Raw genomic sequence first — 70057 nt, forward strand, 5'->3', positions numbered from 1 at the left:
TGGGAGACAGCCATTCCGTAATTCGCTTTCTGGATATCGGGTTTCCGGATAAGGGATCCTATACCTGTATTAGCATTTAAATGCACATCAAAATGGCAGAACTATCCCAGAACTATACAAATACGCCCATCATTAATAATCAAAATAGTCTCACACAACCACCAGCATTAGGGTAAGGACACACGAGGAGATTCGGGGAGATTTTGTCACCTGGCGACTAATCGCCTCGTCTTCTGTGCGACAATCTCCCCGAACTGCCTCAGCGTGTTTTCCCATAGGCTACAATGAAAAGTCGCCTGCGCTAAAGCACATGCGGCGATGCGTTTTCAATAGTCGCCCAAAGTTGCCTCACGGCGGAAACTTTGGGCAACTATTGAAAACGCATTGCCGCGTATGCTTTAGCGCAGGCGACTTTTCTTGTAGCCTATGGGAAAACACACTAAGGCAGTTCGGGGAGATTGACGCTCAGAAAACGAGGCGATTAGTTGCCAGGCGACAAAATCTCCCCGAATCTCCTCGTGTGGACTAACCTTTAAAGGGGTTGTTCACCTTCCAAACACTTTTTTTCAGTTCAGCTGTTTTCAGACTTTTACTTTCCATTATTTATTTTTTACTGTTTTTCCAAAATCTAAGTTTAAAGTTGAATGTTCCTGTCTCTGATGTTTGATGTTTGAAACATATAGTTGATACATTTCTCAGCAGCATCTCTGGACTATTAGCAATAGTAATGGGCGACGAATTTCTGCGTTTTGCTGCAGGCAAATAAATTCGGAAATCTTGTGCAAAAATTTTTTGAAGAAATTTCGCCGGCGTCAAAAATTTTCGGATGCTAGTCAACAGTATTCGGACGCCCATTGACTATAACAGTCAGCTTGAACGCGGGCGTCAATTTCCGATTTTCACTATTTTTCGTGAAAATGTCAGAATTTCACAATTTTTTCATGAAAATGTCTGATTTTCACAATTTTTTCTTGAAAATGTCTGAATTCTTTAGGGCTCTTACACATGAGCGTTTTTACCTGCGCTCCCCTGCGTTCCGTTTTTCGGCGTTCAGCCGCAGGGGAGCGCAGGAATAGACGCATTTAATTATTTCAAATGGGGCTGTACTCACACAGGCGCATGTAGGCGCCGAACGCAGGAAAAATGCAGCATGTTGCGTCTCAACCTGCGTTCGGCGCCTACATGCGCCTGTGTGAGTACAGCCCCATTTGAAATAATTAAATGCGTCTATTCCTGCGCTCCCCTGCGGCTGAACGCCGAAAAACGGAACGCAGGGGAGCGCAGGTAAAAACGCTCATGTGTAAGAGCCCTTAGAGAAACTTTGCAATTTCACAATTTTTCCATGAATTTTGCGGGAAATTCACGAATTTTTCAGTGAAGCAAAACGTGAGAAATTTGCCCATCACTAATTAGCAACTTTTGAATCAATTCTAACAGCTGCCTTTAATGAAACTCAGGGATTCTGCTGGAGCAGGGACATAAATAAGAAATGTATCAACTAAATCTATCAATTTAGAACAGTGTACAGGGTCGGTGACCCCCCCCCAGAGTTGCTTTAGAAGGTTAAAAAGGACACTTTACACTTCAAAGTGGTTATTTCTGGTGAACTCTGAAAACATACATATTTACATAGTTACATAGTTAAATTGGGTTGAAAAAAGACAAAGTCCATCAAGTTCAACCCCTCCAAATAAAAACCCAGCATCCATACACACACCCCTCCCTACTCTTAATTAAATTCTATATACCCATACCTATACTAACTATAGAGCTTAGTATAGTATATCTCTGGCTGTATAAACCTTTGAGTTGATTGAGAGTCCTGCAGTTGGTCGGGTACCCGCGGGTTACCCGAAAAAATCTGCGCTACCCTGCAGGTTGCAGATAGAAGTTCCGGGTGCGGGTATAGACGTGGGTCGGCGGTTCTGCTGGTTTGTGGATCGTGGGTCGGGCTGCGGGTCTTCTCAATTACTCTTTTTTTCTGATCATGCCTCCTTCCGATGATGTCACTTCCGATTTACAATGACAGCACTTCCTGTTTTACTCCTTTTTTTTCTGATCACGCCTACTTCCAATGATGTCACTTCCAGTTTACAATGACAGCACTTCCTGATTCTTGATGGTCAGCAGGTCGCGGGACCGGGTTGCGGATAAGGTACTTGCGGGTCGGGTAGCGGTTCCAAGCGGGTAAGAATGCGGGTTGCAGGTTACAGGTACGGGTCGGGTACGGGTTCAAAAAAATGGGCACTGGGCAGATTTGGACCTGGGCAATAAACCATAGGTAGAACCATGAAAGCAATGCATTTTTTTGCCATGGTGCAAAATGTGCCCAATATTCATAAATGAACCCCACATGTACATTAGTTTGCATACTGTCCTAGCTAGGGCTCCCACTTGTGCTCCTGAACCTGTGCCCCTGAATCCCGAAAGCCTGAACCTGATTCAGAGAACCAAAATCTGAGTATCCTATATTTTCTGACATGACTTATAGTCTAAGTTTCTGGCTTTTAGTTTGACCTGGGGATTTTGATGACCTGTTTCTAAAGGTGGCCATAGACGCAAAGATCCGCTCCTTTGGCGACATTGCCATACGCGACGATCTTTCCCCGATATGCCACTAACGGTCATGGCTATATCTGTGCTAATCTGAACGTTCGGCCCCTCTGGCCTCTCATTCATTTCTATGGGTTTTTAAAGGTGTTTTCATCAAATGGTGAACTTTCACTTTCACCCTTTGATAAATGCGCCTTTAAAAAACCCATAGAAATTAATGGAGACTGGCGGAATTTCACTCTAGCGGACTGTGGGGATCTCTAACTTCACTCTTTGATAAACATACCCCAAAGTTTCTAACTTAATTGGCTTTTGGCAGAGAGCCCAGAATAGATACTAAAAAACTTTTGTAACAATTTAAGATAAGCAAAGAAACAATTAAGAAAAGCAGGTCTCTTGGGGAAACTGTGACTTGCAGCTTAAAGGGCAATTCACCTTCATTAGCAAAACTGTAATAACATATAAAAACCACAGAAATGTGTTCAAACTTTCATAACTTTCATAAAATGGCCATGGTAATTAGTGGGTGTGGTCACAAATATAGGTGTGGTCGTGCCCACGGCAAATCTTTTTGTCCCTCTTTCTATTTCCAAAATTTTGGGAGGTATGCATAAGCACATATTTATATTTTAACCTAAATCAGGTTAGGCCTTAATGTCATCTGATTTGGACTCACAATTTGGGAACCTCTAGTTTAAGGGAATTGTCTAATAATAATATGGTTTATTGTATATTTCATCTATTTTCACACTCTGGATTACTTTAAAGGAGAAACAAACCCCTTATTATAAAAAAAACCTACCCCACATAGACCCTTCTTTCTCCTCCCCCCCAGCCTAGCTGCCCCCCCCCCGGGCAAATGCCATTAACTCTTTACTTACTTCTCGGCGCAGATTCAGGGATCGGAGTTCACAGCAGCCAACTTCTGGGTCTTCGGTAATCAGAGAATGAGACCGGCGGAGCAGCGCATGCACAGTTGGAGCAATTTACCGGTTTGTGGCAACTGTGCATGCGACAAAATGGATGGAAATTGCCAAAGCACCGGAAGAAGACACGAAGACCCGGAAGATGGCTACCGTGAACTCCGATACCTGAATCTACACTGAGGTGTAAGGAAAAAATTAGGGGCATTTGCCCAGGGTAGCAGCTAGGCTGGGGGGGAGGAGGGAGGGGGGTCTATGTGGGGTAGGGTTTTTTTTAATAAGGGGTTTGTTTCTCCGTTAAGGGTTATGTTCTAGCACCTCAGTGATGTTACCGATAGTAACCAATCATATCAATTGTAGTTATCTCCACTGCAGTAGAAAATAAAATAAAAAAGTCATTAAATGTGTTCTTTGTTTTAAAAAAAAAAATAATGTTCTTTCTGACTTAATACTCAAAGACCCTGACTGGCGATGACCTTTAACTAGGAAAAGATCGAAAACGAACAGCCTCAGTAAAAGTAGCTAATAATCCATCAAGAATGGTATTAACATCACAGCAGGGTGTCAATTCTCTAGCGATACACTAAGGATCTAGAAGATGTTGCCGACAAAAAGACAGATATAAGTTCATTCAGACACAGGCTAACAATAATCTGCAAAGTAACGAATCAATAAACCATATGCAATGCTGTAAGCAAACGCACACTATGTTTTTGCAAAGGGAGTCATCCTTGGAAAATAGCTTTTCATTAAAGGCATTCTAAATACAAAAATCATCTTTGCTTAATTGTGCCTAGAGAAAGGGATTATGTTTGTTAGACAAAGTTTAAGGTTCTTTCTCTCTCTGCAAGCAAATTGAATGGGTTGTGTCTGCCTTCAATAATGCTTCCTATCTTTTATAGTTGTTCCAATGGGTTTGGCCTGCGACCCTATTCAAGTCACCTGATAGTATATTCCTGTAAGCTATTATATACAGTAGTTACAGAACTAAATCAAGAAACAAAGAGAAGGGCGAAGTGGCCAATGCTAGCAACAATCCGCAAGCATTACCATACGCAGGAACATCGCGAATTAACTAACGGGCGTAGGCGACAATTCACTAGCGAAATAGACAGGCGCTAGTGGTCATTCGCACTCTATCACGAGGCGACAATTCGCTCTGGCGAATGGATGTTACTCTGCAAATTCACTAAATTGCGGATTTTACTGAACATTACCTCTTACCAGATTTGCCTTAACCAGTTTAAACCAAGTGAAGTGCATTGGAGTGCATAGATCTTCCTCAATCTTCTGTTACTTACATCATATTCTTTTTTTCAGAATGATAGGCTGCACAAAGTTTTTTTTTTTTGTAACCGGTTTTCTCTATACATTTTTCTAACATACAGTGGGCTCATGTGTAGGGCATTATAACAACTCTATTGGACTTGTGTAATAAACAGTGTAAATATAAAGTATTTGCTGCAACATATAACATAAAGAAGTCCATACAACTTAAAATTTCCCGCCATATGCAAATTAACCTGAGCGCTTGATCTCTAGTGAATATTCGCTAGGCAGAAATGAACGCTAACGTATCTTCACTTTGGAAATGTTCGCATAACCGAAGTTCCGAAAAGTCACCAGCGTTCCACGCTCGGGACAAAACTACGCATTTTAGTGAACTAGCGTTGTCTGAGCGATTATTCGCGTGGCGAAATGTTGTGCTGGGTGCAAAGTGGACACTGGCGATTTTTCGCTGGTTAGTAAATCTGCCCCTAAGGGTATCATGCTATCCTATAATGCTATCCTGTCAACTTTCTCCAGCCTACTATTAGTGTGGACACAGAGATGAGTTGGTTGTTACATGTTATTGGATATATTTTGCTGATAACTTTGGGGCAAATTTACTTACCTCCGAAATTGCGCCAGTGACAGCTTCGCTGACATTGCAACACTTCGCCAGGCGTAGATTCGCCAGGACAACAGTAATTCACGAAAATCCAAAATTACATAGTAACTATTTTTTGAGGAGCTACTATCTACTCTATTGCACTTTGCCTGGTCTGAGGTAACGTTCAGTAAAATCCACATCTTAGTGAATTTGCATAGTTACGTCCATTCGCCAGATCGAAAATTCGCGAAGTAGCGAGTAGTGATTTCAGATATTTGGAAGAATGAATAATAAAAAGATATTAGAAGTCACCGAGGAGTAAAAGCATGAGGCCCCACATGTTCTTCTATCTTTTTCAAAATGTAACAATATATTGATATTTCACCCATAATGTCAATGAGTAGATGTTGTAATATAAAAATGAAAACTCAAATTTAAATATTGAGTTAAAAAAAACATGAGACCCCAGGCTAAATTATATATGTCACTTCTCATATAGTTAATACATTTAGCAGGGGGGGGCATTATTCATTATATGCTACTGCTGTGAAGTGTCCACAAAAAGGGGGGCAATTGGAAATCCACAACCATCCAGTGCATAACTGAGATTCCCTGTTTCTGTCATTTATATTACACATACTCGCATGGAGGGAGGGGGGGGGGTATTTTGGTGTGGAGGTTGCAGGGCCTCTACATTTGTAGGAGGTGGGAGTACTGTATGTGTGGGTGGCGGAAGAGACTGTGAATGTGGGTTCTAGGGATCCCACCGTGGCAGATAGCCCCTGGTATTCCTAGCTATACCCCACCCAATCTCCATTCCCAGAACTTCTGAAATGTGCTAGAGTCCGATTCCAACAAGGGTGCTCCTGTATGTCCAAGGCTATTGTATTTTGTCTTCATGGACGAACATTCACCCCAGATGTGCAAGTAAGGGGGTCAGGGGATGCATGACCTATGGACAGTGTTGGACTGGCCCACCGGGATACCAGGAAAACTCCCGGTGGGCCCTGGTGTCAGTGGGCACTCTTGCATCTAACCATTTAGCATATTTTATGGTCTTTCCCTATTTCTTTATGGGAAACAAATGCTTAATAATGGAAGAATATATTAAGTAGATATGAAAGACTGGGATAATAAAGAGGTTGAGTGAGGAGAGGAGGAATAATAGTTTGGAAAGTGAGTCCATGGTCTAAGGTGGGCCCACAGTGTAAGGTTTTCTGGTTGGCCCCTGGCATCCCAGTCCAACACTGCCTATGGAAGGCAGTAAGGGTAGGGATGTAGTGTGCCAGCCTGTACTACATAGTGCCAATATATTTACAGAGTCTATTCATCATTCACACTAATCACCAGTGCTGGGTCAAGTCAGCCAGGAGCCCTAGGCAACCCGACCGACCATGCTCCTTGTGCGCATGCATGAACAATTGCACGTGGACAAGCTCAGAAAAGCGAAGGCCTTGAATTGCCTCTGCAGTTGGGGGGAGCACAAGGGTCCGAACTAGGGGAAAGCATCAGAAGAGGTACGCCCCTGGCACCTGGTGCCCCTCTACCTTTGCGCCTTAGGCACGTGCCCAGTACCGTAACTAGAGGGGAGCGGGCCCTGGTGCGTGACGTGCAGCCGGGCCCCCTCTGTACGGCCCGCATTTCAGTGGCGCGCGGGTTGCCGGGGGGCCCTGAGGGGGTGCAGGCTCGCACCCCCTGCTCCCCCGGTAGTTCCGCCACTGCACGTGCCACTTCTGCCTACCCCTAGTTCCTGCACTGCCAATAACTGCCCCAGTGAAGCAGTAAATAAATTGCGTGTATATGTTATTTAAAATATTGAGGTCTCATAATATTACAAAAGACAAGAAGCTTAATGCCCCTAAACAGATCTCTACAAGCACAGGAATTATTCCCGCATTGCTCCAGGTGGTTATAAATAAAGGAAACGTTTTTTAGATGCCAGGAACAGATGTGTCCATTTGATTTCCCAGTATTTTTGCTGAAAATGCTGCCTTGTCTCTCCTAGTGGAAAGAGTTGCACCTGATTAAGTGCTCAGCATGTCTAGGTACTGAGCCACTTATTCACTACATCACATGGGGCTGGATAATAATAAATATAATAATATTACTGGATTTTAATAAATATTTTGGACAGCCTGGGGCCCATAACAACCATATACAGTCTATGGGTCTCCGGTAGAACTGGAGAGTCCTACTGAAACTAAATTTAAGGAGAAGGAAAGTCAAAATCACTTGGGGGTGCCAAAAAAAATACTCCAGGCCACTGCTCCTGTTAGCAAAAAATTTCCCCCAGCTCAGTGAGCACCACAGACAGAGGCGCTCCACCAATGAGGTGAGTTGATCCACTCGTCTCAGGCGGCAGCGCACCCCAGTTACCAGGGGCAGCAAAAATGCCGCTCCTGGTAACTAAGAGCCAAATTTTTCGGTTTTCAACCCGGAAATTCGGCTCTTCTAGTGCAGAGAGCGTAATTGCGATATTCTCAATTATTGCTGTCCATAGTGGTGGGCAGGGTTACAATAGCGCCAATTTTGAAAGTACCAAACCACAGCCTCCTATTTCTTAAAAAGAATAAGTTTAAAACACCATGGGGCAGATTTACTCGAGGGCGAAGTGGCTAATGCTAGCGTCAATTCGATATCGTTACCACCCACATCGGTAACACCTCTAACGAATTTGCGCTAGGCAGAAATGAACACTAGCACATCTACGATTCCAATTGCTCGCATTGCCATATTAACATCGAAACTCTGAATTTTCGCCTGGCGAAGTGTGGCGACAGCTGTGAATCTGTGAATTTTCGGCCTCTAGTAAATCTGTCCCCATGGATTCTCATGGTGTAGAATCCATGGTGTAGTCTCATGGTACCAACACCATAATATAACTAAAGCCTAATCTAAAGTCACATATTCCGTTGTCAGATACAATCTAAATTCCATGGGGTATATTTATCAAAGAGTGAAGTTAAAGATCTCTATTGTCCGTTTGAGTGAAATTCTGCCACTCTCCATTCATTTCTATGGCATTTTGAAAGGCATATTTATCAAAGGGTGAATTTTCACTTTCACCCATTGATAAATACTATTTTAAAAATCCCATAGAAATGAATAGAGAGTGGTGGAATTTCACTTTAGTGGACTGTGGAGATCTCTAACTTCACTTTTTGATTAATATAACCCCATGTATCTATATTCATAAGTCTAGACTGCATAATAAATAACATGTTTGTGTGTCTGTAAATAAAAAAATATGAAATACATTGTGCTTCGTTTAAAGAGTCAGGGTATCCCCTCCCCTCATTCCAAATCTTACCTTTTTAATTCCACAGCAACCAGAAAATGGGTTAATTTTGAGGCTACACACGCTTAGATACATTTAATTTGTATTGGTTATCATTTTATTTATGCTTTTATTTTTCCTTTTCATCCTTTTATTCTGCTATTTATAAAACTGCATGGTTGCTAGGGTCGGTGACCCCCCCCCCCACACACACACACAACCAGAAAGCAGGCTGATTGTAAGGCCATATTTGCTTTAATAAATTCATTTTATTATTCTTATCTTTGTATTGAGGCACCTTCCTCGTCATCCATCATTCTGTAAGTCATCCCAAATGCTAGTTTTCTAGGGTCAGTGAACCTAGCAATCATTTAGCAGCTTAATCACCATAACGGGGAGCTGCGGAACGTTAATTAGAAATAAAAGACAGAATAAAGAAGAAGAAGAAAATAAGCTGACAATTTTACAATTTTTTTAACAAAAAGTTAATTGTTAGGACAGTCTTCACTCTAATTAGGGAAAACAGCCTATACTGTAATGACTGCAACTGAGATCTGAATATGAGGAATACTATTCTGAATTGATATTTATAGTGTAAGTATTTCCCCTTCCCTTATGGAAGATAGATCATTTTAATTTATTTTGTTTTACCTTTTTTTTGTTTTACTTTTCTGTCTCTATTTAATCTGAAATGCAATATATTATCTGATTGTGAGGGTTAGCGACTCCCTTCAACCATAATGCAGTTTCATTCTGAATATAGATTTGAATTGTTATCATTTAGGAGCCGATTCACTAACTTCGAGTGAAGGATTCGAAGGTAAAATACTTCGAATTGGGCTACTTCGACCATCGAATGGGCTACTTCGACCTTTGACTACGACTTCGAATCAAAGGATTCGAAGTAAAAAACGTTCGACTATTCGACCATTCCATAGTCGAAGTACTGTCTCTTTAAAAAAAACTTCGACCCCCTAGTTCGCCATCTAAAAGCTACCGAAGTCAATGTTGGCCTATGGGGAAGGTCCCCATAGGCTTGGCTAACTTTTTTTGATCGAAGGATATTCCTTAGATCATTGGATTTAAATCCTTTGAATCGTTCGATTCGAAGGATTTAATCGTTCGATCGAAGTTCGATCGAACTATCTGCGCTAAATCCTTCAACTTTGATATTCGAAGTCGAAGGATTTTAATTCCCAGTCGAATATCGAGGGTTAATTAACCCTCGATATTCGACCCTTAGTGAATCGGCCCCTAACACTTAGGGGCCGATTCACTAACTTCGAGTGAAGGATTCGAAGTAAAAAAACTTCGAATTTCGAAGTGTTTTTTGGGCTACTTCAACCATCAAATGGGCTACTTCGACCTTCGACTACGACTTCGACTTCGAATCGAAGGATTCAAACTAAAAATCGTTCGACTATTCGATAGTCAAAGTACTGTCTCTTTAAGAAAAAACTTCGACCCCCTAGTTCACCATCTAAAAGCTACCGAAGTCAATGTTAGCCTATGGGGAAGGTCCCCATAGGCTTTCCTACGTTTTTTTGGTTGAAGGATAATCCTTCGATCGTTGGATTAAAATCCTTCGATTCGTTCGATTGGAAGGATTTAATTGTTCGATCGAAGGATTATTCCTTTGATCGTTCAATCGAACTATTTGCGCTAAAATCCTTCAACTTCAATATACCAGTCCCAGCACTTCAATCACAAAAATGCAGGACAAATTAGACCTTGCCCATCCCAGTCATACCCAGTTGAACCCCAACACTCTAAATTCCGCCCATTATCTGCTAAGCCTAACCTGTTTTCAGGTCCATGAACTGGGACCATCACATGAAAAACTGGACCATTCAGATGTAAGGAAATGTCTTAGCAAATGAGCAGATGATATTGAATCATCCTTTCAGAGTCCTACCCGAAGGCATGGGCTCCATTGCCCAAGTGTCCCCAAAGGAACAGCATGAGCGGGTGGGTCCACCTTCACCGAAGCTATGATATAGGTGTGTGTGTGTGCATAGCCCCTGACCAAAAATAAGTCAGGCACCTCCCTCATGGGAGCACAGCAACCCAGCTTTTACCAAGCTTCCGCTTACCAGTCTAGTCTAGAGGACCAAGCGTTTCTCCGTTCTTCACATAGGATCATAAGAACAGATACTCCCCCTTGATCTTGCCAGCCAGAGGAACAAGTGTTTCTCTTTCCTCACGTAGAATCATAAGAAGGGGTACCTAGCCAAAGGCCAAGCACTACACTTGATCTTAGCCAAATGAGCAGATGTACCAGGAGAGAACAACATTCCCACCCCCAATGAAATCCCATTCAAGCCCCAAGGCCTTTGCTTTGGTCAACCAACAGTTGACTTAATTAGGGATAGAAATATGGGGATGTTCACCTTTAAATTAATTTTTAGTATGAATAGAGCGTGATATTCTGATTGGTTTCCATTTTTTATCATCTGTGGTTTTTAAGTTATTAACTTTTTATTTAGCAGCTCTCCAGTTTGCAATTTCAACAGACTGGTTGCTATGGTCCAAATTACCCTAGCAACCATAAACGGATTTGAATAAGAGACTGGAATATGAATAGGCGAGGGCATGAATCGAATATGAGTAATAGAAAGTAGCAATAACAATACATTTGTAGCCTTACAGAGCATTCGTGTTTTTTTTAGATGGGGTCAGTGACCCCCATTTAAAAGCCGGGAAGAGTCAGAAGAAGAAGAAGAAGGAGGCAAATAATTCAAAACCTATAGAAAAATAAATAATGCAATAATCCAGCAAGGAAGGTGTTACAATAACAATGTATCTGCTAAATGACCGTGTTCAATTAGGAAACACAAAAACTAGGCTGATTTTAATTTTAGCAAGTTTAGCAGAAATAATGTAACCAGTGAACCAACAAATGCAATCTAATTCCCATTACCATCTGGAGTGATATCAGATAAAACATACTTGACATTATAAAACTTGTTTAAAAACGTCTACTTTGCCAGCTAGAGCAGTTGAAAAAAAACTTTTAAGACTAGAAAAAAAATCCAAGTCTGTGTTGTATTATACGGGTGTCAGTGGATGTTGCTAACAATTTGTATCTTTGCACTCAAGGAGAAGCCTAATTTAAAATTGACTGGCATTGGTCAGCTAACATAGGAAACATTTGGGCCAACCATTGGTCCAGCTTGCAGTGTGATGTCACTGACTCATTTGAAACTGCATGGCTCTGTACAGGTATGGAAACCTGTTATCCAGAAAACTCCAAATTACAGGAAAGTTGTCTCCCATAGACTCCATTTTATCCAAATAATCCAAATTTTTAAAAATGATTTCCTTTTTCTCTGTAATCATAAAACAGTAGCTTGTACTTGATCCCAACTAAGAAATCATTAAATCATATTGGAAGCAAAACCAGCCTATTGGGTTTAATTCTTAAATGATTTTCTAGTTGACCTAAGGTATGAAGATCCAGATTACAGACAGATCCGTTATCCTGAAAATAGTAATGTGTGGGTAGAGATAAGCTCGACCCAAACCTGCACCCGTCTGACCTGCACCCGCCTCCTTTTATAGACCTGCACTGCCCATTGATGATGTCACAAAAGGGGTGGGGAGGGCAGGCGTGTGCCTATAAAACAGGAAGGCGGAGTCTAAGGTCGCGGGCGGGAAGAGCAGGCAGAAGAGTTCAACCCAAACTCGTCTGTGACCTGCAAATGGCGCAGCAAGTTTGTGCCAAATCCACCCGACCCGAGGGTAAACACGTGAGTCCCATGGATATCGGGCTGGCCCACACATCACTACCGGAAAACCCCAGGTCCCGAGCATTCTGGATAACAGGTCCCATACCTGTACTTTCATGTCTAAATGCCACAGAAGCAAACTCTTCAACACATGTCACAGTCCCAAAAGTCAGCCCATGTATCAGATATATTACATCATATAGGCTGTGGCGGAACTACCGGGGGAGCAGGGGGTGCGAGCGGGCCAGGGCCTGCACCCCCTCAGGGCCCCCCTGCAGTTTGCGCGCCGCTTATTACCGGCCAGTTCCGGGCGTACGGAGGGGGGCGGGGGGCCCCGGTTGCTCGTCCTGCGCCAGGGCCCGCCCCCCTCTAGTTACGTTTCTGCATTTAGGACATCATCAGATATATAAATCTATTTCTCTGGCAGTTACATACCATAAGTGGCTAATGCTGAAGGGCTTTATTCTACTTGGGGCTGGGCTTTACCACAACATTTTTTTGGAGCAGACAAAGGTAAATGCTACATAATATGGCAAAATGAACATCTAGTGGGCACGGCATTTAACAGTGTGACCTGTCCATGTTATCCTCTGTATTTTCTGCCATCTCTTTCTGTTTTAAAAATCAAGCTGTAAATATATTACACATGTGTTAATATCGCCTAGACCTAACTTCCCCTTTAAGGGCAAACAGTTTCTTATTCTTATAATGCTCTGTATTTTCTATCCACTGCCATCTCTCCTCCTTTTCTGTTTTATAAATCAAGCTGTAAATATATTACACAAGTGCTAATATCACCTCTAGATCTAACTTCCCCTTTAAGGGCTAACAGTTTCTTCAAACTGCATAGAGATAAAATAAGAAGATCATATTCAGTGTGACCAAAGAAGGACATGCTGCAGAAATCTGATCTTATTCCACTGTAATATAAAATTGTATTTCTATAGCAAAAGATAGCACTAAGGATCTGTCTAAATAAATTAGTAGTAACAAACAAGGGGTCATTGAAATAAAAAGTAACAATAAGTGCATTATTAGAAATACAATTCACATAAATATAAAATATATAGTGCTACAATATATATAGTATATAATATATTTATATAAGTGCTCAGTGTCAAGGAGACAAAAGGCTGGAGGGCCCTACCCAATAGGGCTTACAATCGAAATGGGAGGGTAACATACAGACACAATTCGGAGGGTATTAAGTGCTGTAGGTTACAGTGGGTGACACTGTCATATAAGTGCCAGTTTCCAGTTCAGGTGTTATCAACGTGCTCCCAGAGGTATATATTTCCTTGGGAAATCAGAGCAGCTGTTATCTTATAAATACTCAATACATTTCTTTCTCTATGCAGGTGACTATACTAATTACATTATAAGAATTAAAGGGGACCTGTCTGCCTATGAAACAATTCCAAATTATTTTCATGTTAGTTGAGCAAAATTAACTTCACTTAGGGGCCGATTCACTAAGCTCGAGTGAAGGATTCGAATGAAAAAAATTCGAATTTCGAAGTATTTTTTTGGTACCTCGACCATCGAATTGGTTAAATTCGTTCGAATTCGAACGAAATCGAACGAATCGAACGAAAAATCGTTCGACTATTCGACCATTCGATAGTCGAAGTACTTCCCCTTTAAAAAAAACTTCGACCCTCTACTTCGGCAGGTAAAACCTACCGAAGTCAATGTTAGCCTATGGGGAAGGTCCCCATAGGCTTGCCTGTGATTTTTTGATCGAAGGATTTTCCTTCGATCGTTTGATTAAAATCCTTCGAATCGTTCGATTCGAAGGATTGAATCGTTCGATCGAACGAAAAATCCTTCGATCGTTCGATCGAACGTTTAGCGCTAAATCCTTCGACTTCTATATTCGAAGTCGAAGGATTTCAATTCGAGGGTCGAATTTCGAAGTATTTTTAACTTCGAAATTCGACCCTTAATGAATCTGCCCCTTAAACTATATATATATATATATATATATATATATATATATATATATATATATATATATATATATATATATATATATATATATATATATATATATATATATTATTTAAATATTGTTTCCGTCAGTCTCTGAATTACACTATAACAACAAGCAGGCAGGAGCCATTTTGTAGACACTGTTATTAAGATAAATTGTGTATCACACCCCAAAATTTTTCATATGCACGAGAATGGGGAACCTAATGCTCAAACACAATGCCCTACATAATTATAGGGCCTGCCTGGGGAGGGATGGGACAATGTGAGAAGTGCAGTGACCTGTAGGAAGTGCTGAATGGAAATTGAAAGTAATTGACTGCCCCACCTCCTCTATGCCTCAGGCATAGAGGCGGGGCAGACAATATTTGATTGACAGCTCAGGTATGGATGTTTTTTGCAAAGGACTTTCATTATGCAGCTTTTTATGTGTAGGTGACAGGTCCACTTTAAATGGGAGCCTGTATTATGTGCAAAGGGGAGACCATGTGTTTTATGCATAGAGGAAAGGAGGAGCAGTAAGTCATTTAGGCTTCAAGCAGCCCAGTACACTTAGCAGAACAGCTGCAATTACGCCTGACAGCCAATGTTTTTATGCTCTATATTCCCGTGCACAAGCATCAAGCGTCATTATAGTAAATAAAGTCTTAGTTCACTGAGCGTTGTTAACCCCTCAGCAGCTGGATAGTCTGGTGTATTGTAACTGCGTCTGGCATAGGAAGGAAAATCTCTAAATTTGAAAAGATGTTATAGTTAAACAGATGCAATCATTTAATGGTTCTGTGGTTACAAACAAGCCAAACAGTGCACCAAAGCAGATGCTAAGCGGAGTCCACATCAGTGAATCACACGCTGTATGCATATGCCATTTAAAGGGGTTGCTCACGTTTAAGTTAACTGATCATATGTTATAGAATGACTAATTCTAAGCAACTTTTCATTTTTTTATAGCTTTTTTTATTATTTGCCTTCTTCTGCTGACTCTTTCCATCATTCAAATGGGGGTCACTGACCCCATCTAAAAAGACAAGTGCTCTGTAAGGCTAGAAATGTATTGTTATTGCTTCTTTTTATTACTCCTCTATCTATTCAGGTCTCTCCAATTCACCAGGGGTGCAAAAAGCTCGCCACCAGCCAGAAAGACTTTGAATTTGAAAAAAAATTCAAAAAAATCGAATATCAAAATTTATCATTTACTGTCTCTTTAAAAATTTAACTTACTAGATCCTATTTGGAGTCAATTGGTTTCAAAGGTTTTTTTGGGAAAAACTTTGAATCAAATTCGATCTAATGCGCTATTCCTTCGATTCATATGATTCGAATTCGGCTGAATACGGACCTATTAAATCGAAAACGGACCTATTCGACCAAATAAAAACTTCAACTTAATTTCGGATTGGTCTTTTTGAATTCGAATTTCGCAGTTATTTTCAATTCGAAATTCGACCCTTGATAAATATGCCCCTAAAAGTTAATTTAAAGGTGAACAGCCCCTTTAATGGGTAGCCTTAATGACACCAGCATTTTGGGAGAAAACACTGCATTGTGGGTACAAAACGTGGTGTCTTGCTTCCAAACTTTGCACTCTGCTTTGGTAGAAGAACTTATGCTCTATAGCACACCCCAAGCATTCTCGCAGTACCTCTTCCCCTATCCATTGAACTCATATGAGTGTCAGGAAGCTAAACAAACCACATAGTAAGACAGAAGTATAGGGGCAGCATGGTGGCTTCTTTGTAGCACTGGGGTCCTGAGTTCAATTCTAGTTTGGACACTCTCTGCAAGAATTTTGTATGTTCGCCACATGTCTGCATGGGTTTCCTCCCACAAAAAACATACTGGCTCCTGATGGATGTGATTGATAGATATATTCTTTGTAATGTGTCTGCGTTAAGTTAACAACAGATAATAATATAAATAGGAGGCGAGGGTGGTATATTTAGCAGAAGGCTTGTACATTAACCATATTGTAAAGGTACCCATAATACACTGCAGCTTTTACCTTTAACTCTAATTTATAATTTTTGCTGTGCCATATGTTCTAGTAAAAGATTTATACAATTTACCTTGTACTTATAGATCAGTGGCAGAGTTTTTCTTGACCTGTGCATATTAACTGTAGCTTTCATTTCCATAGTTAATAAAGGGGACACGTATGCTCAGTTGTTGCTGTGTCCACATTACCAAAGCCTGAGATCTACTCCTTAGCATATCTGCGTATCATTTACCCATGCAGGGAGGATCTTCTTTCTAATAAAATATTCATAAGATTTAAACTGTTCAGCGCACCCATTACTTCCTGGTCATACATGTGATTAATGGCCTGACGATCACAAACAATCTCTGTGCAGCACACCCGTAGGTGGGGCTGATATATTTGTGTTTGAGTAGTGTGACTTGCTGCCAGTGTACTCTGGCACCTTTGGAATATGAGCAACTCCCAGCTGTGTGCAATGGTCCTTTAAGAACCTTACCCTCAGGTGGGTCCTCCTTGTCTCCTGGTGCAGAGATCAGCCAGACTGACATAAACTGCAGCTTGGTGGTTGCTTTAAACAACGTGAACTTCTTTATTGAACAAACGGGCAGTTCAGCAGTTATTAGATAGTGAGCTTTTCAACGCAATCAGATCAGGCATCATACTTTGAGATAAATTCAGTTCAGTCCCTCTTAGGGGGTATAGTAAAGCCTGTCTTGGTAAATCTTCCCCAGCACTAGGGATCCCATGGGGTATCCTGCTCCTTGGCACTTCCCCTGCTCCTGAGATCACCCACTCATGACTCTGACTGCCAGCTTGATCACCGCAAGGGTGCTAATCCCAACTACTTTCCTTGAGTGAATAGCTGCTGACTAACTAAACTGAAACTAATGTCACTCCTATAGCAAACAATAACAAATACTTATATCGCATAATACTTATAACTAATTTTGTCCCTGACTTAGGCCCTACACCAGCTTAGACCCAGTCCTGTACCCACTTCCCCACAAGGTAGAGTCCTGCAGCGGGACGGGTACCTGCAGATTACCCGCAAAAACATAAGGTACCGTGCGGGTTGCAGGTAGAAGTTCCGGGTGCTGGTATAGACGTGGGTTGGTGGTTCTGCGGGTCGCGGGTCGGCCCACGAATCTTCTCAATAACGATTTTTACTCCCTTTTTTCTGATCACGCCCCCTTCCTATGATGTCACTTCCGGTTTACAATGACAGCACTTCCTGATTCTTGATGGTCAGCGGGTCGCTGGTCCGGGTTGCTGATAAGGTACTTGCGGGTCGGGTAGCATGTACAAGCGGGTAAGAATGCGGGTTGCGTGTCCAGTTTGCGGACTGCAGGTTGCGGGTACGGGTCGGCTACGGGTTCCAAAAAATGGATCCGGGAGGACTCTACCACAAGGTGGGATCAAGGAAAAAAGCCATGAGCGCATGGGTGCTCTCCTGTTTATAAACACTGACACCTACTGGGCAAGAAATAAACAAGATCAAATTACTTGTAACATTCAGGAAAGTGTCTTTCATCCAGGGCCAACTAAAGACCACTTTCAGTGTCCAAACTACAAAATGCCTATCCCTCAGGGTCTCTACATACATGTACAATGGATTTCACTTGGCTTATTATTTGGGCAGGTTTGAAAATATAATCTTTTTATGCACTAGGGATGCACAGAATCCACTATTTGACATTCATCCAAATCCCTCAATTCTTCATGAAAGATTTGGCCAAACACCAAACTGAATCCTAATTCACATATGCAAATTAGGGACGGGAAGGGAAAAAGTGGAAAAGACATTGTTTACTTCCTTGTTTTGTGACAAAAAGTTATACAATGTCCCTTCCTGACACTAATTTGCATATGCAAATTAGGATTTGGATTTGGTTGAGCCAGGAACGAGGATTTGACTGAATCCAAATCCTGCTGAAAAAGTCCAAATCCTGGATTCAGTGCATCCCTACTATGCACCATATCTAATGTCTAGTATCTATTAGTGTTCCAGTAGAGCGTGTACTGGGTGATACAGCATGCTGCTTTATATGAGTCATGTTTGGAGCATCCTAAACAAACATGTGCACCATCTTCTCAACAAACCAGCCAAGCATGCCCCATTATATACCATTTAGATCAATAGTCATCTGCCTAATCAAATGAGTAAAGCTGGTCATAGACTCAAAGATCCGCTCGTTTGGCGACATCGCCAATTGAGCGGATTTTTCGCCCGGGGCGAGCGGGGGTAATTCGAACATTCGGCCGTATGGCTGAACGATCGGATTACGATATGCCAAGGGGCTTAACTGGTCCAAACACACACAGGTTCTCGAGTAAAAGGAAACAATATAATAAATAACCCCCCCCAAGACATGTTAATTACTCACTGATTGCAAGAATCCCAAGGTTGCCCCTATTTAATTTCTTCCATGGGTTTAGGTTTAGGATGTGACCATGGATCCAAGATCAAGTTTATAATCAGTCTCTCTTTCTAAAATTCATTGCGTGGGAGCAGGTCCGGACTGAGAATTAAAATAGACCCTGGTATTTCAGGTACATAGAGGCCCAAACAGCCCCCACCAGCCCACTAAATACTGACTTTCTATGGCACGTTATTGCAGCTCCTCTGGCATTTTCCAGAACTCACAGATTGTCAGTCTGGGCCAGCGTGGGAGGATGGAAGAGACCGTGACAATATGTACAGTATAAGATTTGTGGTCCCAGTGCTATTTAGCACTATTTTAGTTTGAAAGGATGCCCCCATGGCTCCACAGCAGTTTATTTATATAAATTATAGCATTGTATATGATGCAAACACACTACTTTTACCAGTGCAGGACAACAGTACATTTTATTTAAATTACTTTTTTGTTGTTACTTTTGCTTTAATGAAGGGATCTTTCCAGTTGGTGTCCTAACCAATGCAGGCCACTGTGGAAACCCATCGGGATTAGAGCTGGGGATAGCTCCAAGGCTCCCCTGCAATTGCATCAATAGGAGCAACTCCGTGAAATTCTGAACAGGAGGCAGAAAGGCAGTGACCCAACTATATAGTATAACTGCAAAAACGTTCTTGCAGCAATCTTTCCTGAGGTTAAAGATTCACCTTTGATTGAATTATTGTATGATGTAGAGAGTGGAGAGTGTGGTTTTTGAGCTATTTACCTTTTTTCAGCAGCTCTTCAGTTTGCAATTTCAGCAATCTGGTTGCTAGGGTCCAAATTACCCTAATAACCATGCATTGATTTGAATAAAAGACTAGAATATGAATAGGAGAGGCCTGAATAGAACGATTAGAATTAAATAGAAGCAATAACAATAAATGTGTAGCCTTATGGAGCACTTGTTTTTAGATGATGTCAGAGACCCCCCCATTTGAAAGCTGGAAAGAGTCAGAAGAAAAAAGCAAATAATTTAAAAAAAATAAACTATCAAGACCAATTGAAAAGTGGCTTTGAATTAGCCATTCTATAACATACTAAATGTTAACTGAAAAGTGAACCACTCCATTAAGCCATATTGCCGTGAGTTAGGTTTTAATTTTGGTGATCTTTAAAAATAAACCCTACCACTAGCAAGTATGGAAGGGGGGTCATATTTCTTAATTCATGCACCTCAAAAGGAGGTTAAAAACCTGCATACCACAGGCAACTGATTCAGAATTCAAAAGGCTGAAGGGTGGGGTTGTACTAATATATTTGTTTTCCCATAGTGTAGGATAAGATTGGAATGGAGGAGCAGGGCTACTTTAAGGTGGCCATACACAGGCCAATAAAAGCTGTCGACAGCTTATTGGCCTGTGTATGGGGCCCCCTACGGTCTTCCCTGATCGAGATCTGGCCGAAAGTCGAAGATTGGATGGGACTAAAACGCCCATCTTTTCCACTTCCTGCTTCCTCTTTTCCCAAGCTGTGCAGAGGTTTAAGGATCCTCTGCATAACTAATGGAGAGCTGCTGAATAAGAAGTGAAATACAGTAACTCAAAAAACGCAAATGATAAAAAATGAAAACCAAATGCAAATTAACTCAGAATATCACTCTCTACATCATACCAATATTTAACTCAAAGGTGAACAACCCCTTTAAATTATAATAAACTCTTGCCTAACACTGGTAAAATGGTGTTCTTGCTTCAGAAACACTACTATAGTTTATATAAACAAGCAGCTGTGTAGTCACAGGGGCAGCCATTCAGTTGCAAAAAAAAAAGAGAAAAAGACACAGATCACATAGTAGATAAGCTCTGTAGAATAAAATTAGTAAAGGTACCTGAGTAAGAACTAAACCCATTGCTTTCTATGGAGTTTATCGGTTATTTGCGTTTGAATCGTGCCAGCTATTTCAGTTTGAATAGCTGCCACCATGAGTACTGCATTGTCTAAACTATACTGCAGTAAACCTGTTTAAAATTGCCAGTATGTGGTAGTAAAGCTCAAAGGGTTAAACAATTAATTCCCTCCTGCCATCTGCCCATCACAATCGAGTCATGCTGTAGGACAAGCAGAAGCTAAATCATTAACAGAAGCTTATACTTTATTGCAATATGGAACGGCGATGAACAAAACAACATGTTTTTAACCATAAATTAATTATAATAGTCTTTTACTATGAGCAGTTTAAACAGCCCAACGCAGCTTGGGAGTAATTGCTGTCCAGCTGAATGAAGTTCTCAGACAGAGATGATAATGTCTGCGGTATTGGTTATTTCTAGTTGGTATGTATCAGCTGAAAGATACAGCTGCCCCTTCTGAGACAATTTGCTGTTAGTTTTAATTTTGTATTATTATTTGTGGTTTTTGTGTTATTTAGCTTTTTATTCAACAGATCTTAATTTTGTAATTTTGTAGTCTGGTTGCTTGGGTAACCTTGCAATGATTTAAATGAGAGACTGGCAGCGTCGGACTGGGCCAGCGGGATGCCGGGAAAAAACCTGGTGGGCCCCAGCCCTCATGGGCCTGCAAGCCCAGACCCACACCACACAGTGTGACCTCCTCCCCCTCCACCTGCTTGAATGGCCCGTTGCTTGCCCCGCCTGAACCGTCCACTTGCCCCTCCCACTGGCCACCCCCACAAATGAGCGTGAATTAAATAAGTGCTGTGAGGGGGGTGGGAAAGGGCAGAGGGGGGGTTTGCTGAGGAGAGAGGCCTACAACTGGAGAGGGAGGCATGGGGGCCCTGACCCCCCCCCCCAGCTGCACCTGGAGACTGGAATATGAATATGAATATGAATAGGAGAGGGACTGACCAGAAAGATGAGTAATAAAAAGTAGCAACAACAATACATTTGTAGCCTTACAGAGCATTTGTTTTTAGATGGGGTCAGTGACCCCTATTTGAAAGCTGGAAAGTCTATAAAAAAAAGAAACAAAAAAGGCAAATTAAAAAGTTACTTTTTACTAAAAGTTAACCTAAAGGTGAACCACCCCTTTAACTATAGTAGATAGCAATTCTTATTCTTGGCCAAGTACCCACCTCCCAGGATTCTACTGGAGGCATCCCTGTGTGCTTATCGTATTCTAAATGACTCTACGCTGGCCCTATTTCACTCCCCAGTTAGATTAGTCTGCATACAGTGAATCCTGCAGTGAAACCCCTGTGACCTGTACTAAAAGAGTTAACTGAGTTTAAATACCATAATTTTCTTCTCCAGTTCTCTGACTGGTATACTTGGATGGTGTAAGTATAAGCTATTATTATAATAATAATAATCCTTCTAAGTGTCAAGAAAAGCTATAATTCACATGCATCTAATGCTGACTTGCTTGGATTCACCTGATTTGGTTACTTTATTTTAAAATACTCTGCATATTTTAATATCTGTTAAGGCCATAACCTAGTCGTTGCTTATTAGGTACCTCCCAACTTCAGACCTCAAAATAATTTAATGCAATCATTTCTCCTGTCTTTACTGTTATGGTGGTATGTAATAAAAGTTACAATGTTTACCCATGTGCAGTGTCCTATAGTGACCAATAAGAGATTTGCTGCAAACGCTGCCTTATGGTTGTTATAGGTGAATAGACTTGTAGCAAACTTTGCACCTTTCTTTACGTTACGTTACATTTCATTTTCATTAAATAGCCTCATTACTGTAGTGTAAATGAGTACAGTGTTGCATATACAACTAAACATTTACAGACATACTTCTACCTTTCCTAAAGTTCAGTAAATTCAGATTTAGGAAGAATGATCTTTTTTACTTAAGTACTTAAAGGGATACTGTCATGGGAAAAAAAACATTTTTCAAAATGCATCAATGCTGCTCCAGCAGAATTCTGCACTGAAATCCATTTCTCAAAAGAGCAAACAGATGTTTTTATATTTCATTTTGAAATGTGACATGGGGCTAGACATATTGTCAGTTTCCCAGCTGCCCCCAGTCATGTGATTTGTGCTCTGATAAACTTCAGTCACTCTTTACTGCTGTAATGCAAGGTGTGATATCACCCCACTCCCATTCCCCCAGCAAACAGTTTTTTAATATCGAAGTGTAAAGTTTCATGTATCATTTTCACCTTCTTATGTCTGACTAAAGCACCTCTGGCGGTGTGAAATATTCTAAATTGATACATTTACTTGATACATTTCTTATGTTTGTCACTGCTGAACAGAATCCCTGGGTTTCATTAGAGGCAGCTGTTAGAATTGATACAATAGTTGCTAATACTCCACAGAAAAATGTATCAACTAATGTAGCAACTAAATGTATCAAATTGTAAAGCTGGACACAAAGATCTGATCGTACGAATTCTCGATTCGTACGATTTTTGGACCATGTGTGGAGAGTTCGTTTGGACGATCGGCCAGGTTAAAAGATTGCTGTCGGCTGCCGATAATATCTCTGCATGTATTGCCGATCGTACGATTTTCAGAGGGAGACTGTAACCAGCTTTGTCGGACAAAACTTTTGTACGATCGCTGTCAGGGGCAGAACATCGGCTGATCTGTTCTTTTACTACTTTATTTAAAGGTTAGTGGCAGGTCCTCTTCTTGGAAAATTTCTAAATGGTCTTGATGTTTAAAGGGGAACTATCGCTAAAATGAAAATGTAATATAAGCTTCAGCACACTGAAATAAGAAGTTTTCTAAATATAATAAATTAAATATGTGGTAATGTTTCTGAAATAATCAAGTTTATGTTCACTATTCCTCTCTCAGCATATGTTTCTCTTCATGAAGGACTTGGGTGTCAGACAATCATGACAGTTAGATCCTAGAAGATGTATTAGATGTATTAGAGGTCACTCTATTAAAATCACCAGAGATCATGTCTCTCTACATGCAGAAATTGTGCAAAAGGCTGTTATTTGGTTAGATTTTGTTTGTACTGGAATCAGTAATTTGAGTGAGCTCTTATTCATCTGCTAGGAAAGGGAGACCCCCTATAAGATATATTGGATCTAACTGTCAATGAATATCTGACACCCAACTGCTGAATGAAGACAGAATGAGGAGAAACAGATGCTAAGAGAGGGATAGCGAACATAAACTTGATTATTTCAGAAACGGTGGAGAATATTTAACTGGTTATATTTAGAAAGTTTCTCTTTTCAGTATGATGAAGCTTATATTAAATTTTCATTTTTGCGATAGTTCCCCTTTAATTTTTTATTTTTATTTTGCTTTTTAATGATTTGCCTTCCTCTTTTGACTCTGTACAATGCTGCAAAAATACCATTTTATTATTAAGACCAACTTCAAACTGTCTCCACCATAATAAATAAATAAATTTAAAAAAAACAGCCACAAAATTCCTTTTGTAACCTCATGTTAAGGGAGAATGAGACAGATTTAATTGCCACAACAAGGGAAAGTTGGAACAGGAAGCCGAATCCTCACTGTAACAAAATAAACATATGATATCCTGCCCCTGAAAGTTTCCACTAAAAACCCAACTCATCGATTGAGGAAGTGGAACGCGACGTCACGGAAGGATTGGCAGACGAGCCAATCAGCTGTGACGAGGGGCGTGGCTATACTAGTGCTGTTCTGTACCTCAGCAGCGCGTCTTTTTTTATGACGACAAAACAGCGTGTACTTTCCCGGGACGTACAGAGCACTGGACTGAACCATCTAGCAGAGTGCTGAGGGTGACGTATTATCGGTCAGTGCAGTGTTTTAGTAGTATCCAAACAATATACCTTTTTCACAACTTTACATGAGTGAAATAATTTGTTGTCGGGAAGTGTGAAGCGAAATTATTCTGTTACATTCACCCCATTTTGTTATAGTTCAGTCCGCCAGACTGAAGTCTCTCAGCTGGGAAATGCCAAATGCTTTGTAAACAGAGGGGAGCTTTTTTGTTTTTAGATCGTGCCATTCCCGAGCAAGGGAATATTTAATCGTATTATATTTATTCATAACACTAGAGGTTATTTTAACGTTTTGACAAAATTTGCTTTAGGATCGACTGCTTTTATACGCTTGGTGGCTTTGTGCTTTTGTTAGACCCCCCCTGCCTTGTGGATGTAGTGGTATAGCCCAGCAGACTGTGTGGGAGAATAAGGGATGTCCATGCCTGTACAGTAAGAGAGACTCAGACAATAGTGGAAGTGGCTGAAGAGGACGCGTCGGGATAATAATCTCCTGGACTGGCAGCTCTCTCAGGTAACGGCACTGGCCTCTGCTCGGCTGGATGGCACCTTCACTCTGTGCTTCTGGCGCTGCTTTACTACAGCTTCTTAGTGGGAGGGGGGAGAGTTGTAGTTTAACAGGAGCTGAAGTTGAAATATCGTGCTGTGGTTTAAAATTCATGAAATCCCTTTCAAGTAAGCGCCTATATACATTGTATAGGGAATGGCCGTGTATGCTTTATTTGAATGTTTTGTGTTAATCAAAGGGGGTAACAGACGGTTCACAAGGGGAGTCCTATGTCCGCTCCATAAGTTTTCTTGAGCTGAACTTTCTCTTCAGCCTGTGATAAACATATACAGCATAGGGATTACTGTCCATCGTGGGATCGTGTATGGCTTCTTTCTCTTGCAAAGGGAAAAGGGAATGCACATTTTAATGACATTGTTTGGCAGCTGATATATATATATAGTGAATAAAGTACCCCCTAGTGTAAATTATAAGGATATTGTAAGTTATCGAGGCGTTTCATGACCTTATAAAAACACGAGGCCGAAGGTCATGGAACTCCGAGGTGACTAATATTCTAATATATTGCAACTGGGGGTACTTTATTTATTATAATACACAAATTTCAGTGAGTCATGTGACAGAAATGACATCAGAACTCACCGTTTATAACTGGTGACATCAGAACTCACCATTTATAAGGATATCATTTACAAGATATATTTATGGCTTTTGTGTATTATTTATATATATATATATATACACACACACACACACACACACACACACACACACACACACACGAGGTCCTCTGCACTCAACCCATTATCAATATATTTAAGACAGAGACATTTTGTGCATACTGCTACTGAAAAATGCTTTACCTTTTAAACAAAACAGGGATTACAATATATTTAAGCTGGCCAACTATGTCAAAGTCATCCCACATGTGACCAGTCCTACACTCCGTTTTCATCTGATTCATTAAGAATTCAATTGCTTCATTATACATTTTACAAAGGGACTTCAAACTATATATATATATATATATATATATATATATATATATATATATATATATATATATATATATATATATATATATATATATATATATATATATATATATATATATATGATGTTTGTATACTCTTGAGAAAGATCCCTGTGAGGGATCGAAACGCCGAGTTAAATAAAAAGTTTTTCTTTATTTCGCCTGAAAATCCTGTGAGTGCCGTCTATTTGGAACTTCAGACTACAATACCTAGCATCTTACAACAGCGAAAGTGCTGGGAGTAGTTGTAGTACAGGTATGGCACCTGTTATCAAAAATGCTCGGGACCTGGGGTTTTCCGGGTAATGGATCTTTATGTAATTTCTTCATATCTTAAGGGTGGTGGCAGACAAGGCTACTGGGAGACAATAGTCGCCCAGCAACAAATCGCTTCTTTGGCGACTAATCTCCCCTAAATGCCTCGTTTTCCGAAGTTGCCTCAAGAGGAAACTTCGTGCAACTTCGGAAAGCCGAAGCGAACAGAGTGCCATCCCACTGGCGATTTACACTCTAGCCGGCAGGAAGCCATTTAGGGGAGATTTGTCACCCAAAGAATTTTTCGCTGGGCGACTAATTGCCCCCAGTAGCCTCGTCTGCCACCACCCTTAAATCTACTAGAAAATCAAGCAAACATTAAATAAACCCAATAGAATAGAACCCAACCAAATAATGGATCTTTCTGTAGTTTGCATCTCTGTATCTTAAAAATGAAACATTAAATAAACCCAATACAATTGTTTTGCCACCAATATGGATTTATATAGCCCCCCCCCCCTCTTTGGGTGCTGCCCTGGTGTTATGAACCAATGGAAGATTTCACATGGGCCTCAGGTACAAGTTTTCTTAAAATGAAAGCAAATGTAAATGATAATATCTGTTGCCTTTAGGACATGGTGGGTAGAGTTTCCCTGTGACTGTAAGAGAGCCAGTAATTAATAGAATGTAAACCAGTAGAGTAGTTGGACTCTAAGAAACGTGAATTCTGGGTGCTTTTCCTTCAGTAACACTGTGTTTGTGACTCATGAGTCTCAGTGGTTTTTCTCCATGTTCAATTTGCATGTGTACACGTGAAAGCTGTTAGAGGTTATGCTTGGATTACTACGCCTGCCTTAGAGATCAGTACTGAAAAGCCTGCAGGTTTTACTCGGAGGACATGGAGCCGCTTAATTGGGAACAATTTTTAAAGGGTGAAAACAGGGCTCTAATTGTAGTTTCCCTTTAAACCAGACAGGTAACATTGATTATTGAAACTGATCTATTGAGTTCAGACTTCACACTCGGAAATTAACGTCAGTTTACCCCAGACGGGGGGCTCCTGACTCTTAAAGAGATACTGACACCTTAAATTAACTTTTTTTTACCTCTATTATAATATTGGCTTTGCAAGCTACTTCTAACTTTGCCATAAAGTATTTGCATGATGCTTTTACATTACCTGTCTGATCCCCCATGTTCCTGTATGAGGGGGCTGCCATATTTGTGCAGCAGAAGTCCGTTCGCATTAGAAACTGTAACTAACAGCTAAACACTGGACTGAGTATAATTAAATTCTGAATTTACATTCCCATTTTTCATAGCTTTTTTGCTAAGTGCTGCTAATCATAAGGAGCAGGACACACAGGCAGATTCAGGGAGATTAGTCACCCGGCGACAAATCTCCTCCTCTTCGGGGCGACTAATCTCCCCTGCCTTCCCGCCAGCTAAAATGTAAATTGCTGGTGTGATGGCACAGGACGCCAGGCCCGGACTGAAAATCTGTGTGTTCTGGCAAATGCCAGAGGGGCTGCTTTAAGGTCCCATAGAAAGTTACTATTTAGTAGGCTTGTACGGTCTGTTTGGTCTTCTTTGTGGGCTGATTGGGCCTCTGTGTGGGCTGGTTGGGCCTCTGTGTGCCTGAAATGCTTGAGCCTTTTTTAATTCTCAGTTCAGACCTGCTCGGCGCGATTTGTTTTCCGAAGTTGCCTCAAAAGGAAACTTTGGAAAACAAATTGCTCAGAGTGCCATCCCGCCGGCGATTTGCATTTTAGCTGGCGGGGAGGCAGTTCAGGGAGATTAGTCGCCCCGAAGAAGAGGAGATTTGTCGGGGGGGGGGGGACTAATCTCCCTTAATCTGCCTGTGTGCCCTGACCCTTATGCAATTTTTTTTTTTTGTTACAGAGCATTTATTATATTTAGGCTGAAATCCGTCCTTACAAACTGCTGTTGCCTTTAAAGTGAATCGCAGTCAGCAGATGCTATCAAATCCGAAGCGCTTCTGCTGGAGTAAAAACAATCCCGACTCCCCAACTGAGATCATATATACTATTTATCAGCCTAGTCTCTATTTCAATACAGGAGACTAGCACAGCATTGTATATTGTAGCTCATCCCTCCACCCCCAACACATCATATGATAAAAATGTGCTTTTAACAACAAAAGGCTTAGGAAGAACAGCATGCACATACCCCAGGGCAGGGTTTCCCACATGACTAAAAACAGCAGTTGTGACTTTCCAGAGAAATGCCGAAGCACTCGCACTGTGATTGGTTTTGTGTGCCTTTATTTAAGCTGCAGGACGTATATGTTTCCTTGTAAATAAATGATAACTGTATCATATCAGTTGTTACATCACGTTCTCTGTTGCCTTGTGGGCTTTGCACTGTAATGTTGCAAGATATAATGTATCTCCCAGTCTTTTGCTGGGGCTCATCAGCTTCCCAGTTAGGTGGTGCAGATCTGTGAAGGCCAATGATGAATGACTGTAGTTGCAACATGCCCACCTCCCACAGTGGGAACAAACCAGTAGCTCATTTGACTTTCATGAAGTTAACCCTAGGATTGTAAATTCCTGGGGCACTGAGAACTGTCCATGATTAAAAGCCCCACTTCTTATATCATGGTTACAATATTTATTTATATCCTGATATTTATTTAGCACCATCATATTCTACAGTACTTTAGGGTCAGGGCACACACTCCGATTCGGGGAGATTAGTTGCCCGGCGGCAAATCTCTTCTTCTTCGGGACGACTAATCTCCCTGAACTGCCTCCCGCTAGCTAGAATGTAAATCACCGGCGTGATGGCACTGGGAGCACCTCGTTTTCCGAAGTCGCCCGAAGCTTCCTCGTGAGGCTACTTCGGGTGACTACGGAAAATGAATCACTCTGAGTGCCATCCTGCCGGCGATTACATTCTAGTCAGTGGAAGGCAGTTCTGGGAGATTAGTCGCCCCAAAGAAGAATACCATGGCACACGCTCAGATTGGGGGAGATTAGTAACCCAGTGACATATCTCCTCTCTTTCAGGGCCCACTAATCTCCCTGAACTGCTTACCGTTGGCTAGAATGTAAATCAGTGGCGGAATGGCACTCGATGCGCTTCGTTTTCCGAAGTCTCCCGAACTTTCCTCGTGAGCCAACTTCGGAAAACGAATCGATCCGAGTGCCATCCCACCGGTGATTTACATTCTAGCTGACAGGAGGCAGTGAATGATGGTCAAAACTTTTAAATTGTGAATAATCCAAACTGTATTCGAATTTTATGGTTTATCAAACCTTGCCCCTTTAAAAATTTGAATTTGACTATTCGCCACCTAAAACCTGCTGAGTTTGTGTGTATAAGTCAACGGGGGAGGTCCAGTGACCAGTTTGAAGATGTTACTAGCCTTCTTGATATTCGAGTTTTAGAAAAAACTTGATTCGCATTTAGTCGAATTTGATTTGAGTTTTCAGTTCGGTAATTTTCGTTTGAGTTTTATATATTCAATTTTTTATTGAATAACTCCCAATTGAATTTTGAGTATAATCGAATTTATTAGAGTTAAAAAAAAATTCACATGAATTTGTAATTCGATTTTTGACAAATGTGCCTCCCAGAGTCATATTAATAAAAATCTGAGTTCGTGAAAAAAAAAAACCACGGACGATGGGGGGAAAATAAGGCAAAACTTGTGCAAATTTTTCTCTAAGAAAAAAACACAACAAAATATTCCCGCGTGCGTTTTTCCGCAGCAAAAAGTCGCATACCAGTGAGAGCCTCGTTGTTCCATTCATTTTCAATGAGGCTGAAAATCTCAAATGTTTTAATAAACTGGGAAATTAAATAAAGTTGTCAGAGAACATTCCCATTGACTTCTCTACAACGTCGCCAGCTTTTACTTGCTTGTTTTTTCTGGCGACTTATCGTGGTTTTTATTCTTTAAGAAATGGCGACTCTTCGAGGTTAAAAAGAATGTTCCCGAGTATGTTCGTACTTGTGTTTTTTCACTACATTTTTTCTCAAAAAAAAAAAAAACCCAACTTGATTTTGATAAATCATCCCCTTAAGCTGGAATTGAACTCCGGGCCACAGCTGAAAGGCAGACGTAATGTCCACTAAGTCGCCGTGGGTATATAAATATCTAGGTTACATATTAAAATATTATACTTGTTGTGTTAGACCCTCCTTTTTGTATAAATTGAAAATACACTGTTTGTATTCTGGTTCTGTACAAAATTGCCAACAATTCTACTTTTGGAGAACTAAACCATGAAAATGGCACATTTTATATACTGCACTTTTTGCACTAGCCCAATGTTTCAGCTTGTCAATAGCCGCAATGACCCAGGACTTCAAACTTGTCACAGGGGGTCACCATCTTGCAAAGTGTCTGTGACACTCACATGCTCAGTGGGCTCTGAGCAGCTGTTGAGAAGCTAAGTTTAGGGGTCATAACAAATTATCCAGCAGAAAATGAGGTTGGTCTGTAATATAAGCTGATGCTATAGGGCTAATTATTAAATCCTGATGCTAATTGCACTGGTTTCTGTGCTGCCATGTAGTAATTATCTGTATTAATTACTTATCAGCCTTATATTGTGACATTGATATTATATGTGTGCTGTATATTGTAAGTGGGTCCAGTAAGTGACTGCAGCACAGAGCATGTGCAGTGAATCAAAAGAAAAGAAGATGGGGAGCTACTGGGGCATCTTTGGAGACGGCAATATTTACTGCTAAAGGGCTGTGGTTGCCTTGGGCAGGTACAGAAGCCCAAAACATAATTCACAACATTTTTAGCTATTTCTTTAGTTATGTTTTAGTTCTCCTTTTAACGCGATTCTTCTAAAATGCCTCCTATAAGTGCCATGTGCAACATTGTCGCTACTTCCTGGTATATTTAGTCACTGCATGTGGTATTTTAGCACTTCTAACAACTGTGCTTTTAGTGGCTTCTCTCTATTCAAATGGTTACACATTCGTGTAAATAACCCTCAAGGGCAGCAAATTCCTTTCTATATAGAGATGTTAATCAGATGGCTGCAGGGGCTTTTCTCACACATTTAGGTCGTTATTTGTCTCTAGCAAACTGTAAACATCTCATTTGCTTTGCCTGTGTCTGGCTGCTTCTGGTCCAGCTGTCCTTATAGACCAACTGCATAAAGGTATTTGAGTTTCCTATCATCACAATATAATACTAGTGTCCATTTCTGCTCTAGGAATTGTTCCATGTAAAAATAAAAACTGGGTGAATAGATAGACTGCGCTAAATAAAAAAATGTTTCCAATATAGTTAGTTAGGCAAAAATGTAATGTATACAGGCTGGAGTGACTGGATGTGTAACAGAACAGAACACTACTTCCTGCTTTTCAGCTCTCTTGGTTTCCACTGATTGTTTACCAGGCAGTAACCAATCAGAGACTTGAGGGGGGGCCACATGGGTCATATCTGTTGCTTTTAAATCTGAGCTGCATGCTGAGAATCAATTGCAAAGTCACTGAACATTAATGTCCCATGTGGCCCCCCTTCAAGCCGCTGACTAACTCAGAGTTAAAGAACTGAAAAGCATTGTACCAAAGATCTTTCATACGATAAATATTGGTGCGTGTATGGCCACCTTAAAGGAACAGTTCAGTATAAAAACTGGGTAAATAGGCTGTGCAAAATAAATAATGTATCTAATATAGTTAGTTAGCCAAAAACGTAATGTATAAAGGCTGCAGTGACTGGATGTGTAACATAAGAGCCAGAACACTACTACGATTGGTTACCAGGCAGTAACCAATCAGAGACTTGAGGGACGGTCAAATGGGTCATAACTGTTGCTTTTGAATCTGAGCTGAATGATGAGGATCAATTACAAACTCACTGAAAAGTTATGTCCCATGTGGCCACCCTTAAAGTCGCTGACTAACTCAGAGTTAGATAGCTGAAAAGCAGGAAGTAGTGTTCTGGCGCTTTGATTTCTGAGGGAAGTGAGGCAACTTCGGGCGACTTTGGAAATCGAAGCGCCGCGACTGCATTGGCGATATCGTTTTGTCACTATAGCAGGCGGCAGGCACGAGAAAAGGAAGTTTGGGGAGATTGACACCCTGCAGAAGAGGCGATTAGTCGGCAAGCGATGAAATCTCTCCGAATCTGCCTGTGAGCTTGCTCCCTAAAGTTAATTTTGTTCATATTTGCTTAGTGGGAGCTACCATTGTTACCCCTTTTATGATCATTTTTTTTTCCTTTTTTTTTTTTTTTTTTGAAGCCAGATTATTGCCTCTGCCAGGGTACTCCATATGGCAGCTTCGATCTTATACGTATGTGTGTGTGTGTGTGTGTGTGTGTGTATATGTGTGTGTGTATATATATCAATATCTATATTATATATATACATACACACATATACAGAGAAGGGAATGTTCTAAGAATATCCTGTTTACAAGCAAAGAAACAGTGAACAGATGGTAAAATGTATTTCCCTTTAAAACCATTGTGATACTTTATATATTGATTTTAATCTGCCCTGTCTTTGCTAGGGGCAACATGATTGAAGAGGAGCAGTTTGTCAACATCGACTTGAATGACGACAATGTCTGCAGTATATGTAAGCTGGGCACCGACATTGAAACCCTGTCCTTTTGCCATATCTGCTTTGAGCTAAGCATCGAGGGTAAGGCTGTCTTCTCTGGTTATATTTATTTATGGTGTCAGGAGCAGGTCATGTTCTTCTAACAAAGCCGCAAATGTTTGGTCTCCTCTGTAGAATCTATTTGGACATTTGCCCTTGTTTGGATAGACTTTCCTAAAGCTAAAGTAGAGTGCGTAAATTAGCCTGAAATCTTCTATTATGGAGAATAGTTGCCCCATCCGGAGTTTATTGTTAATTCAACGATTCAACTTTTTAAAGGGGTTGTTCACCTTCCAAACACTTTTTTTCAGTTCAGTTGTTTTCAGATTGTTCCCCATAAATAGACTTTTTTCATTTACTTTCCACTTTTTTTATTTTTTTTTACTGGGCAAATTTACGAAAGGGCAAAGTGACTAACGCTGGTGTAAATTCGCCAGCTGACGTCCTTTGGTACTTCGCCGATTTACTAACGGGCACAGGTGTAACTTTGCTAGCGAAAGAGACTGGCGCTCATTCGCACTCTATTGCCTGGCGAAGGGACGTAACTGCACAAATTCACTAAGATGGGAATTTTACTGAACGTTGCCTCTTGCGCCAGACTTGCCTTCGCCTCCTCAGACCAGCCGAAGTGCAATAGAGTAGATAGGACTTCCTAAAATGTTAGTTGAAAATATTTCTAAGTCCCAAAAAACGCTGGCGTCTTTTCCTTTTTTCGGGGTGATAGGCTGCAAAATATTTTTTGGGGTACCCGGCTTCCCCCCTATATTTCCTTATATATGGCACATAAACTATACACTGGGCTCATGTGTAGGGCATTATAATTACTCTATTTACTTTATTTAGGTTCCCTGGCTTGTGTAGTGTAATGTATTTGCTGCAACATATACGTCCATTCAACTTTAACTTCCTGCCATTTACAAATTAGCCAACACTAGCCAACTTCGCCAGCGTTCGGCGCCCTGGACGCAACTTCGCATGTTCGTGAATTTTCGGCCTTGCGAAGTGTTGCGCTGCCTGCGAAACCGTCACTGGTGAATTTTCCCGCTTAGTAAATTTGCCCCTTAATGTCCCTGTCTCTGGAGTTTGAGTCTGGCAGCTCAGTAATTCAGGTGCAGATTCTAAACTGTTACAATTTTGCAACATCTACATTAGTGATGTGCGGGTCGGGATTTCCCCGACCCTAACCCGCCCTCCCTTGGCCCGCATCCGACTTCCGTGTTGCTGTTAAAGACCCGCGCCGCCGATGACGTCACAAAAGGGGTGGGGCGAGCAGGTGCAGTGTCTATAAATGACGAAGAGTGTGAGGTCGGCCCGAACCCATCTGACCCACGGGTCCCACAGATACCGGGCTGGCCCAAACATCACTAATCTGTATCTCCGGATTATGGTTCTGTATATATGTATATCAGCTGTGTATCTTCCATTATTGTGTGTGGTGTACAAGCGTATGTCTTTATCTTGCTATAATTCTATTAAAAAAGTAAAATGTTTGTTTTTCTCTGTATAGCTTGATAAAACGGTGTACAGCCTACTTGCCTGTACTAGTTTGTTTCTGTTCTAGCAAATTTTTCTAAATAGGTTTGAGCATTTAAAAGTATGAACATTGTATTTGGGTGGCGTGTGTGTTTTACTTATGTGACATTGAGATTTGTGCAGCCACCTTCTATTTATAGTATGGAATCTCGACTAATTGTTCCACATCCTGTGCTTATATTGTGCTCTGAGGTACCAGTAAGCATGATCTTTTTAATGTGTAAAAAAAAATTATATATATATATATATATATATATATATATATATATATATATATATATATATATATATATATATATATTTATTCCACTCGGTGCACACCATATACTACGTCTATACCTGGGTGCCACAGCAACAAAAATATATAAAAACAAAGCTGCAGCACTCTCAGGATTTGAAAAATTGCATTTTAGGAACAATTCAGTGTGAAAATAAAAACTGTGTAAATAGATAGGCTGTGCAAAATAAAAAATGTTTCTAATATAGTTAGGCAAAAATGTAATGCATAAAGGCTGGAGTGACTGGATGTGTAACATAATAGCCAGAACACTACTTCCTGCTTTTCAGTTCTATAACTCTGAGTTAGTCAGCGACTTGAAGGGGGGCCACATGGGACATAACTGTTCAGTGAGTTTGTAATTGGTCCTCAGCATTCAGCTCAGATTCAAAAGCAACACGTATGACCCACGTGCCCCCCCCTCAAGTCACTGATTGGTTACTGCCTGGTAACCAGTCAGTGGAAACCAAGAGAGCTGAAAAGCAGGAAGCAGTGTTCTGGTTATTTTATTACACATCCAGTCACTCCAGCCTTTATACATTATATTGTGGGGTTAACTAACTATATTAGAAACTTTTTTTTTTATTTTGCACAGCCTATCTATTTACCCAGTTATTATTTTTACACTCAACAATTCCTTTAAATTTAAACAGAAAATGCATGCAAAATACTCAACGTTTCGGCTCCCTATACAGGGACCTTCGTCAGAAGCATGTACACAAGTAACAAAAAGACTCTTTTTCAATTGGATTTGATTGGATCATACTGCAGGCCTACGGAACCTGTTTGGAGGAAACTGCAACTGTGTTGATGTAGTTTTTGTCCGAGATTTGTTTTTTTAAAGATATTCTGCAGTCTTTTGCTTTCATTATTTCATTTGGAACTGGCGGAACAAATCAAACTGCCGATTGCTCGCCATGGGTTACTGCCCAGGCACAATTTTGCCTAGTGTTGGTAAATGAGCCCAGCGTGTTCTTTAATAACACTCACAACTCATTGCTACGTTTCACGCTTCCCAAACACTGGAATGGCTAGTGGCTGCCTGCTGATGTTTTCATTGCTATGGTTTTCCCCCTACAAGAAGATTGTAGTGATAAAATATGTTTGTTATTATTGTCATCCATTGCACATAAGGCTATGGCACATGTTGTTGATATTTAACCACCTGGGAGAACAAAAGTCATTAAGTTGCCCTTAGGCATCACACCCATGGGTGTTCCATAATGCATTTACTGTGCAGTGCTATGCATGTTATAGTCAGCTGCTTCTTATTGTACAGCCTTACAGGCTGCAGCTGGGGGAATGGAGGGGCTATCTAATGGGTCTTATTTACCCTAGCAACCAGGCAACAGTTTGAATGAATTCAGAGGGCCTAAATAGAAGGATCAGCAATAAAAAGTAACAATAGAATTGTAGACTCACAGAGCAATCGTTTTTAGCGACCGAGGTCAGGGACCCCATTTAAAAACCGAGTGTGCAATCTGTGAGTTTGTTGTAAACACACGTATTGTTGTAGAATGTGTTGCCGCCTTATAAGTTTGTATTAGTACTAATACTAAAAAAATGAAGGCGAGTTAAAAAATGGCTAAGAATATGTGGACTACCTCTTTAGGGCAGAGACACGCGTGCAAATTCGGGCAGATTTAGTCTCCCGGCGACAAATCGCCTCTTCTTCAGGGGACTAATCTCCCTGAACTGCCTTACTGCCGGTTAGAATCTAAATTGCCGGCTGGATGGCACTCGAATCGCTTCATTTTCCCAATTTGCCCGAAGTTTCCTCGTGAGGCAACTTCGGAAAACGAATCGCTCAAAGTGCCATCCTGCCGGCGATTTAGATTCTAGCTGGCGGGAAGGCAGTTCGGGAAATTAGTCCCCCGAAGAAGAGGCGATTTGTTGGCGGGCGACTAATCTCCCCGAATTTCCACGTGTATCTCTGCCCTTAAACCATCAGTTGTCTGAGCTTTTAGCCCATGAGAAAAACAGTCGCAAGTAATCTCAGAGGATTAGCCGGGCAAAGGTTATGTGTGCTGAAGAAACATAGGCCTGATAACTAACTTACTGAAACTGGTTTGTCTAGTACAATTAAAATACATGTATTGATGTGGGTGACCTGGGCCTTCGTTTGCATAAGATATCGCTCATGTGTTTTGTTTGAATAGCAGCAAATTTGCTGTCGTTTGCAGTTACTATCGATCTGCATGGAAATTACACTCACAGCTTAGTCTTTGTGATGCATTTTTTAGGTTCCACTCAAGGTAACATTTGCTAAAGGGCTGAGAGACTAACACTGGCGAAAATTCGCCAGCGTGACCTCATTCAGGCACTTCGCCGATTTACTAACCGGCGCAGGTGTCACTTCGCTAGCGGTCATTTACACTCGTATCGCCGGGCAAATTTTCGCTCTGGCGAATGGATGTAACTGCGCAAATTCAATAAGTTGCAGATTTTACTGAACCTAACTCTTTCACCAGACTTGCCTTCACCACCTCAGACCAGGAGAAGTGCATAGGACTTGCTCAATTCTTAGTGGAAACATTTTCTAAGTCCCCAAAAGCTATGGCATCTTTTTCCGTTTTTCAGTAATACCCTACAAAAGTCCTTAAAATTTTTTTGGCTAACCGGGTTCCCCCCTACATTTTCTTACCTATGGAACATAAATTTTACAGTGGGCTTGTGTAGGGCATTATAACAACTCTAATGTCTTTATTCCCTGGACTTGTGTAATGTATTTGCTGCATCATATACGTCCATTCAGCTTTATCATTTCCCACCGTATGCAAATTAACCAACGGTAGGGCATGTTCGGTTTGATTACTGAAGTAACGCTCGTGAAAATTCGTCAGCATTCGGTGCCCTGGACGCAACTTTGCATTATAGTAAATTAACGTTGTCATAGCGAATTTACGCCTGGTGAAGTGTTGCGATCTCTGCAAAGCCGTCGCTGGCAAATTTTTGCTGGTTATTGAATTTGCCCCTATGGGAGATTTTCTTCCCATAATTCAGAACTTTATGGATAATGGGATTCTGTATAATGAATCCCATGCCTGTAAATGTAACCCAATATTCTGGTTTTACTTCCAATAAGGATTAATTATATCTTGGTTTGGATCAAGTACAAGCTACTGTTTTATTGTTATAGAGAAAAAGGAAATCTTTTTTAAAAATTTCAATTTGATTAAAATGGAGTCTATGGGAGATGACCTTCCAATAATTCAGAGCTTTATGGATAATGGGTTTCCGGATAACAGATCCCATACCTGTATACTTAAAGTATGAAGATCCACAATAGATCCCATGCCTGTAAATGTAAGGTTGATGGCACTACGACACCGTTCGACCAATACGTGTTCCGATTTGAATCAAATCCCAGATTGAATCATTGTTTTTTTTTGCTTCCCTAGAAAACATTGTCACAAACGTTACCTTGCTATAATTCTGGGGGGTATCCAGACCCAGGGTGGTATTTACCAAATAGGATAGTTATTTAGCTTTTTATTCAACAGTTCTCCAGTTTGCAATTTCAGCTATCTGTTTGCTTGGGCTCATATTACCCTAGCAACCATGCACTAATAAGAATAAGAGACTGGAATACGAATAGGAGAGGACCTAAAAAGAAAGACAAGTAATCAAAAGTACCAGTAGCTATAAATTTGTAGCCTTATAGAGCATTTGTTTTTAGATGGGGTCAGTGACCGCTATTTGAAAGTTGGGAAAGAGGCAGAAGAAGAAGCCAAATAATTCAAAAACTATAAAAAAAAAAAATAAACAATAAAGACCTATTGAAAAGTTGGTTAGAATTGGCCATACTATAACATTTTAAAAGTTAACTTAAAGGTGAACCACCCCTTTAAAAGAAAGCATGAACAGTAAGGGGCAGATTTATCAAGGGTCGAATTGAAAATTTGAATGTCAAGTTTATTTTTACTGTAATTCGACTAGGAAATAGTCCAAATTGGATTTGAATTTAAAAAAAAAAAATTGAAATTCGAATTTTGAACTTCATCATGTACTGTCGCTTTAAGAATTCGAATTTGGCTATTCACCATCTAAAACCTGCCAAATTGGTGTTTTAGCTTATGGGGGACCCCCTACAATCAATTTGGATTCATTTGGTGGACTTTTGGGAAAAAAAAAATTTGAGTTGATGGGAGTTTTTAGAAACTCCTATAAACTCGAAATCCGACCCTGGATAAATCTGCCCCTTAATGTTAAAAAAAAAAAAACCTAAAACCTCAACTTTTTCGACTTGTCGAATGAAAAACATTTTTGTATTTTGTATTGAAAAACGCTTTTGTATCTTCCAGTTGTAAAAGGAACATCTTCTATGTCAGGGGTCCCCAACCTTTTTCATCCGTGAGCAACATTCAGATGTAAAAAGAGTTGGGGAGCAACACAAGTTCCTAGGAGGTGCTAAATAAGGGCTGTGATTGGCTATTGGTAGCCCCCATGTAGACTGGCAGCCTACAAGAGTCTCTGTTTGGCAGCACATCTGGTTTTTATACAACCAAAACCTGCCTCCAAGCCTGGAATTTAAAAATAATCACCTGATTTGAGGCCACTGAGAGCAACATCCAAGGGGTTGGAGAGCAACATGTTGCTCACGAGCTACTGGTTGGGGATCACTGTTCTATGTGATTTCAACAGGTTTTTTAGGTGGAGCGTTTTCGGGTTCAGAATTGCCATAGTTTTGTCGCCTAATAAATGCCACTAAAGTTGAGTCCTTGCTGCAAAACTGTTGCTTTTTAGTAAGAGATTTGAAGGTGTTTCCTGTTTATTGCAGTGGAAGATCAGTAGACACTTTGTAGTTCAGGGTGCGGCTTCCTTTACTGTTTATACTTGTTCTGGGGGCAGGTATAGGGGCTGCACCACTAAACAGATCTGCTCCATGTCTCTCCCATCCATCCCTCCCTGCATAACCCGTGGATACTGGAAGTTCTGAAAAAACAAAAAGGAGGCCCCGTCTGCATGTCCCTATTTTGCTGCACAACCAATCATATTTATTATGGTCTCTCAGTTTCTATAAAATATTTTCTCTTATTTTCTCCAGCTTCTATTAAATGTTTTAGCCTATTTTCTCCAGTGGCAGGTTTTCAACTGTGAGAAAGTCCTTTGAAGGTTAAAAGGAATATTAATACCAAGATGAAAAGATGCCATTCATAATTATATTTAGATTACATGTACTTTACCTTTAATTAAATAAATCATTTATAAGATGGTATTTATGTTTTGGAGTAGTATAACTGCTCCAACTAATTTGCCCTGGGCACATACGGGTGTGTTTATAAAGCTGTGTAAAATAAGTTATACAGGGATGGGACCTGTTTTCCAGATAACAGAACTTTCTGTAATTTGGATCTTCATACCTTAAGTCTACTAAAAAAATCACGTAAATATTAAATAAACCCAATAGGCTTGTTCTGCTTCCAATAAGGATCAATTATATCTTCGCTTGGATCAAGTACACACTATTGTTTTGGATTCAGCCAAACCCCCAAATCCTTCACGAAAGATTCGGCCGAATACAGAACCAAATTCCGAATCCTAATTTGCATATGCAAATTAGGAGTGAAAGGGGGAACATTTTTTTACTTCCTTGTTTTGTGACAAAAAGTCACACGATTTCCCTCCTCACTACTAATTTGTGTATGCAAATTAGGATTCGGTTCGGCCAGGCAGAAGGATTTGCCCGAATCCTGCTGAAAAAGGCAATATTCTGGCCGAATCCCAAACCGAATCCTGGATTTGGTGCATCCCTAATATTTAGATCACATTTACTTTACCTTTTAATTAAATAAATTATAAGATGGTATTTATGTTTTGGAGTAGTATAACTAACAACTAATTTGCCCTGGGCACATAGGGGGTGTGTTTATAAAGCTGGGTAAAATAAGTTATACAGGAATGGGACCTGTTATCCAGACCAGGGGCTTTCCAGATAACAGAAATTTCCGTAATTTGGATCTTCATACCTTAAGTCTACTAGAAAATCACGTAAATATGAAATAAACCCAATAGGCTGGTTTTCACTCCTATAAGAATTAATTATATCTTAGTTGGGATCAAGTACAAGCTACTGCTTTATTATTAGGGGTAATAGTTTTAAAAATTTGTAATGTTTGGATAAAATGGAGTCTATGGGAGACGCCTTTTCCGTAATTCGGGGCTTTCTAGATAACTGGTTTCTGGATAATGGGTCCCATACCTGTAATTGCTTGTTATCAGCGCTATATAAATAAAGGAAAAAAAATAAAAAAAAGTATAGCATAATTATTTATTTTATAAAGCGCTGTTATTTTCCTTCCCCGTGAATTGACCTCTTCATAGGATAAAGATTTATATTTACGTTCCTTTTGAGCTGAAATGCAGGACAATTTCCTGTAAACTTTAGTCAAGAACAATATTTTAGGAAGCTCTAAAGAAAAACTTGTTTTCTACTATTCTGTATAATAGGTCAGAATTGCAACATTATGGGCCGGCGATTTCCTGATCATTGTTATGTTTTCCCAAATGCACAGTCCAGCTGCCTGGAGTGACCTGAACACGGGGTTCAGACTCATGAACAGCTGCAACTTGTATGTAACAAAGTAGCACTGGTGAAATGAATCTGTCAGGGAGGGTTCTAAGGAGACTGACACACAGTAGCTTATAGGCCGCAAGTGTAAATGTTACAATGGAGTTTTTTTTTGTGAATAATTGTGTTTTTTTGTTTTGTTTTTTCAACCCTTTGATGAGCCAGAAAAACCACTGCTACCAGTATGTTCTAGGGATGCACCAGGATTCTGCCTTTTTTACCAGGATTCGGATTCGGCCGAATCCTTCTGCCCTGCCGAACTAAATCTGAATCCTAATTTGCATATGAAGTAAAAAAAAATCCTCTTCCCACCCCTAATTTGCATATGCAAATTAGGATTCGGGTTTGGTATGCACCCGAATCTTTTGAGAAGGGTTTAGCTGAATCCAAAATAGTGAATTCGGTGCATCCCTAGTATTTTCATAAGGCCATTTTGTAAGTCTTTTACAGTAGTTTGCCAGGTTTTTATAGCTAAAATTCTCTTTTAGTATGTAGACAGTGGCATTGGAGGTGTTGTAGGCATATTTTGGACAGGGCCTCTTTACCTCTTGTATTGGTTATTGGTAGTTTGTGTGTGTTTTCCTGTATGTTTTGTGCATTGCTGTGGAATATGTTGGTTTCATAAAAACTAAATAATGACCTTCCTTTTTTTTTTTTTTTTTTTTTTTTGGGCAGCTGTCAGAATTCTGTCTGGTTGCTAGGGATTAATTACCATAGTAACCAGGCAGCAGTTCAGAAGTCACAGTGGAAGATGAATATATGTACTATAAGAATCTATGAATTGTAAATGTAAAATATAGTAACACCTCCCCGTTTTTTTTTTGTTTTGTTTTGTTTTTTTGTGCAGCTGTCAGAATTTTAACTTCTGTTCATTTGCTAAGGATTAATTACCATAGTAGCCAGGCAGCAGTTCAGAAGATGAATATATGTAGTATAAGAATCTTATTATTATTATTATTATTATTATTATTATTCTTATATATGTAAAAGATATTAAAATATAGTGATGCCTTTTTTTTTTTCAATTTTGTTTTTGTTTTTTGTGCAGCTGTCAGAATTTTAACTTCTGCCTGGTTGTTACACACTGCTCTGAGTCCTTTGTCAAAAGAAACACTGCATTTCTTTCCTTCTATTGTGTACACATGGGCTTCTGTATCAGACTTCCTGTTTTCAGCTTGAGGGCTCCAGGGCTAGGGCTTGAGCATGCTCAGTTTGCTCCTGCTTCCTTTTTCCCCCTTCCTTCTCCCCTCCCTGCTGTAATCTGAGCCCAGAGCTACGAGTGAGCAGACTCGGGCAAGTGATGTCACAACAATATGGCAGCTGTTATCCTAAACAAGCAGAGAGTGTTTCTAGGGCTGTTCATTCAGGTATGGTAAAACATTCTGCAGAATAAATATAGTGTTATAGCTTGCACTATGGTGGCTAATCTATTGGCAATAAACTGCTTTGGTAGCTTTCCTTCTCCTTTAAAGCTGGAAGATGTGCAGAGCAAGCTCCTATTTCGTGAGTTCAGTTACGGCTAATGTGGAACTTGACTGTACCGTGCAGCTCTCTCTCCAAAATCTGCTTAATCAACTTGTATAATGAGAAATTAACTGAAAGAGGCACGTTTTACTGAGCAGAGCTAATGGGCTGGGAGAACTTTACCCTGTGGAAAAGAAAGCCGTTTTATCTGTGAAATCTGTACTGACGCCGGCTATTGGCAACCATAACATTTTGTTAAGCACATTAGCTGCCTTAATGTTTCCACAGTCAGGATTTTTGTGCTTTACCCCAGAGATAAAATTCTTTCTTTAGTCTCTCTTCTTTTTCTTCTCTTTCTCTCTCTTTTTTTTTTTCTGTTCTCCATTAAATTGTGGAGTCCTCTGCTGCAGCCTATCCAGGAATATTTGCTTTTTAACAGCAGCCATAATTCTGTTGCACTGCTTTCACAAACACTAGTTCAAGCCTAGCCCTGCTAAATAATGTTTTTAAAGGAGCAGGAAGGTTAAAAATTAAGTTAGATTTATCAGAAAGGTCTATATAAATACACCTATAAACCCTCGAAGTAATGCTGCTCTGAGTCCTCTGTCAAAAGAAACACTGTATTTCTTTCCTTCTATTGTGTACACATGGGTTTCTGTATCAGACCTCCTGTTTTCAGCTTAAACCTCCAGGGCTAGGGCTTGAGCATGCTCAGTTTACTCCTCTCTCCTCCCCCTCCCTTTTCCCTCCTCCCTGCTGTAATCTGAACCCAGAGCTATGAGTGAGCAGGGAGAGACTCAGACAGTAAGTGATGTCACACCAAGCTAATATGGCAGATGCTATCCTAAACAAACATAGAGAGCTTCTAGAGCTGTTTACTCAGTTATGGTAAAGCATTCTGCAGAGTAAATAAAATGAAATAGCTTGCACTGTTGTGGCTAATCATTGGCAATACACTGCTTCGGGAGCTTTCCTTTAACCAATGTCTCACCTGAGCAACATGGAAACTTCCACTCATGTGAATACAATCTGATATGCAAAGAAGGAACATGCTGTGCCATCATATGATACTTGACATGGTTTAGACCAACTACTTCTACTGTCATTTGAATCCAGCTTCTCCGCTTTGCTCAGTAGAAGTTGCCTGTATCTATACGGATATTAATATGGCTCTGGGTTAGGCCTCTAGTTTTACAGCAATCTCTCTGTATTTAAAGGAACTGTTCAGTGTAAAAATAAAAACTGGGTAAATAGGCTGTGCAAAATAAAAAATGTTTCTAATGTAGTTACTTAGCCAAAAATGTAATGTATAAAGGCTGGAGTGACTGGATGTGAAACATAACAGAACACTACTTCCTGCTTTTCAGCTCTCTAACTCTGAGTTAGTCAGTGACTTTAAGGGTGGTCACATGGGACAAAACTGTAAAGTGAGTTTGCAATTGATCCTTAGCATTCAGCTTAGATTCAAAAGGAACAGCTATGCCCCAAGTGCCCCCTTCAAGTCTCTGATTGGTTACTGCTTGGTAACCAATCAGTTTAAACCAAGAGAGCTGCAAAGCAGGAAGTAGTGTTCTGGCTATTTTAGACATCCAGTTACTCCAGCCTTTATACATTAAATTTTTGGCTAACTAACTATATTGAAGACATTTTTTATTTTGCACAGCCTATCTATTTACCCAGTTTGTATTTTTATACTAAAGAATTCAGTTTGTAGTGAAAACTTGTTTTGTCTCCTTTCTTTTCAGATTGTTTCATTTCACCCTTGTCAGCCAGTTTTTTTAATGCTAATTTCGCAGTTGCAGATGGCATGTAGGGAAGAGAGTAACACTGAGCAGATGCTAAATCCAAATCTGAGTGCTCATGCACTACGTGTGGTGCTGTAGGAACCCCAGCCAGTCATTTACAGCCTGTAACTGGGGACTGATGTTAGCCAGCGTATGTTGGCCCTATTATTGCCTCATTGCACTCTCTTTACTTACTCTACTGTAAAGGCTTTTGTCTTTCTTTTTCGTTGTACATTTCAGTCCTGCAAACTGACTCGGACCATTGTAAAATACCCAGAGCTTTCAGTCTTAAAAGAACAGTAACATCAAAAAGTAAAGGTGTTTTAAAGTAATACAAATATAATACACAAAAACTATGAATATCTTGTAAATTATATCCTTATAAACGGTGAGTTCTGATGTCATCAGTTATAAACGGTGAGTTCTGATGTCATTTCTGTCACATGACTCACTGAAACTTGTGTATCATAATAAATAAAGTACCCCCTGTTGCAAAATATAAGGATATTAGAAGTTACCTCGGAGTTCCATGACCTGTATAAAAACACTCGGCCTTCGGCCTCGTACTTTTATATGGTCATGAAACTCCTCGGTAACTTATAATATCCTTATATTTTACAAGAGGGGGTACTTTATTCACTATATAATGCAGTGTTGCCCTACTCTGGTAAAACGGATGTGTTTGCTTCAGAAAAACTACTATTTATATAAATAAGCTGCTGTTTAGCAATGCAGGCAGCCATTCAAATGAGACAAAGCTCAGGTTACACAGCAGATAGTAGATAAACTCTGTAATGGTGTTATCCATTATTTAACCTGTGCCATGTAGCCTTTTTTCAATTTCCACCATTACTTGTTTATATGAAATATACAGTAAGAAAAGGAGATTTAGGCCGCTACAAAACTCACCCCCTGTGTGTTTTCCTTAGTGTAGCTGAATTTTTATTCCGGGTGCTCTGCCATCAGCGTTCCCACTGAAATAATGTTTGCTCAAAGAATGGAAAGGCGGCAATCCGGTTAAATAAAAACGTGGTTTATTCCAACAGGTCATTAACCAACATCACCTGACGCATTTTCAATACTTTGAGCAAACATATATGAACTAATTTTTTTTTTTTTTTTTTTTTTTTTTTTTTAAGGATAGAAACTACAGTAAAATGTACTGTTTTCTCTAGATGAATAAACAAAATATTGCTTTAAAGTTGAGTTCATATTTATTAGAATATTATGCGGGCCAGCTCATATCTTATTTTTAAGGAATATTTAATCATTTCTTTCTTATCCTATTCCTTACTTACCGTGACTAATACGGATCATGGCTGCACAGGGGGCTGTAAGTTTATGATTTGTGTTTTCTAGAGACAAAAGCTTTACAATGCTCTATGCCATGTGCAAAAAAATGTTTATTTATTTATTTTTTGCACCTTGCTTATTGCATGGAGCATTGTGCAAATAGCCACATGCCTTTGGGCGGCACAAGTGCTCCTAGAATGAGCACTAAGAGATGGTTATGCTTCTTAGCGCTCTTGCACTTGTGCCCCCTATACGGACACACACACATGATATGAGTGTATGGAATAAGTATTTCAATAAATATGTGTTGCCAATGGTGCAGCTGGAGAGGCACCCAGGGTCTGGGTTTTTACCACTCAAAAGTCTGCCTCAGTGGCGTAACTACAGAGGAAGCAGACCCCGCAGTTGCGGGGGGGCCCGGGGGTACAGGGGGCCTGGTGGGGCCTGCTTCCTCAGTAGTATGCGCAGCAGTACCAGCCGGACAAACTTGCCTCAACGCGCACCATGCAAATGGCTGACGTCACTAACCAACGTACTCGGGCCTAGTCCGACCCACTAAATGACGCTCTAGTTGCTCGGCTACCCAACGCTCCATTCTTCACCAATCAAAGCGAGGCAGCCTGCCGCCTTTGGCCAATCAGCACTCCGAGTGGGATAAAGTTGTGTATTGCGGGAAGTGGAGGCTTGCCTTGCTCCCAACTGAGAGTTGCTCGAGACCCGGTCCTGCTCACTCCCCTGCCAGGTGCGTGAATGGGCTCATCCTACATCTGTGTTGCATGTTCATAAGTGTGGCCCTTTGTGTTACTAGAACTAAGTTTTACACTTTGGGGTCCCAGAAGCAATGCTAGTTAGCAAAGCTGCATCCAATTGGCTTTGTGTATTTAGTTTCTCTTGGAGCTGCAGATCCCACTTTTACAGGCTCATGTGGTGGGGTCCATAGAGATCTATCCCATGACATCCTGAGCAGGCTGCACCCCCTAGATCACTCCCAAGCTTTAGCATTAACCCCCAGTCATTCCAGTATGTAATTTCCCATGTGTTTTTTATCTGGGTCACAGGAACTGATGGCTCTCTAACTGCTGCTGAACTTTAATTCCCAGCATTCTGTGCCAATATGTGACTAAAAACTGGTGGCTTGTGGGACTTTGGATTGTTGGCACCCATGATCCTCTCACCTCAGCTGGGCATTATAAATGTAATTGCATCAGTGGCTTTTTTTTTCAGAACAATGAGATTTATAGGAAGAGGTTTAGAAGAAGAGCTAAAATAGATGCATAGCTATCTCTATATTCAAAGTGGGCATGGTCTAACTTCTGCAGAAACAGCTCATAAGTTTGCTCATAGCCTTTACAGAGAGATATGTGAAACTGACAATTTGTCATCCTTCTATAGTTCTGGGGTATTTGTATGTGAAATTGACACTTTACCATCCTTCTATAATTCGAGGGTATTTATATGTGAAATTGCTACTGTGCCATCCTTATATAGTTCTGGGGTATTTATACATGGAATTCGCTACCGTGCCATCCTTCTATGAATTCTGGGGATATTATACATGAAATTATCCCATTATTTTGTGCAGAGGGGGCCCTGGCATCCGAAGTTACGCCACTGGTCTGCCTCCTGTTCACTTAAAGGAAAACTATACCCACAAAATTTCGTGAAAATGTATTGATAAATAAGGGGACAAAAACCCTTGCAGATTTAGTCAGAGTAGTTTTCAGAAAATAATGAGATAAATTGGGACTTAGATAAATGGTCCTCCCAATGATTGGATCAGAGGAAAGTGAAGAGCTGTGGCTCCTTTTCACTCCCTCATTTCCACAGCCCCGCTCACTGTTTGATGTGGAACCACCAACAGATAACTCAAACCTAGATATCGGTCGGGATTATCTTTCCAACATACATGTACCTGGCATTGTACAAAAATTAGTTTATACTATTATAATACACCAAAGCCATGAATATCTTGTGAATTATATAGTGAATAAAGTACCCCCTCTTGTAAAATATAAGGATATTATAAGTTACTGAGGAGTTTCATGACCATATAAAAACACGAGACCGAAGGCCGTGGTCATGGAACTCTGAGGGGGGGTACTACTTTATAATACACACGTTTCAGTGAGTCATGTGACAGAAATTACATCAGAACTCACCGTTTATAACGGATGACATCAGTACTCACCGTTTATAAGGATATAATACACAAAAGCCATGAATATCTTGTAAATTATATCCTTATAAACGGTGTGTTCTGATGTCATCAGTTATAAATGGTGAGTTCTGATGTAATTTCTGTCACATGACTCACTGAAACGTGTGTATTATAATAAAGTACCCCCCCTCAGAGTTCCATGACCTCTATAAAAACACACGGCCTTCGGTTTCGTGTTTTAATATGGTCATGAAACTCCTCAGTAACTTATAATATCCTTATATTTTACAAGAGGGGGTACTTTATTCACTATATAATTCACAAGATATTCATGGCTTTGGTGTATTATAATAGTATAAACTAATTTTTGTACAATTCCGGGTACATGTATGTTGGAAAGATAATCCCGACCCATATCTAGGTTTGAGTTATCTGTTTGTGGTTCCACATCAAACAGTGAGCGGGGCTGTGCAAATGAGGGAGTGAAATTCACTATATAAACGGTGGGTACGGATGTCATCCGTTATAAACGGTGAGTAGTGATGTCGTTTCTGTCACATGACTCACTGAAACTTATGTATTATAATAAATAAAGTACCCCATGTTGCAAAATATGAGGATATTAGAAGTTACCTCGGAGTTCCATGATTTTTTTTAAAAAAATCTCGGACTTTAGCCTTGTGTTTTTATATGGTCATGAAACTCCTCGGTAACTTATAATATCCTTATAATTTACAAGAGGGGGTACTTTATTTACTATATATTCATCCGTTTGTGATTTTTCACTTATTTTTTTTTCTTTTTTTGCCCACACAGGGGTTCCCAGGTCAGATCTCCTACACACCAGATCCTTACGAGGGCACAAGGGTTGCTTTGAGAAATTCCATCTGATAGCCAATCAGGACTGCCCTCGGTCCAAACATTCGAAGAGCCACTACGAGGAAGTGAAGAATATCGTAAGCAAGAAAATCAACTGGATTGTACAGTACGCACAAAACAAGGACTTGTATGCGGATTCTGAATGCCCGAAATCTTCCCAGCACAAGCTCCGTAAGTTCCGGCACCAAAGCGACAGGACTCTGCTTCCTCAGAATGATTCCCAGGTGCCCAGGTATTCTTCCAAATGGCTCGAAGCAAGTACTTGCGGGATGTCCAGCCGTGCGCAGGGAATATTGGAGCAGAGCAAATCCAGAGACTTCACTGCCAGCATGTTACACAATGGCAATACCGCCTTTTGCCACAGTAGTAGTTTGTGGCCCAGTACTAATAAACCACAAAAGATAGACAACGTCAACCTTAGTTCTGGCTCTAGTATTCAAAGGAGATACAAGCATCACAACAGGGAAGAGTGTAAGTGTATTCCTCTATTTATTCTGCATTATTTGTTTAAAGCTAACCTTACACATTCGCGGGAGATTGTTATATGGGTGGTTCACCTTTAAGTAAACTTTTCGTATGTTATAGAATGGCTCATTCAAAGCAACTTTTCAATTGGCCTTCATTTTTTTCTTTTTAAAGGGATTCTGTCATGATTTTTATGATGTATTTTTCATTTCTAAATTACACTGTTCGCACTGCAAATAATTCACTCTACAATATAAAATGTCATTCCTGAACCAGCAAGTGTATTTATTTTTAGTTATAATATTGGTGTGTAGATGCATCTCAGGTCATTTTGCCTGGTCATGTGCTTTCAGAAAGAGCCAGCCAGATGGAACTGCTTTCTGGCAGGCTGTTGTTTCTCCTACTCAATGTAACTGAATGTGTCACAGTGGGACCTGGATTTTACTATTGAGTGCTGTTATTAGATCTACCAGGCAGCTGTTATCTTGTGTTAGAGAGCTGCTATCTGGTTACCTTCCCATTGTTCTATTGTTAGGCTGCTGGGGGGGGGGGTTGATATCACTCCAACTTGCAGTAAAGAGTGACTGACTGAAGTTTATCAGAGCACAATGTCACATGACTGGGGGCAGCTGGGAAACTGACAATATGTCTAGTCCCATGTTAGATTTCAAAATTAAATACTTTTTGCTAAATGGATTTCTGCTGGAGCAGCACTATTAACTGTTTTGAAATAAAAAAATTCCCATGACAGTATCCCTTTAAATCTAGGGCAACATTTGGTCAGTTGTTGTGACCTTTCTTGGGGACCCTGTGCTTTTTGTGAACTTTATTTTTAGTTTTATTCTTCCAAATATATGAGGGATTCGTTCCGTACATGCCCTTACTCCGCACATGTTCATTAAATAATACCAATAGGGGGTGCCACATTATCTCCTCCAACTGAAACATTCTCTATAGGCAGAAGGAATTCTGTGAAGGAAGCCAAAGATTGCTCCAAAAATGGTAGATTCCCAAATGCAGACCGGTTTGGCCTTATTGGGGCTCATCAGTGAAGGGTTTTCCAATCGGCAAACATAGAACCAGAGAAGTGGATCCACTAGCATTTTGGTGGAGTTGTACATATTCTATTGGTAAACCCTGTGCTGCAGTGATGAGCCCCAATAAGGGACAAACCGGTCCGCATTTTGGAATCTGATTAGTATACTTCCCGGGCTGTCCTTTAAAACCGAGGCTCGGTCTTTAGGGTATTCCATGTAAATGAAAGTTTTTAGAAGCAATCATGAATCTTCTTCCTAGAATTCCTTCTGCTTTGCATGCGAATGAGAATGTTGGTTCTCAACAAAAAAATGCTTTTCGAGTATTTTCCGCAAGCCTCAGAGATGGGGTTTATTTTTACTCTGGAAAGTTCCATTCTGCCCGTCCAGGTAACGTTAGAAGGTAGAATGTGAGAAACGCTGTCGACCAGCCGGGATCTCAAATTTCACCATTTGCAATTCTTTGTTACCACAGGATTTAGTAATTAATTCTCACATGTAATTGTAATGTGCCTAATTTAACACAGTGTTTATTGGTTAAGATGTAAATTAAGCAGGATGCTGTAGTCTTCTGAAATTCTAATTAATGTCGGATAACCTCAGGCCCGGATTTGTGGAAAGGCCACCTAGGCCCGGGCCTAGGGTGGCAGGATTTTAGGGGGGCGGCATGCTGCCCAACCACACCCACATTAGTTCAAAAACACTGGGGATGCGCTGGAGATACAATCCTTTTTTAAATTTCCTATGCACCAATCCCCATTGCTCCAGTAGAGATGATGAAAATTTGCACAAATAAAGGGGAGGGGACAGGGGTGACGAATGGCAGTGGGCCTATGGGCACCCGCTATGTAAATCCGGCCCTGGATAACCTGCTGAAGGAGCCCACAGTTGACATTCCAGAAAGAGGCCTTGGGCACTGTAGAGAATTGCCTAGCATCCTCATGTGTGCAACGCCTTAAAGGCTCAGATACTCAGAACTAATAGAGACAGTCACATGCTATTTTGCATTCCATTATCTGCAAGGACAGATAAAGGGGATACAATATGCTGTTCCTTCATTCCTAACTATGTATATGTAAAGCCTTACAGTCCATTTGTTTTTATAAGATGGGGTCAGAAGAAAAATGCAAATAATTCTAAAACCCCCCCAAAAAATAAGACCAATTGAAAAATAGCTTGGACATAGCCATTCTGTAACACTAAGGGGCACATTTACTTAGCTCGAGTGAAGGATTAGAATAAAAAATACTTTGAATTTCGAAGTATTTTTTTGGCTACTTCAACCATCGAATTGGCTACTTCGGCCTTCGAATCGTACGATTCGAACTAGAAATCGTTCGACTATTCGACCATTCGATAGTCGAAGTACTGTCTCTTTAAAAAAAAAAAACGACCACCTACTTCGCCACCTAAAACCTACCGAGCACCAATGTTAGCCTATGAGGAAGGTCCCCATAGGCTTTCTACGTAATTTGGGATCGAAGGAAAATCATTAGATCGATGGATTAAAATCCTTTGAATTGTTCGATCGAACGAATTGCGCTAAATCCTTCGACTTCGATATTCGAAGTCGAAGGATTTAACTTTGAGGGTTAATTAACCCTCGATATTCGACCTATAATAAATGTGCCCCTAATAGTTAAAGGAACAGTAACGTCAAAAAATAAGTGTTTTAAAGTAATGAAAATATAATGCAGTGTTGCCCTGCACTGGTAAAACTGCTGTGTTTGCTTCAGAAACCCTACTATTGTTTATATAAATAAGCTGCTGTGTAGCAATGGGGGCAGCCATTCAAAGGAGAAAGGCTCAGGTTACACAGCAGATAAGCTCTGTAGAACATAATGGTGTTATCTGTTATCCATTAGTTATCCTGTGCCATTTAGCCGTTTTTCAATTTCCACCATTTCTCCCCAGCAGCTTGTTTATATGAACTAAAGTAGTGTTTCTGAAGCAAACAGATCCGTTTTACCAGTGCAGGGCAACAGTACATGATATTTTCATTACTTAAAAACACTTAAATTTTTTGGTGTTACTGTTCCTTTAACTTAAAGGTGATTCAGGTCATTATACATTTTACACAGGGGCTTTGTTTTACCTGTAGCATTTCTTTCCAAGGTTAAAACTCCCAAATAGTTGCCCTTTTATTGGCTACGACTGAAATAACCTGACTGTGGTTGGGAGATGATGAGAACTACAAAGATGGAGCTGGCTTCTGGTCCTGTATAAACTATAGCAAAAAGGAAACGTTGTGCTCAAATCTAAACCAACGACCACAAAATCCATACACCGGAAAATGCCTTGTGCACTCATTATCAAGGACATTAAGACATTTTGGGGGTTATTTATTAAAGTCCAAATGCCAAAAACTCAGAAAAAAAAAATGTAACTATAAAATCCAAAATTTTAGTGGATAAAACCCTTGATTATTCGAGATTTATTATACCCGAGGATGGAAAAAGTCAGAATCCGTCCGTGGTATAGGTCCCTATACTATTTGGAAGTTTCTGTGGTCTGCTCTGGAATTAGCCGAAAATCTGACTATTTTTTTTTTAATTTTAAATAGTCAGAAAAATTCGGATTTTGATAAATAAGACCCTTTGTGTTTTCACCTTGGAAAGCAACTGTAGGTAAAACGTATATTCTTTATAGCAAGTGATTGCTATTGGCTATTCTGTTCCGTGGCACGCATTTCCTATATGTGAAACAATTGGGTAACCAGTAGTAACCATACAACTGTTTGAAGGATGTGTCTTCAATACTCCAGGTAGCTGTATGAATGCACAGTGTATTGTTGTTATTTTGCATGTGTAGTTGAAATTTTTTTTTTTCTTTCTGTTTTAGTAAATTCAATGAGCAATGAAGAACTGGGGCACTTTAAAGAAAACCTCCTTCGGCAGATTAAAGGTAAAGTTCAGATATACGTTGCATTAGGGGGAAGTAGGGATGTACCAAATCCACTATTTTAAGATTCGGCTTAATCCCAAATCATTTGTGAAAATTTGGCCGAATACTGAACTGAATCCGAACCCTGATTTGCATATTTAAATTAGAGAAATGAGGGGGAAAGAGAGTAAAAAACAGAAACATTTTTGACTTCCTTGTTTGTGTAACAAAAAGTCATATGATTTTTTGGATTTGGTTCGACCAGGCACTTGGATTCAGCTGAAAAGGGCTTCTTGGACTAAATTCCAAACCAAATTCTGGATTCTGTGCATCACTAGGGAAAAGTACTAAGTAAAGGGACTCGTTCATGCCGGTACTATATGATGATATTAGGAGCCCTTCTGTTAGTTATGTTCTTTACTGGTCATTGAGTATATGTATTTGGAGTGCAGGAATCTTCTATCTGATACAAGCTGCACTTTTATGCTCTCGGTCCATTCTGTTTCCATCATGTCTGCCCACTGACAACATGAGGCGGTTTTATTAAAATGTATTCAGGTTCGAGTCGTTTTTTCACATTTTTAAAAAAAAAACCTAATATTCAAGATTTATTATACCCCTACCCTGGAAATACAGTAGCTGGAATCCGAAAATACACCACCTAAAACCTGTCCGGGTTCTGTAGAATTCAATGGCAGCGGTCCCTTGAACCATTTGACAAGGTTTTTTTCGGAGGGTTTTGCCCAAAAACGCAAATGATTCAAGCGATTCAAGTTTTTTTTTTTTTCCCAAAAACACGATCAATTCAAATTTTCAGGTTGCGAGACTCAACTCGCAGATTCGGGTATTACGCTTTCATGCTTTTTCTTAAGTAAGATAACATTCGAGTTTCGAGTTCAATCGACGTAAAAAAAGAAATTCTAACACCCGACCTTTAATAAATAACCCCCCTATGATTTGTAATGCAGGACTTTGAGATTAAAAACTCTCATGTCCAAGTGTCGGTTGGGTATCGGGAACAAAACTACTGTATTAAAGGGAAAGCTAGTACAACTTTTTTTTTTTTTTAATAATTCCTTTTTCCTCCCACTTTGGAGTCATTCCAAACTCAATTTGAACTGTCTTCATGGCATGCACCATATGTACACTTATCTTCTGGAAGCAGCTATTATAATTTGTCAAACGATGCTCCCAAGCCTCCCCATAAGTCAGTGCCCATCAGCAGGTTCCACTGCAAACTTCAAGGCAAATGTACAGAAGGCTAAGGCTTAGCACTGTTTAATGGTATTAATGGCTTATATTGATTTGCATAGAGTTCTAAAAATTACTTTTTGAGAAGGAAGCGAAGACAAACATGTAAATGATGACATTTTACAGCTGGTGAGCTTCTGCTTTCCGAAGGACTCTTTGCCCCCTTCTTCCTTTCCATATAATTACTTTTTTCTTCTTTATTATGCCTGAGAGCAAAGGCAACGCACACAAGAGGAAGGGGCTCCTTAAAGTGGTTAAATATAATATTGTTGGGGTAAATTCAGCACTGGTCCTTGAGACTGAGCAGAAATTTGCGTTTGCCTTAGTGTAGGCATGGACAACCTGATGTACCCCAGTCCTTGTTGAAAGGAAACCCCTGATACTCTAAGGGGGTTATTTATTAAAGTCGGAATGCAAAAATTACAAAATTTGAGGGTTTTTTTCCACTAGAAAGCACAACATTTTAGAGGGGAAAAAACCTGCTAAAAGTCTGAATCCGAAAATACTCCATCTCCAAGCTGTTGGGGTCCTGCAGAAGTCAATAGCAAAGGTCCCATTTCAAATTTGAAGATATCCTGGTCTGCGCCGAGTTTCGGCCAAAAATCTGAAAAATTCGGGGGTTTCGAGTGATTTGAAAAAATGTGAGCATTTCATGCATAAAACCCCAAAAATTCTGTTTTGTTTTGGGGGTTTTTTTTACTGAAAATAATTTATCAAGATTTTTCAATGGTAAATATGGTCAAATAGTGGATTCTGGTTTGGTTAGACTTTTTTTTACTTAAGGGGACCCAAAAAAATTATTCCAAATCTTTAATTACACTATATAAATGATTTGAATCTTGTTTCCATCAGTTTGGGAATTCATAATTATAACAAGCAGGCAGGAGCAATTGTGTGGACACTGTTATTAAGACAAGTCTTGTATCATCTCAGAATCTTGTTTGTGCACCAGAATGAGGGACCTGATGTCCATCCCCAGGCACTGGTTACATAATTAAATGGTGAAGAGAACGAGGGAATGTGGGGAGAGCAGTGACATCTGGGAAGTGCTGAATGGAAAGTGAAAGTAATTACTTGCCCCGCCTCTATGCCTAAGGCATAGAGGAGGGGCAGGCAATATTTGATTGACAGCTGAGATTTTTTAAACGAGTTTACAACAGCTATGAATGCTTCAATAAAAAAAAATAATTTGGATTGCATGCTTAATTTGAAAAGGACTTTTATTATACAGTTTTTTATGTCTGGGTGACAGGTCCACTTTAAAAAAAAAAACAAACTAATGTTGGTGGGGTGCAGGGAATTCTAGTTCTAGCAGCAGTTTGCAAATGTTTGTTAACAAAAGTCTCTGTCTCTAGATGTGTTTGAAGATCTGAGTGCTGTAGTGCAGGACAAGGACTCGCTATCTTCAGAACTTCATGTACGGCACATCGCAATAGAACAGCTACTGAAGAACTGCTCCAAACTTCCGTGTCTCCAGATGGGTCGAGCCGGGCTCAAGGCTAACGTTCCGATCAACAACAACTGAGGCACCTGCTTGTGCTACAGCAACACTGCCACATACAATCCAAACTCTTCCAGTTTCCTTTCACATCATTTCCTTTTTCCAGTCTAGAAACGAAAACCGTAACTTGTGTTGCGTTCATGTTGCTTCTGGGACTCTTGAGGAGCATTTTCAGTCCTATTTTAAAAAATGTGTTGCATTCAGCAAGAAATTCAAGAATAGATGTATATATAATTTTTTATTCCGGAGTGATTTCAACATGCAGAATTGTTCCTTTGCACAACAAGAGCACAGCAAAATATGCAAGACCGTCCTCCTTTAGCCATTGATGATTAAATGCATGGGACATTGTTACCACATTCAATGAGGCAATAAATCCATCGTTGGCCTTGTACAAAAAAAAAATTTTTTGTACATTTTTAACATTTATCAGTATTGTAGGGGGAAAAAAAACATTTGCACACCACTTTTGTGCCTATTCGCAAAAAATTCTGACTGAACCCAGATACCCGGTGCGTATTCTGTTTTTAGAAGAAAAGTGAGTCCAACAGAAGTTCTCTGGCAATGGAGCTGAACCTCTCAGCCAACACTTTGTCTATCGGATTAGTTGTTTTTTTTAATTAGTACTTGGGTGTAATGTTTATAATTGCTTGAAACGCTTGTTTGTTTTAGTAACTTTTTCCATGTTTACAGCAAGATTTTTATAAGCTACGTTTTGTACGGAGATAAATATTTTGAGTACCTAAAATATATATAAAAATGTTTGATTCTGAATATGGTTACTGTAGGCTGGAGGAATTCATGGGAACTATCTGTTCTGATTTATTATGTCTTCCCTATAACCCAAACAGCAGAATATTTTTTTTTTTTGTCTAGTGCTCCTAGACAAGATTCTTTTTGAACTTCCGAAGGGGGGAAAATATTATTTACTTTAGACCCTTCCTGACTGTGTAGCAATAAGATCCGGTAATTGTGGAATCCTCTCTGTTCCATTATCGATCTATGTAGATGCACCCTGGAAGTATCGTTTGCACTACTAATCCTACTTTCAATGTGTAAAATGTTCACAGTCTTAAAAGGGTTAAAGCCTTGTTGATTATGCTGATGTCTATCTGTGCAGGTCGGTCATGGCCGACCTTCATAAAATAAGCCCTCTCCTAGTTTCAGAGTCCAAGGCCTATGTACCATTATACCCTGTGGATTGCAGCATATAACTTCGGTGAGGATGACAAACATATCCCCTATTTAGGCGGCTGTGGTTTTGCAATGAAATTGCACTTTATATAAAAAGGGGAAATGGCATGGTCCATGTGATTTTGTCGGGGGGTAGGTGTTTTTGTTAGAAGAAAATGGGTCTGACAGGACAAATGAAAATCTGCAGGGTGAATGAGGCCTAAAATATGCTTTCCAGAACCCGAGTCTGATCATACATTTCAAGATTTTGCTACCAATGTTGTTTATTGGCAAAAGATAAGCCAAAACAGTGCAAGCTATAATGCAATATTTATTCTGCAGAGTGATTTACAATACATGAGTAAACTCTCTAGAAGCGCTCTCTGTTTGTTTAGGATACAGCTGCCATATTGGCTTGGGGGTGACATCACTTCCTGCCTGAGTCTCTCCCTGCTTTTTCATAGCTCTGGGCTCAGATTACAGCAGGGAGGGGAGGAGGGAGCGGAGAAAGGGAAGAGGGAGAGAGAAGCAAACTGAGCATGCTCAAGCCCTAGCCCTGGAGGTTTATGCTGAAAGCAGGAAGTCTGATACAGAAGCCCATGAGTACACAATAGAAAGAAAGAAATGTGTTGTTTCTTTTGACAGAGGTTTACTGGTGTATTTATATAGACCTTTCTGAGAAAGCTTACTTAGTTTTAGCCTTTCCTCATTATTTAAAGCTCAAAGTTGTGGCTCGTTTCTCAACACCTTGTTCTTAGTAGAAGTTTCATGGGCTTTCTGTGCCATAGACCGTTCACAAAGGTTTATACAAATGCATTAAATCCTTAGGTGCAATTTGAATTCACACCTTAAAATGGGAGTTTACCTTCAATTTAACGTTCACTGTGTTCTAGAGAATGGGATACAGATTTATCAAGGGTTGAATAGTAAATTCAAATCTGAATTTTCGAATTTCAAAATTCACACATTGAAATTTGAATGTTCGAATGTGAGATTTATCACACCTCGAGAATAGAAACAGTCAACCGTTTGAATAATCGCCACCTGAAACCTGCCGAGTTCATGTACTGGTCAATGGCAAAGGTCCATTGAGCCATTTGGAGATGTTAATAGCATTCCTGACATTCAAGTTTTTTTTTTTTTTTGGGAGAAAAATTCGATTTGTACGAATCAAACCAAATTTGAATTTTCGAGTCGGAACCAAACGATCGAATATTAGCCATTCAATTTTTTTTCTTAAATAACTTCCCAGTCGAATTGTGAGTATAATCGAATTTTAAAAAAAATTCACATGAATTCAAAATTCGACCTTTGATAAATGGGCTTCTTAGAATAGAGTAGTGATGTACGGCTTGACCTGATACCCATGGGTCGGGCAGATTTAGGTAAACTTTTGCACAATGTTTGTGGGTGGGATGTGCTCTGCTTTCCCGCTCTTCCTGCCCACTACCTCATTGTGCCGGCTTCTGCTTCCGGTAGCCACTATTTATGGACATGCCCCGCCCTGTTTCATGACATCATGCCATTGGTGGCCTCCTTCAAGTTTAAAACATAATGAAAATTGGGGCCAGGGCCCCCTATAAGTTACAAAAAAATGTGGGCCATGGCCAGGGGCCCCCTATAAGTTTTAAAAAGAAAACATTGGTGGACTGGGTCCCTGTTAAAAGTTTTTAAAAAAACAATGGTGGACAGGTGGCTTTTGGGCGGCTCAAAGCTTTATAACTAGGGGTCCCCCCTTTGTGGACCAGTATGTGTATCTATATTTCAAGCAAACTGGTTGCCTTCTTCACAATACAGGGCCAGTGACGCCAAAAATAAATAAAAGGGTTATTTATATATTTGCATATACTGTTGCCGTTTCCCTAAACTGGTGGAAAAATGTGTTTTTGCTGTGAAGCTAGGGGTGCAGCTATCCATGTTGAAATTGGGCTGTCGGCCCCACGTTTACATAGCAGATAAATTGCGTTGAATAAAAAGGTTTTACTCCTTACGCAGGGCAATAAATGGGTCGTATGCTATTCATGGCTGGCTGGACATTTTATAAATAGAAAATAAGCATTTTTTTTGCAAAGAAATAGGTTATTTGTAGGTGCTGCATGAACAGATAATTTATTGTGTTGCCGGTCCTTTAAAGCTGAATTTTAACAGTACTTTTGTAACTGCTGCAATTGAAATGACTTCCTGTAAAAACAATCTACACGTCGAGTGTAGTGACTGGACTCGCATGCTCCCGCGCATTTCTCGCATTCGTTTGGTCATAATTCCGTTCCCTGATCATTTAATACGACGTATAATCCATGGCGGGCGCGGAAATGAAAATGAAAGGAGTTTGTGTTTTATGTTTTTTATCATGTAATGATCACCAAAAAACACCTGCTGTGAAATAACCAAATTCCCTGTTGGTGCTAGTCAAACAGATGGAGGCTTTAGACACAGGGGTTTAGATACAATCGTATTTTAGGGCACAGCTCTCCTCTACATGTGCCAGTGTCCTGCCCAGTCTCCGTCGCAGGAGGCGGCACCAATGCTGCATGTTTATGCAATATTTGCATCCGCTTTTTTTTTTTTTGGTTTAAGTCCCATTTGGTCAGGCTCTCCATGGGGGTGTTAACCAAATCACACCGTAACCAGTCCTCAGGCTGGGTCCCCCAGCAACTGCCCCTGGCCCACATTTTGGGAATGATTGCCTTAGAGCAATGGCACAAGGTATTGGCACTTTTATCGTTTAGCACAAGCCAAATGGATCAGAGATGTGTGGGCCACATCCTCAAAATTGTCAACCAGGTGGGAGAATTTTCACCAGCTGCACCTATTCGGATCACTAATGGCTATTTATGAGGATTTAACCCACACAGTCCATTATCCAGAAACCTGTTATCCAGAAAGCGCTGAATTATAGGAAGGCCATAGACTCCATTTTAATCAAATGATTCAAAATTTTATAACTGTTTTTCTTTGTTGTAATAAAACAGTACAGGTATGGGATTTGTTATCCAGAAACCCATTATCCAGAAAGCTCTGAATTACAGAAAAGGCAGACTCCATTGTAATCAAATAATCAAGTGATTTCCTTTTTCTCTGTAATAATAAAACAGGAGTTTGCACTTGATCCCAACTAAGATATAATTCATCCTTATTGGCAGCGTATTGGGTTTATTGTTTATATGATTTTCAAGTACTGTACACTAAGGGGGTTATTTATCAAAGCCCAGTTTTATCTCAACCTTTTCTGCTGCAAACTCTGATCAAAATCCGCTCGGGTTTTTTACGCTGATTTATTATTACTTTTTCCCGAAAATTAGTTTTGCAGGAAAAAATCTGGGGGATTTTTTTATCTGAAAACTCAGATTTTTTTGGACTTTTCACCCTAAAACTCAGATTTCTTATGCTTTTTGCCCGAAAACTTCGGAGTATTGCATAAAACCCACTGCACATCAAAAAAATCAATCGAACTTCTCCCATTAACTTATATGCAACCTCGACTGGTATGAGATGCCAGATTTTCTAAGTTGGACTTTTCCATCCTCAGGGGTTTAATAAATTCCAAAAAATGTGTAATGTTTTTTAAATAGTCTGATTTTATAAAAAAAAAAAAAAAAAATCACGAAGAATTGCATTCGAAGTTTAGTAAATCGCCCCCTTAAGGTAAGAAGATCCAAATTATGGAAAGATCTGGTTTTCCGGAAAACCCAAAGCCTTGAGCATTCTGGATAAGAGGTCCTGTACCTTGTACTTGATCCTAACTAAAAACGAATCCTTATTGGTGGCAGAGCAATCCTATTGGGTTTATTTAAGATTTAGATTTTTTTTAGCAGACTTGAGATCCACATTCGGGAAATATCCCGTACCCAGGTCCCAAGCATTCTGGATAACAGGTCCCACACCTGTAAAGCTAAAGTCTTTTTGTGCCATTGCCATAAGGGATGCCATTTTGTTTATTATTAACACTCCCAGTAGGAGGAGTAGGGCGTGGCTATGTGCGCCGGATGCTGTACACTTACATTTCAGGAATGGGATTATTTTTCAAAATGTTTTACTTTGATTTAATACAATATGTTTTTGCTTTTGGAATTTACTGTGACTCCGCTGTAAAGCAGTAACTCTGCTGATCTTTTCTCCTTTAATGGAATCAATTGCTATGAGCTGATAACGCAGGGACGAGTAACCTTACTCCAGCCAATGCAGAACTACAACTCCCAGCCTGGAGTAGCAAAGGTTGCCTAACCCTTTTATATAATCTTTCACTGCCAAAGTCAAGCAGTTTCTGCTGAACCTTTACTTCCTGTACAGTTTAATATTTACAATTTTTGTTTTTGCGTTTCAAAAAAAAAAAAAAGTTTTATTTAGCAAACCAATGCTTTATTTATTGTTAGTCTGAGTAGAAGTAGCGTGTGCAGATCTACTTAAACACAACCGTATTGTTCTTTCTTTCACGGACAGTGCCCAGTTGTTCCTGGCTGTGGTTGGTTGGAAAGAACCATTGATGTTGGAGAAGTCTTCATTGGGTGGGAAACTGATGACACCATCGCTTTAATCATTTATTTTCCTTGTTAAGGCTGTGTGACAATGTTTTGATATTTTTTTAAATAAAATATTTTCATACTGGTACTACTTTTTTTTTTTTTTTTAATGTGGTTTTTGCTTCTGGAGAATATGACTGAAGTTCTAGAAGCCCTCGCTCTCTCTCTATACAGATACGGAAATACGAGCAAACGCGCTGCCTTCAGTTATCTGGTGCTTGGAAGTTTTATCAGATACTTGGGAGCAGATTTACTAAAGGGCGAAGTGACTAACGCTGGCGACGATTGCCAGCGTTACCGCTTTCAGGGACTTCGCCAATTTACTAACTGCCGCAGGTGCCGCTTCGCTAGCGAAGGAGATAGACGCTAGCGGTGATTCACACATAATGCCATGCAACTTTTCGCTCTGGCGAATGTACGTTACTCCGCAAATTCTTGCGCAAAAACTTTACCGCTTCCCCAGACTTGCCTTCCCCAGCACAGACCAGGCGTAGTACATAGAACTTTCTCAATCTTCACTTACTTGCATCATATATTTTGAGTGGAAAAGCTTCTAAGTCCAAAAAACACTGGCGTCTTTTAGTTTTTTCGGGGGCAGATTTATCAAAGGTCGAGGTGAATTTTCGAATGAAAAAAATTAGAATTTCGAGTTATTTATGAAAAAAAATTTGAATATTGAATTTGACTTTGACCATTCGCCATCTAAAACCTGCCGAATTGCTGTTTTAGCCTATTTGGAGTCAATTGGTGGACTTTGAAAAATAAAAGTTTTTTCGGGGAAAAACTTTGATTCGAATTCGATCGAATGCGCTATTCCTTCGATTCGTACAATACGAATTCGGACCTGTACAATCGAAAACTGACCTATTCGACCGAAAAAAAATTAAACTTAATTTCGGTTGGTCTTTTTGAATTCGAATTTTGACTTTTTTTCAATTCGAAATTCGACCCTTGATAAAGATGCCACTAAGTGTTTAAAAAATTTTTTTTCATGTAACTGGTTTCCCCCAAACATTTTATAACATATGGGAACATTATTTAACACTGGGCTTTTGTGTAGGGAATTATAACAACTCAATTGACTTTATTAGGGTTCCCTTGGCATGTGTAGTTATCAGTGTAAATGTAATTTATTAGATGCAGCATGTAACATAAAGACGTCCACTCAACTTTAAATTTCCCGCCGTATGCAAATTAGCCTTCTAGCGAAGTTGCGCTAGGCAGAATGCGAAACTTCGCATTTTAGTTAATAAGCGTTGTCCCAGCAAATTGACTCCTGGTGAAGTGTTGCGATGGGTGCGAAGCCGTCGCTGGCGAATTTTCGCCGCTTAGTAAATTTAGCCCTTGGTAGGAACAAACAGCTCTAGATTCACGCTCCAAGTCTAACCTAAAAACTACACCCTAAAAATAAATAGGGCTAGAAATTACATATTTTAAATATTAAACCAGCCTAAAGGTTCAGCATCCCTATTGTAGTAATGATCCAAGCCTTTAAAATGATCACAGGATCAAGGATTTTGTTAGGGTGTCTGTGACACTGCACATGCTCAGTGTGATTTGAGAAGCTAAGATTAGGGGTCAGGGGAAATTATCCAGCAGAAAATGAGGTTTTCCTGTAATATAAGCTGATTATTAAATTCTGATGCTAATTGCACTAATTTCTGTGCTGCCATGTAGTAATTATCTGTATTAATTACTAATCAGCCTTATATTGTGACATTTCTATTCTATGTGTACTGTATATTGTGAGTGGGTCCCTAAGCTCAGTAAGTGACAGCGGCACAGAGCATGTGCAGTGAATCAGCAGAAAAGAAGATGGGGAGCTACTGGGGCATCTTTGGAGACACAGATCTTTACTGCTAAAGGGCTGTGGTTGCCTTGGGCTGGTACAACAGTCCAAAACATAATGTACAACATTTCTAGCTACTTCTTAAAGGAACGGTAACACCAAAATATGAAAGTAGTTTAAAGGAATGACAATATAATGTAGTGTTGTGCTGCACTGGTAAAACTGGTGGGTTTGATTCAGAAACACTACTATAGTTTATATAAGCAAACGGCTGTGTAGCCAAGCAGACAGCCATTCAAGCACTGGATACACGGTAGACAATATAAGTTCTGATGAATCCCATTGTATACGACAGAGCTTCTCTGTTACCTGCTGTTTACCCTCTACTTTTTTTTAGCTTTGAATGGCTACACAGCAGCTTCTTTATATAAAACGTAGTAGAATTTATGAAGCAAACACACCAGTTGTACCAGTGTAGCAACAGTATAATATATTTTCGTTACTTTAAAACATTTTCATTTTTTGGTGTTACTGTTGTAGTTCTCCTGTACTGGCAGGGAAGAGAAATCTGAAGCATCCCTGATTCTGGATGGAGATGACAACTGACCACCATTTTCTGGCTTGGTCTGTACTAGGTAGCTCAGAGTAATGACGTCTTCCTATAGGCTGTTGAGCTCTTTATACCAAGGCTAACCAGCCTATCAGAGCTTGGCTTTATGCTTATCACTCTATGCTGTTAGGTATTGGTGCACATGAGAAAGGAAGGATATCACATGGTATAAAGTAGGTGGCAGGTGCTCAGGAGAATATATTACCATATTGTAAGTGGCTGGTTATTTCTGGGACATTCCACATACTTGTAGTCTATGGATAATGCATCACATCTTCCATGTGCAGGATGAATATTCAGTGTATCATTGCTACTCACGTGCCTGTTTCTCTAGCTTCTATCTCCAGCCTATTATTAATAATAGATGCAAAGCCTTTGGGCATGAGGAGGTTATTAAAGGGGCAACCCACATATAGTTTATTTTCTTTCACTCTGTGTATAGTTGCTCTTTTATGGGGCATTTGTCCATGTTCAGAAGACAGTCCGGACCATAATGCAGCAGAAACGGTGCTACTGGAGTATGAGAAAAACAAAGTCAATTTTATTCTATATGCCCCCAATGGCTGACATTGTGTGCGTACATTCCTCACCACTGTCCCGTTTTTAGAGGGACGGTCCCTCTTTTGACAGCACAACCCGCAGTTCCTCGTTTGTACTGGAAAGTCACGATTTTTTTTCTACACAGAACAGCCAGAAAAAGAAACAAAGTTTCTAACTTAATTGGCTTTTGGCAGAGAGCCCAGAACAGCCACAGCTGCAGATAAGATACTTTTGTAACAATATTAGATAACAGGTCCCTTGTAAAAAGTGAGACTCACATCTTAAATGGCAATTCACCTTCATTAGCAAAACTGTAATAACAGAAATATGTTCAAACTTTCATAACCTGCCAAATTTTGTAAAATGAACATGGTAATTAGGGGGTGTGGCCTCAAAAATGGGTGTGGTCAAACAACTGTTTTGTCCATCTTTTTATTTACAAAATATTGGGAGGTATGTGTGTACATAATGGTGCTTAGTGATGTCATTTCTGTCACATGATAGAAACTTGAGTTAGAGTCCTGCGTGGGTCCATTTTTTGGAACCCAGACCCGCTGACCATCAAGAATCAGGAAGTGCTGTCATTGTAAACCGGAAGTGGCATAATCGGAAGTAGACGTGATCAGAAAAAAAGAGTAAAAATCGCTATTGAGAAGACCCACGACCCGACCCGCAAACCCACAGAACTGTCAACCCGTGTCTATACCTGCACCCAGAACTTCTACCCGCAACCCGCAGGGTACCACAGGTTTGTGCAGGTACCCGACCCGCTGCAGGACTCTAACTTGAGTACAGGTATGGGATCTGCTATCCAGAATGCTCAGGATCTAGGGTTTTCCATATAAGGGATCTTTCCCTTATTTGGATCCCCATACCTTAAATAACATTAATTAAACCCAATAGGCTGGTTTTGCTTCCAATAAGGATTATTATATCTTAGTTGCGATCAAAAACAAGCTACTGTTCCATTATTACAGAGAAAAAGGAAATCATTTTTAAAAAACTGAAAAATTTTACTAAAATAGTCTATGGCAGATGGCCCTGCCGTAATTCGGAACTTTCTGGAAAAGGGGCTTCCCGGTAATGAATCCCATACCTATATTATAATAAATAAAGTATCTCCTGTTGCAAAGGTCACATCGGAGTTCCATGACATGTATATAAGCAGTAGGCTTTCCGCCTTGTTCTTTTAGATGTTCATGGAGCTCCTCTGTGACTTGTAATATCCTTATAATACACAAAAGCCATGAATATCTTGTAAATTATATCCTTATAAACGGTGAGTTCTGATGTCATCAGTTATAAACGATGAGTCCTGATGTCATTTCTGTCACATGACTCCCTAAAACTTGTGTATTATAATACACAAGTTTTAGAAGTTACCTCAGAGTTCCTTCGGCCTCATGTTTTTATATGGTCATCAAACTCCTCGGTAACTTATAATATCCTTATATTTTACAAAAGGGGGTACTTTATTCACTATATATTTGATAGTAGGGGGTAATGTATTTACTATACAGTAGAACCCTGATTCCCTGAAAATGTTAAATCCAGGAAAGGAAAAACAGCTGAAAGGGACAAGAACAAAACAATCAATTCCAGGAGAAAGCAAAATCAAGATTCTCCTGTATATTTACTGTATACCAGCGTTCCCCAAACTTTTTTGCCCCAGGGACTGGTGTAAGGCTAGATTTTTTTGCAAGGATCGGGGGGCGTCAACTGCACACGCCGCATCAAATTCGGGTGCACCAATGTCAAATGTAGTGCTGCGTCAAATTCGGGCACGCCAGCATCATAGAGATAGCTATGCATCTATTTTAGCTCTTCTTCTAAACCTCTTCCTATAAATCTCATTGTTCTGAAAAAAAAAAAGAAGCCACTGATGCAATTACATTTATAATGCCCAGCTGAGGTGAGAGGATCATGGGTGCCAACAATCCAAAGTCCCACAAGCCACCAGTTTTTAGTCACATATTGGCACAGAATGCTGGGAATTAAAGTTCAGCAGCAGTTAGAGAGCCATCAGTTCCTGTGACCCAGATAAAAAACACATGGGAAATTACATACTGGAATGACTGGGGGTTAATGCTAAAGCTTGGGAGTGATCTAGGGGGTGCAGCCTGCTCAGGGTGTCATGGGATAGATCTCTATGGACGCCACATGAGCCTGTAACAGTGGGATCTGCATCTCCAAGAGAAACTAAATACACAAAGCCAATTGGATGCAGCTTTGCTAACTAGCATTGCTTCTGGGATCCCAAAGTGTAAAACTTAGTTCTAGTAACACAAAGGGCCACACTTATGAACATGCAACACAGATGTAGGATGAGCCCATTCACGCACCTGGCAGGGGAGTGGGCAGGACTGGGTCTCGAGCAACTCTCAGTTGGGAGCAAGGCAAGCCTCCACTTCCGGCAATACACAACTTTATCCCACTCGGAGTGCTGATTGGCCAAAGGCGGCAGGCTGCCTCGCTTTGATTGGTGAAGAATGGAGCGTTGGGTAGCCGAGCAACTAGAGCGTCATTTAGTGGGTCGGACTAGGCGCGCGTACGTTGGTTAGTGACGTCAGCCATTTGCATGGTGCGCGTTAATGCAAATTTGTCCGGCTGGTACTGCTGCGCATACTACTGAGGAAGCAGGCCCCACCAGGCCCCCTGTACCAGGACCGGACTGGCAATCTGTCGGTTCTGGCAAATGCCAGAGGGGCTGCTGTATGGTTCCATAGAAAATTACCATAGAGTGGGCTGGTTGGGGGCTGTTTGGGCTGGTAGGGGGCTGTTTGGGCCTCTGCGTACTCTGGAATGGCAATGCCTATTTTGACTCCCAGTCCAAGCCTGCCCTGTACCCCCGGGCCCCCCCGCAACTGCGGGGTCTGCTTCCTCGGTAGTTACGCCACTGGGGTGGGCAGTTTGAGGTGGAAGTAAAACTTCTGCAGCTCTCAATATGCCCTTTCATTTCTATAGTTCATTTCTGTGTATACTCAGTGCTGATCTATTCTGCCGTTCCCCAAGGCCTCTTTGCTGTATTATAATTAGCTAATGCAATCCCTACTAATCCGTGATGGCTTTAACTAGTAATTAGGGTTATGTGTCCCAGTGCAGGCCACTGCCAGCGTTCCATCTCCTGCTCATATCATGCAATGTAATTAGCTGTGATTTTATTCAGCAAATATCTGCTGTATTTACACTCTCGCTGCCATCTGCCAATACAGGGCGGCTTGTAGCCTGAGCCATAGCCTGCATATAGAATAACATCACGTCGCTTTTCTCCTGCTTCAGAAGCGCCATCTCCCAAGCAGCTTATGTTAAGGAGGATTTGTGTCAGAGCGGTACAGAGAGAGATTTAACAGAATTGACCTTGTATTTTTACAGCTCTTGCTGAACTGCAACTCCTGGGATCTTCAACAACCACAGGACGCAGATCCCTTACATAACACAGATTCATACTATTTATTGTGTCTCACACGTTATAAAGCTGCAAAGCTCGCTCAGGTCTAGTAACATATAGCAACCAATCAGATGCTTTCTTTTAAGCTGCAGCCTCAAAAAGCTATTTGTTAATTGGTTGCTATGGGTAATTAGGCATATACTAACCTTTTATTACTGTTTCTGCCTTTTTTCGCTTTCCCAAACTGCCCTGGCAAGTTGGAACTCCCTGTAACTCCCAGAAAAGCATGCAATACAAAGGATTGCCTCAGAAATACTGTATATGCTGTAGTTCGTCTTGCAAAGCATTTCTTTGTTACTCCGTCAATACGTTCACTTTTACACATAAACTTGGGGGCCAATGGTTCTTAACCAGGAACAGTAGATTTATTAAGCAGAAAGATATCTCTTTTATACACTGAATATTTGTGGCACAATATCACATCATACACCAGGTTCACCATGAGTATTACTCACACCACAGATGAGTGTCTCCAGTGAGTCCCACCCACAGGAGGACCCTACAACCTGATGGAAACGACCCTTCACTAAGCCTCTTAGGTGGAGCACAAAGCAGCTCTTACAAGCCCACACTATTTTTCTAACACCTCTAGAGAGTTCTATAACAAGTGCTATCCTGTCATGAGGGGGGTCCCTTATTGCCAACGTCACTAAGGCTTTGGTTACCTTAGGGTTTATCTTCTCAATGAAGCCTCCTGCCTCAAGCTCGCCAGCAGCATCAACTCTCTCCCTTATATAGACTAGGGAACAGGAACTACAATTGCAAGCCTTGGGCCAATGGAAACTCACCTTGCATATAGGTACACTTCCTTACAGTGGGGATGGTCCATCAGGTCTATTAAACCAGAGGAACCAGTCTGATGTTTGCTCTCAACAGGTGACCAGTTATGCTATCTACTGGCCCATGGTATTGCGACTATACAATCCTGCCCTTCTCTTATTCACTCACACCTTGTGTGTCTCTCTCTCTCTTAGCCTCCACATCTGTGTGGCTTCTTCCCATGGCTATTGAGGAAGCCTTAGGGATCTTCTAGTACTTCTCTTCAGGCTCCTGAGTCTAACCAGAGTCCTATCCACTGCATCCATATCTGTGGCTCTAACATAGTGGTCACTACTCCCTGCTCTACCAATGCCTCCAAGAGAACAAACAAGGAAAAGATCCATACTCCTGGTAGTTTACTTAACTATGGACCATGAGTGCTGGCTTTTTTTTCTCTTAGGCTAAGAAAACACCTACTTTAAGATTTTCTACTTTTTGATGTTCTTACAGGCTGAATAATGCAGGTTCTTCCTCAATCCCTACAACAATTTATATAGGTTGCTGGGCCTGGGTCCTCCCCCTCGGGGAGTTAGGGGACCCCTAACTCTAACTAAACTTACAGGTGTCATCTAATGATGTTAATGCAAATTACACCTACCTTTATATATATATATATAAAAATATAGTCTGTCTATTAAGGGATGTTTCCTTCTAATTGGCTAGACAGTAAATGCTACCTGTTAATAATGTGGCCTATGTCTTATAGGAAATGCTCACATTGGCTTTAAAATATGATAAAAGAATATTTGGTGTATAGCCTTGTAAGTAGAGAATCTTCCCAGTTAACACATGGGGTATTGGTGCACATGCCCCAGACCCACAGCTCAGGCCTGGACTGGCAATCTGTGGGTTCTGGCAAATGCCAGAGGGGCTGTTGTAAGATGCCATAGACAGTCACTATTTATTGGACTAGTGGGGAGGTCTTTGGGCCTCTCTGTGGGCTGTTTGGGCCTCTGTGTACCTGAAATGTCAGGACCTATTTTGAATCTCCGTTCAGACCTGCTACAGCTCCATACTCATCCTTCTAAATCTCTCTGCAGCTTTTGACAGAGTTGATCACCCACTCCTCCTAGACATTCTATACTCAGCTGGCATTCGTGACATCGCTCTTTCGTGGTTCACATCTTATCTGTCTGGCTGTTCCTTTAAAGTTGCCTTCTCTAACTCTACTTCTACTACGTTCCCTCTATCAGTTGGAGTTCCTCAAGGCTCTGTTCTAGGCCCTCTGCTGTTCTGTTCTCTGCTGATGACAC

General features: G+C 40.3%; 1 protein-coding gene across 4 annotated transcripts; it reads left to right on the forward strand.

Moving 5' to 3' along the window:
- The first annotated feature begins 24299 nt into the window (after window positions 1-24299).
- Window positions 24300-56679, forward strand: c21orf91.L (chromosome 21 open reading frame 91 L homeolog). Of its 4 annotated transcripts, none has more exons than XM_018245379.2 (6): window positions 24300-24425; window positions 24770-24928; window positions 32721-32854; window positions 48709-49242; window positions 53112-53174; window positions 55760-56679. In XM_018245379.2, the coding sequence occupies exons 3-6, from the start codon at window positions 32728-32730 to the stop codon at window positions 55927-55929; spliced, it is 894 nt and encodes a 297-aa protein (XP_018100868.1). In that variant the 5' UTR covers window positions 24300-24425; window positions 24770-24928; window positions 32721-32727; the 3' UTR covers window positions 55930-56679.
- The last annotated feature ends 13378 nt before the right edge of the window (window positions 56680-70057 follow it).

The sequence above is a fragment of the Xenopus laevis genome, chromosome 2L (assembly GCF_017654675.1).
Source record: "Xenopus laevis strain J_2021 chromosome 2L, Xenopus_laevis_v10.1, whole genome shotgun sequence".
Taxonomy (NCBI): domain Eukaryota; kingdom Metazoa; phylum Chordata; class Amphibia; order Anura; family Pipidae; genus Xenopus; species Xenopus laevis.

Coding starts and splice junctions, on each gene's coding strand:
- c21orf91.L (XM_018245379.2), top strand. CDS start 32,728: ATGATTGAAGAGGAGCAGTTTGTCAACATCGACTTGAATGACGACAAT. Junction 32,855..48,708: donor CTTTGAGCTAAGCATCGAGG/GTAAGGCTGTCT, acceptor TTGCCCACACAG/GGGTTCCCAGGTCAGATCTC. Junction 53,175..55,759: donor CCTCCTTCGGCAGATTAAAG/GTAAAGTTCAGA, acceptor CTCTGTCTCTAG/ATGTGTTTGAAGATCTGAGT.